This window comes from Setaria viridis, chromosome 1, assembly GCF_005286985.2.
Source record: "Setaria viridis chromosome 1, Setaria_viridis_v4.0, whole genome shotgun sequence".
Taxonomy (NCBI): Eukaryota; Viridiplantae; Streptophyta; class Magnoliopsida; order Poales; family Poaceae; genus Setaria; species Setaria viridis.
In genome coordinates, this window is record NC_048263.2 from 27,255,469 (window position 1) to 27,325,309 (window position 69,841).

Sequence of the window (69,841 nt, forward strand, 5' to 3'; positions counted from 1 at the left end):
TACTTTGTTGAACATGGTCACTGTGGATAGCAATAAACAAGAAAAGGCATTGGGAGAAAATGATAGAAACATAGATTTTAGTTTTCTGGGTATGAGATGCAGTCATGAACATGGTTAGTGAATCATGACACAAGGTGGCTACAACGCTTATGAATAACAAGTTTTAAATCGAACTGTTCTTATGCATATTTTTTCCACATTTTCAATATCACGATGCAGAAATGGGTGGTGCTTTTGCGCACCAAAAAGTAGGGAAAGTCCTTGAATGGCCAGTTGAGCCTTAATGATCTCAGCTACACTGGTCCAGCTCATCGTGGTGATGTGAAATGTCAACCAAAGAAAAGGAAATTACTTAAAAGAGGTACACCGTAATGCAATTCAACACCTTCCCAAGGACTACTCAGTGGTTGTTGTGCATGGAAAGGTGCATGGTTTGTTTGAAGTTCATCAAGTAGAGCATATTGTTTCTACGACCTGTTCAGGAGTTAGGCTCATGTACGCCCTACAAGGCAGCAGAGGGTGAGCTTAAAGCAGCGCTGAGGTAAGAAGCACTTAGTTCAAGTGTCACTGGTTGTTCTTGTTACTGTCTTGCTAATGACATGGACAACTAGATAGACTTAGGTGGATGGGGGTAGGTAGTCATATACTTGTGGATTCGATCTTTGTTTGCACAAACTGGTGGTTCCACTGGATGATCAGGATCCTCTTGCTCCCTTGTATGTAAACTGGGATGCGCGTTGTTGCTTGGTTTAAGCCTTTTACATGATACTCAGATTAACTTTGTTAACAACTATCTTATTGAGGTGTCTTTCCTCATAATATTTTGATGGATAAACTTTATGTTTGCATTTCTTGTGCTACCTTCTCTAGCTGTCCTGTCTGTCTAAACTTTTTACGACAATGGCAGCTGTTGTTTGGAACTCTGGAGTGATAAGGTGGATGTGATACGAAAATACATATACAAGATGAATCTGTACAGTTTTTGTCATCATGTGATGAAAAAAGGTGGACCGGCATGTGCATCACAACATGTTATCCTTTGTGGATGGCAATAAACAAGAAAAGGTACAGGGAGAAAATGATAGAAATAGAGTTGAAGTTTTCTAGGTATGAGATACAGTCATGAATTTGATTAATGAGTCATGACACAAGGCGGCGGCGGCAACAACACTTATGAATAACAAATTTTAGTGCGAACTGTTCTTATGCATATTTTTTCCCACATTTTCCACATCACGATGCAAAAATGGGTGGTTCTGTGGTGGATCCACCTCGGATTAGCTTGATTAAACATGATTAAGTCGCCTAATATGCGACACTCATGCCTTAGCCAAGTTAACACAAAGTGCCATCGGATTTCATTCGATTTAACCACTTGAACAGGACCGAGTTAGCAAACTCACACGAAGGTGAGTGGTTCCAGAGAATACAACAAGTCCACTGAGTTAAACAGTTTGACCATTTAGTTCAACACTTTAAACAACATCAGAGTTTTACAAGGTTCAAAAGAAAACAACAAAAGGTAAAACAGCAAGCGGAAACTACTTCGTCGGGGTCGGACATCCCTAGTGAGGCCAGCCAGGACGTCAGTGATCCCTCTCCTCGCCGTCCGAGGAGGGATCCCACTCAACCGTCCAACCCGGAGGGAGTTGGGGCGGCCAAGTGCCAACAGAAGAAGACTCGGGAGCAGCAACTTCACCTGAAAAAGAAAAGCCACAACCAGGCTGAGCTACTAAGCTCAACAAGACTTAACCGAAAGGAGGACGCTACTCCACCACTTCTAGACATGCGAGGCCCTCTGGCTGAGGGGTTTGCTTGCCAAAAGCACTACGCAGATCCCTATTTTCAAAGTTTTAGCTCAGGTTCTAAGTTCATTATCCAGTCTAGGTTAGCAACTTACTCTAAGCAAATATAGAACCAACCAAAAGGTATGTATATCATCATCAAGACCATGTCATCATCAGATTCCTTTATTACTCAGTGTAGCATAGCGATCAAGTAGTCTCAAACTGTGAGAGGCAGACGAATCGATTCGAGTTCTTTAACCATGCATGGTGAACCTAACCTCACGACATCCGCGCCCCACCGAGGGTCGCTTCCTGTGTCAGCCTTCCCCATCAATCCCCTAACCCATGTCGGGCCCATTTCCTTTGGTGCAATGTTCCACAGACCCGACCTCTGCCGTTCTGTGACCACACTTGCCACCACGTGCGGCCGCAGGGGAACTCCGTTCCAAGAACAATGGGGCGACCGCTCACGTCTAGGTTCAATCCGGTACTCGGCTTCCTCATCCCATAATAAGTATGAGGTTAGTACTTTCAAACACTTGATCACGAACACCACCACTGTCGGGCCTTAATAAGTTCCATAGACAGACGGGGCGATCAGCCGACCACCAAAGAGTTAACCAAAACCCTGTCCTGTCCATCGTCCTTATAGTTGTTACAGAAAGGAAACAACCAACTCCTACAACTCGCGAGTGACAGGAAATCATTCGACTTTTACCGCTTCCTATTTAAGCATAGCAACTACTCGGACCCAACATACTAGTGCGCAGAACAAGGGATCTAAGTCATGCATCTAGGGTTGCAAACAACTCCTATACGTAAATGCACAAACAAGATGCAGAAGGCATGCGCAAGTTTGGTAAACTGGGGTTCATGCTCCGGGGCTTGCCTTCGAACGAGGAGGAGGGAAAGGGGTCTTCGGCGGGGGCGGCTTCGGCTTCTGGAAGCGGGAGCTCTGCTACAGCTTCGTCTTCTGGCGCCGGGTGCAGCTCGTAGAAGCCGTCGGCGAGACGCAGCTCTACACGAATGCAATGCAAGAGTTAGCATTTAGACGGTTATTTCAACAACAACACTTGCAAGTTCTAGCTCAGAAACTTTGTAGCATAGCTACGGAAAAAAGGTGGGGAAGTTCGCTTGGGTTGGAGAAGAACAAGGTAAAAGGGTCGGATGGAAGGAAGCCGATGATCTGACCCTTAGACTAGAGGAATAGATGTGTTGGGGGTCCTCAGACTTAACGCCGAGAAGTCCCCATTTTTACACATATACCCTCGGGTTAAGGAAAAAGATACAGCCGAGCTCTCGGGCGAGGCGGAGAAAGGGTCGGCGAAACAGGCAGGGTTGGGCGAGACGGAACAGGGGTCGGGCGGATAGAAGGGGTCGGACGAGGCGGAAAAAGGGTCGGCAGCTTACCTTTGTCCTACAGGTGAAGCTTGGGGTCGGGAAGAAGCAGACTTGGGTGGAAGGACTAAAGCTTTGGACAGCGGCGAGGTCCGGCAGGGTTCTGGCGGTGGCGGTGCTTCTTATGGACCACAAGCAAGCTCTTGCGCAGCATGGAGGAGCAAGTGGCTGGGTGGATTGCGGGAACAGCAGCGTGGGGTAGAGAGGAGAGTTCCTCAGGGACTTAGGCGGTAGCGCTTTGAGCACGAAACAGAGAGCAAGGCGGAAGGGCAGCGATGGCGAAGGGGACTCCGGCGGAGCTCTGGCATTCCCTTTTATAGCTGCGCGGAAGAGTGAGAAGGTTGGAGCGGCGCGAAGACCGGGAAGAAGCGATCGAGTGCTCTGCCAGGGCGGAGATTGAGCAGCGGTGCGGCAGAGCAGGGCTTCGAGGATGACACCAGCGGTCATTGGGCACCAGGGACGGGGCGGCGCAGGCGCGGTTTTGCCGGTGGTTGAGATTTGGCGGAGGCGGGCATCGTTGTGTGGTGGATCTGATGGAAGTGACCGGGGAAACGGCGCTAGAAGCGAGGGCGCACAGGTGAGAAGACAGGCAGCTGCGGTCGTGCGGGCGAGCGCGGAGCAACAGATTGTCGGGGGCGTAGCTCTGACAGGGCGGAAAAGGAGCTGTCGCGGCCGGGGTCTGGGTTGGCGGAGGAGGAATCGTCGCATAGCGTATCTGGGGTGGCGTGATGGTGGAGAAGCGGCAAAAAAGACGGGAGGCGTCGGGCTCTGCAGCCGGGGTCCGGCGAGCTGATGATGGGCGCGAGCCGCGAGGTACTGCAGAAAGGGTAGCAGAGGAGCTTCCGCTGCGATTGGGGAAAGGGGCGCGAGAATCCATCCGTTCGTGGCCGGCGACGAGGCGGAGCGGCGGGTGTCGGAGAAGTTGAGCCACGTGGCGGAGAAGCTCTGAGGCGGGCAGGCTACTCGAGTGCGTCTGCCGCGGGAGATCTGGGAGAAGGATTTTGTGGGTCCACCGGTCAGTCTCGGTTGGTCCACTGCTCCGATTGAGAGAGAGGCGTTGCGGGAAGACTTAGAAGGATTCGGCGGGTGAGTTGGGGTCGGCGGGGTCGGAACGGGGAACCAGCTGAGAAGGGTTGGGTCTCAGGGGTCGGGACCAGACTGGAGGTTGAGTACTTAAACTCGGTAAGGCTGAGACAGGGGATTAGGGACTCGGATTAAGATTAACTCATGAGATTTGGGGTCGGTCGTCACAGGTTCTTTCACGCAGCAGAAAGTATAGCAAGCTCTTTCTCAGTAATTCTGAAGCCAAAGAGTGTATAGCACTTTCTGAAAGTTCAAATCCTAGGGTAAAGCAAAGTTTTGTCCCAGTGTATGTCTCAATAATACTAGGTAGAACACCAAGAGGGCCTAAGATCAGTGATGTGCAGACACTTGTTTGTAATAATACTAGGTAGAGCATTTTGTTTCTATGACCTATCCAGGAGTTAGGCTCATGTACGCCCTGCAAGCAGAGGGTGAGCTTAAAGCAGCCCTGAAGTAAGAAGCACTTAGTTCAATTGTTGGAGAGTCCAAGTCGACTTACTGTACATGGATACTTGGATAGAGTTAAGTGGATGGGATAGATAGGCTTATACTTGTTGATTCTTTGTTTTGTTGCCACAAACTGATGGTGCCGCTGGATGATAAGTAGTTTGGCTGTTCTTGTTATTGTCTTGCTAAGGACATGGACAACTAGATAGACTTAGGTGGATGGGGGTAGGTAGTCATATACTTGTGGATTCGATCTTTGTTTGCACAAAATTGGTGGTCCACTGGATGATCACGAGCCTCTTGCTCCATTGTATGTAATCTGGGATGCGTGTTGTTGCTTGGTTTAAGCCTTTTACATGATACTCAGATTACCTTTGTTAACAACTATCTTATTGAGGTGTCTTTCCTCATAATATTTTGGTGTATAAAATTTATGTTTGCATTTCTTGTTCTACCTTCTCTAGCTATCCTGTCTGTCTAAACTTTCTACGACAATGGCAGTTGTTGTTTGGAACTCTTGAGTGATAAGGTGGATGTGATACTGAAATACAAATAGAAGATGAATCTATACAGTTTTCATCATCATGTGATGAAAAAAAAGGTGGACCGGCATGTGCATCACAACATGGTATCCATTGTGGAACGTGGTCACTTTGGATGGCAATAAACATGAAAAGGCATAGGGAGAAAATGATAGAAACGGAGATTGCAGTTTTCTGGGTATGAGATACGATCATGAACTTGATTAATGAGTCATGACACAAGGCGGCGACGGCAACAACACTTATGAATAACAAGTTTTAGTGCGAACTGTTCTTATGCTTATTTTTTCCCCATTTTTCATATCACGATGCGAAAATGGGTGCTTCTTTCGCGCAGCAGAAAGTATAGAAAGCTCTTTCTTAGTAATTCTGAAGCTAAAGAGTGCATAACACTTTCTGAAAGTCTAAATCCTAGGGTGAAGCAAAGTCTGGTCTCAGGGTATGTGCCAATGATACAAGGTAGAACACTAAGAGGGCCTAAGATCAGTGATGTGCAGACAGTTGTTTGTAATAAGGCTGTCAAGCAATGCAAGGAAGTGATATCTTGGGGCCTCAGCATGCACTGGTAGGGAAAGTCCCTGAATGGCCAGTTCAGCCTTAATGATCTCAGCTACACTAGTCCAGCTCGTCATGGTGATGTGAAATGTCAACCGAAGAAAAGGAAATTACTGAAAAGAGCTACACCAGAAAGAAAGGAAAATGACTTTGTGGCTATTAAGAATGCTGCAATGGAGATACTAGGAGTCAAATGTGCAATGCAGCTCCCTAATGATGTTCCATCTTCTATCAAATTATAAAGATGGAGATGAGATCCATATTGAAAATCATCCAGGGCTGTTGACAGAGAAAGAGAAAATAAGCCTCTTCAATGACATGTATGCGCATGCGAAAATTTTAGGAAAGAAAGATCAAGCAAAATACATCAGAATCATAAACAACATACCTTATGGCAATGGGGCTTGGAAAATAAGAATCCAGAGGAATGCATATCTAGATGCAATCTACCGTCAGAAGAATAGAATGAGTTCCTACCAAGACAACCAAGATGGCATCCTATTGCTGCACAATAATGCAATTCAACACCTCTCCAAGGACTATTCAGTGGTTGTGGTGCACGGAAAGGCGCAAGTTTTGTTTGAAGTTTATCAAGTAGAGCATATTGTTTCTACGACCTGTCTAGGAAATAGGCTCATGTACACTCTGCAAGCAAGCTGAGGGTGAGCTTAATGCAGCCCTGAAGTAAGAAGCACTTAGTTCAATTGTTGGAGAGTTCAAGTCGACTTCATGTACGTGGATACTTGGATAGTGTCAAGTAGATAGGCTTATACTTGTTAATTCTTTCTTCTATTAGCACAAATTGATGGTGCCACTGGATAATAAGTAGTTTGGCTGTTCTTGTTACTACCTTGCTAAGGATATGGACAACTGGATAGACTTAGGTGGATGGGGGTAGGTAGTCATGTACTTGTGGATTCGATTTTTGTTTGTACAAACTGGTGGTTCCACTGGATGATCAGGAGCCTCTTGCTCCCTTGTATGTAAATTGGGATGCGTGTTGTTGCTTGGTTTAAGCCTTTTACTAAGTGCTATCCTTTCTGGAACGTGGTCATTGTGGACGGCAATAAATAAGAAAAGACATTGGGAGAAAATTATAGAAATAGAGATTGTAATTTTCTGGGTATGACATACAGTCGTGAACTTGATTAATGAGTCATGGCATAAGGTGGCGGCGGCAACAACAACAATACCCTTTCAGTCTCAAGCAAGTTGGATAGGGTAGAGTTGAAACCCAACAGGAGTCACAAATCAAGGTTCAGGCACTTAAATATTTTCCAAGCACTCCTATCGTGGGCTAAATTTTTAGGTATATTCCATCCCTCCAAATCTGCTTTATTGTCTCTTCCCATGTCAATTTTGATCTTGTTTTGCTTCTCTTCACATTATTGTCACGCATTAGGATTCCACTACACACCGGAGCCTCCGGAAGTCTCTGTTGGACATGTCCAAACCATTTCAGCCGATGTTGTGAAATGGTTTGGACATGTCCAAACCATTTCAGCCGATGTTGGATAGACTTTTCTTCAATTGATGCTACCCCTAACCTATCTTGTATATCCTCATTCCAGACTTGATCCCTTCTCGTATGACCACAAATCCAACGCAACATACGCATTTCCGCAACACTGATTTGTTGGATGTGTCATCTTTTTGTATGCCAATATTCTACACCATACAACATTGCAGTATCATGACACAAGGCAGGAACCTCAATTTGCTTGTAATCCGCAACGGATCATTTAACTTTGCGGAAATCCTCCCCCCATCAGGTTGGTAAAAATGTACATATCACAGATGCAGCTTTTCATATCCGAAATAGGACGGGAGCCGCAGGTGCAGTAATACGAGATGGGCAGGGAGGCTTTCATGGTACTTGAGCGTAATATCCCCATGCTATGAGCCTATGAGCGGAGCCTTCCATAGCTGACCTCTTGCTGAGCTGCTTGGGAGGGTTTATTGTTCGGAATTTGATTAGTGAATTTTGATACCTGTGGGCTGTGGAGATCATGTTTCAGTTTTGTTTAAAGCTGATGGCTTGCAATTTACCAAGAGCATGCTGAATTCACAGTATGGACCGTGAAGTAATTTGGTGTTTCTAAACAAAGACTAGTTCAAAGGTTTGAAACTTTGCATACACAACATTGATAATAGCATAGGGTTTAAGCATGCTTCATGTTGGGGTTCTACACTTCTACTTCATGTTTCAAAGCATCGAAGCTGCTTGCTTTTACTAGGGATATTTCACATCACCAAAGCTGCTTTCTTTCGGAGTAGGCTTATCTAATTCTGGTGATATTCAATGTTCTAAGAGCATGAGAGTACTGTATCCTAGGGCATGAAGTCCACTGCATTTAAAGTTTGCGTTAACCATATCATAGTGATGAAGCTCCCCTGAGACGTCGCTGCACAAAGTATTATCATGTCATGAGTAATGGCAGGAAGTTATGCTTAGGAGCAGTCAGCACCATTATTGCTGGTGCCTACAGGTGTATCAGGTTTATATCTGTTGTCCTGAAACTCTAGTAGTTTTGCTTTCACTATAGGGATATAGATTTCATATTATCAAAGGCGCTTTCCTGCACGACGGCCTGGTCGTGGTGTCTGATGATGACTCCTGTGCAGTTGCGCCAATGAGATGCCTGACTCCCTCAATTGCTTTACCGTTCCAATCCTCCGATCTTCCCATCTGCATCTCATTCATCTTGGACATCTGCACCTATGTGTTCACCATTCTTGTGGCATCGATGCAGTGTTTATTATCGAGCAATGAATCGTGCGGCTGGCTGTGCACTGTGGGAGTCCTTCATCCCAGCACACCAGGTACTTGTGTTTTTGTCTGAACCAATTTCTCTAGATTTTGACCAAATAAGGCAATCTTGCCTGCAAGTACATGACATGATTGGTGTCGGTACTCCACAAAACAACTTGAGAACTAATCTTATTGCTGAAACTTTGAAATGTAAAAAAGCAACGTTAGTCTCACTCATTATGTCCAACAATCAAGATTGGTCACGTGCAAATTACCAGATAGCTGCTCGTATCATTTGAGTTAGTAGCATGGATTTAAATTGGGATGTTGTCAACCTGATTGAATGTAGGTATGAACTCGAAGGCAACGCTAGAACTGCTACCAAATGATTTCATTTTCTGCTTCTTTGAATCTTGGTGACTGAATGGCAATTAGTGTCTTCTATATTATTTTTATTTTTATTTTATTTTGCCATGTGATGTGTTCTACTCCCTTCGTTCTAAATTGTAGGTCGTTTTAGCTTTTCTATGTGCATCTAGACATATGTCTAGATGCAAAACGACCTACAATTTGGAACGGAGAGAGTACACTTCTACATAAATTCCTTATCTCCCTCTCATATGTTTTTAGTTACCCAATCATCTGTAGAAAAATCAACAACTTAATTTCTGCATTACAGGAACGGGCGTCTGATTCTGGATGGTAAGGATATGTTCTAACTTAGCATGCTGTGGGGTGGATTACTGATGTGAGCTGGCTGGAGCAAGTTAAAAAAAACTCTCCTGGCTGTTAGGGAACTACTTCTACTTTATTTGTGCAGAGTTTTAAAGGCAAGAATAAAGCACTTGGCCAGGGGAGTGGGGGGTTTGCAGCAACAACGGATCTTAATAGGTGAGCGCGTTTTTCTTTTTCATCTTTCTTTCTTCTCTCAGCGATGTGTTTGGTTGATGAGCATATGGAAAAAAGATATTGTCCAGCGAATATTGCTGATTATATAATACTGCATGCAGGTCTGCACCCAGTCCCATAATCGAATAATTTCTCTTTTTTAAATCGAGTTGTCGTTATGTGACGATGATGTGAGCATTAGTGTGAAACATTTTAGAATGTGTTGAAAAAAGTTCCTAATTTGTTTTCTCATTTTCAACCAATCATGTGACACACTGAACAGTGGCGGAGCTTGACCAAGCCAACAGGGGGCGGCTTATGTTAATTTACCTGCAAACCTTGTTGGAAGTGTTAAAACTACTGTTTGATCAGTGCAAAGTTTGCTACTGTTTGATCATGTTAAATGTGAATATATTGTTTAAGTAGAGGATAAGCCTGTTTGTTTGAGTTGTAGTTTTTGAAATTTTTTTCTAAAAAGTTATTACTGCCTTTTGGTTCTGAAAAGCTTTTAGAAGATGTGTTTAGCTTTCTGAACTCAGGAAGCTACGAGAAACCCATAAAACTGAGTTTTTCAGTTTTCCGCTTTTCTAAACTTATAGCTTTCCAAAAGATGTACGAAAAATTCATTATTGAACTTCTAACTTTTTAGATTAAAAAGCTGCCATAAAACTCTATTTTTTTATAGATTAATGTCATCAATTTATTTGGCAAACCAACCGTGACGTTGGCAAACCGCTTTCCTTGTTTGCCCCGGCAACACGTCCTTGCAGGAATACAAATGCAGCAGATCCGACGGATGGGTTCCACTCCACGGACGGTACGCCACGAACTCCAATTTCCAAACGCGATGCAATGTAAACACGTCAGGAGAACGTCGGCACGGGCGTTACAAGAAAGTCACAGCGGGTCCGGGGCCCCGGGGGAGATAAACATAAACCGACCGCACCTCACCTCACCTCACCTCACCTCGCCCGAGTACCTGAACACGACTCGCGCAGCTACTCCCTGCTCGCCTCCTCTCGCCCGCCGCGCCGCCGGTTCTTCGCAAGCAAGTAATTAGTCCTCCCCTCGATCAGTTAGTTGATTAGATCGGCTTTTGATCGTTATTGTCCGCGAGAGTTCCTCTTCGTTACTGTCAAGTCTACTCCTTCTGGTTAATTCCGCGCGCAATCTAATCTTGATAGATTGGATTGTCGGCGCTATGGTAGATTGGATTTTTTGGGCAACATAGTGTATAGGCGTCTTGATTGTTGATTCCGGAAATTCGTTTATGCACCTGGTGATTAGGATTTAGAGTCACGGTCCACTCTGTGGTTATCGGTGAGCAGCTGGAGTTTTTTTTAGTATGTAATTGATAGCTCTGCAACCTGTGGGATAATCTGTGCTGCATCGTCAGTTTACTCTACCTATGGAGCCTTTGGTGATTGATTATTTTCTTTCGATAGGTTCTTACATTGAAATTGCTCATTCGACCTAATCTGGTAAAAGCTGTAATTTTTGGTGTAGCATGCATGGGATTGTTTTGGTTTCTAATTTATTTGTTTGATAAATTGATCATGGAGCTTTTTGTCGATACAAATTTGCATTTTCCCTAGACAATTTGGTGTAAGGCCTTGTAGGGTAATGGTAACTTGTACTTATCCCCATTGCATATATTATTCTTTTGACTGTATATGATCAAATATGTAGGATTGATCAGTTGTTGCGTTTTGCTAGGTGATATATCATCTCTTATTCTTGCTAGGTGCATTTTTTTCCTGAAACATCAGAAAACATTATAAACAGAAATAAAAAGGTTAATCTACTGAATTTGGACTCTTTATCTTTTATTTTCTTGCTGCACAGGACTTTTGAGCTGAGTGTTTTTTTCCTACCATAACATAAATAAGAAAAAAAGTTCAAGTCAACCTGTGCTGGCTGATTATTTAGAAATTTGACCGTAGATCATTTATGCAACTTAAACTGCATGGACTATACTCGATTCCTAGATTTTTTATGTGGAGGGGCTTTTCTTTGATCAGTTCAATTTTTGCTTTTTTGTTACAAAACTTGAATGTGGTCCCTCATTTAAGATAACTGGTACCAGTCCTGATGTCCTGATTTCCCTTAATAGTTTTGTAAGGCGTAAGGCATTACCATCAACTCTTGCAATGGGTGGAAACCAGTATGACGATGACTGGGTGTTGCCCAGTGCTGATATCACTCTTGTTCTTGTTGGGAAACTTGGCTGTGGAAAGAGTGCAACTGGAAATAGCATCCTTGGACAGGAAGTATTTGAATCAGAATACTCCCATGTTAGTGTTACTAATACTTGTCAGATGGGAAGCACCACCCTGCACGACGGCCGCACGATCAATGTTATTGATACACCAGGTAAGAATTCCCTGTTTGATGTTATCTCTGTCTGTTCAATCTGTTGGCTTTTTGGCATTGTGAATTTGAGATACCTTTATTTGATCTTGTGTTGCATGTCACTCTTACCTTCTTTTTTCTGGTTATGTTGTTATGATTAATTGATTATCGTTTATCATAGAAGTATCATTATCATTCATCCTTGAATATGGGAAATTAGTATGTTTATTCTTTGGGTTTTGAACTTTGTAATTCGCATTCAGTGGAGAAGCCATCTGCTATTAATGCAGCATGGTATTGTATAGCGTGCTGTTTACATGTAGTTCCGTTCACTATCATTTATCTTGATAAAAGTAGAAATTAGCTATTTCATATGAAGAAGTCCCACAGTTACAATGCATTGTCTGTCTACGTGCCATCAGTTTTATGGGGGGAAAAAAACTAGACCAACCTAGGAGGATTTTATATATTAAGAAGAAACCCAAATTCTCCTCGACCAGGACTTGAACTTGGTCTAGGTGTACATCCACACCCTCAACCAACCGAGCTAGGCTCAGCTATGAAAGTCGCAGACTTAAAATGCTTTATGAACCAGAAGGATTCACAGGTGTTTATCTTACATGGCATAGCATAGCATACATCATATTAGTTATCCTTCCTTTGCTTTCATAATCTATCAATTCATTGCATTCTTTCATGTTCAGAAGTAAAAATAACCTTACTATGTTATGCTTTATATCTTATATATTATATATTGTCTGTTCTTAGATATGAAAAATGTGTGTAATACTACCTTTCAAAACCAGAGAATCATAGATAGTATTGCTGTTGACGATCCTATTATATGTATAATACTTAAACACGCACAATGATCAGTCTCTCTCTCGCATCTGATATCCATGATTTCTTTTGGCTAATTACTAAAATGTACTATAGGGTTATTTGAAGTCAAGGTTACAACCGAGGATGCTGGTAAAGAAATTGTGAAGTGTTTGAACATGGCTAAAGATGGGATACATGCAGTTCTGATGGTTTTTCCTGCCACACATCGGTTTTCTCAAGAATCTGAAAGTACAATTGAGAGCATTAAGGCATTCTTTGGGGAAAAGATTGTTAACCACATGATTTTAGTTTTTACATATGGAGATGTAATTGGTGAATCTAAATTGAAGAAAATGCAAAATAATGCCCCTGAGTGTTTGAAGGTTACCTTTTACTCCCTTTTTCTTTCTTTTTCTAATGCCATGCCGATATAAATCGATTTCTCACCTCTTTTTCATCACCTAAGTCATGAGCTTTTGTGCAAAATAGTAATGTATGTTTTGTTTAACAGAAAGTTGTTGAGCTATGCCAAAACAGGGTGGTGCTCTTTGATAACATGACCAATGACCGAAGGCTCCAAGAGCAGCAACTTGACAAACTGCTTGATTTGGTGGACTCAATTAGTGCAAATAATGGAGGAAAACCATTTTCAGATCAAATGTTCACTCGCATTAAGGTGATTGGATAAATTTGCTGATATTCAGTAGATTTTTGTTTCTCATTTGTCTCTTGTCTTGTGTAGGAGGTGCATGATAGAGAAAAGGAGATGCGTACCATTGGATATTCTGAAGAGCAGATATCTGAGTTGAAGAAGGAGATACATAGAACTCGGGATGAACAACTTGCGCACATAACCAGCATGGTAAGAGCTATATTCAAAACCTTATTTCAAAATTTAAGACTTATTTAGAATGGCTTGCTATTTCGGTTAATAGCATTGGACACTCGAATGTGCATGAGAGTCAAATATGGGCAACATGTGTAGATTCTAGAACCTCAAGATCTGTTTGAACTAGCGTTGGCTGTTGGATTTTCTTGGGAATGTCAACTTTATTTTGTTAAACTGTCATCAATCTTAAATGGCTGAAAGCCTGGAAGTCATTGCTTGAGCGGCATGAGTGCCGTTTGCTTCTATTCTGTAAACTCTTTCCTTATTAATCGAAAGGCAGAGCTCTAGCCATTTTATGTTAAAAAAAAAAGAAAGGGCGATTGATTCTCTACTCATATGACAATTGGATGCTCTGAATATTGTTCTTACGAGTTACTTGCATTGATTTGGTGTTCACAGGTGGAGGAAAAGCTAAACTACAGTGTGGAGAAGCTGCAACAGCAACTCATGGAAGAACAGAACGCAAGGCTGGAAGCAGAGAAGGTGGCGCTCGAAGCAAGAATGAAATCAGAAGACGAGATCCAGAAGTTGAAGGAGAGCCTCAGGAAGGCTCAGATGGAGAACGAGGAGTTCCGGAGGTTGGCAGCGGAGCGCAAGTGTGCTATCCTCTAAGGAGTAGCCGCGGCATCTGGGATTTCCAATTTTCAATGGATGGAGGGCAGATTAAACTTTTGCTACCGTGCCGACGTCTCGTATCTGTACATTATTAGTAGTATATCATCACAGACACGCGACTAGTCAGCTGGTGTTCTTGCGAATATTAATACATCTAATCTATATTATCGTTATGCTTGTTTGCCGTGTTCTGGGCGGCTACCTACAGTGCATGGTGATTGATGAATGCCAGCCATATGCTTTTTTTGTTTTTTTGCGAGTAGCCATATGCTTTTTCAAGGCAGTGCCGCTTGCAGCAATATGTTTTGACAGCCAACAGCTTTGTCTGCTTTGCACCACGGTGGACCAGGCTGCACAGCAGGGTGGGCTCACTTGTGGAATTGTTTTCATTCAGGGCCCTTTTTTCACCTGTACTGAGGCACATGTAGCCCAAACTGCCTTCCACTTTATTAGAGGGAACAAATGTCTTCGTATTTGCTAATACTCTATCCGTCCCAAATTATTACACTCCGGGTTTGTTAATAAATCATACTTATGTATCTTTAATCAAATTTATTAAAAGATATGATATTATTTATGATACTAAATTGGTTTCCTTCAATCTGCCGTAAAATATATTTTGATACTGAGTATACTTTGTATGATATATATTGTTATAATTTTCTATAAAGTTAGTTGAAGTTAGACAAGTTTGATTCAAAACAAACTTAGAAGCGAATATGATTTTAAACGGAGGGAATACACGAATATGTATTTGGGGCAAAGCAAGTGTGAAATTATGCACGTGAAACACAAAACATATTATCAATGTACAAGGCTACCGTGTGGGCTCAGGTCAGTGTTGGCTAGCCAACAGCTGAAATTGGGCTACCTTGTGGGCTGAGATTGCCCTTTTGTTTCGGTTTGGCCTTTTAGAAGAGTAACGGGCTTTGGTTTGGCCTTTTAGAAGAGTAACGGGCTTCGGCCCAAAGGGGGGAGATGCAACAGAGACTCGGCTTCGCTCCTGGCCGACCATGGCCGAGCTCCTGCCTCCTGGAGTCCACGCCGCCGACGGCACGAGCAACGGAGCAAGGACGGTGGACGGTGATGGACGGGAAGCAGTGGAATCCTCACGATATGGGTAACCCATCTTGCACCAGCGGTCCGCCATTGTTAACCATCGAACGCCCCAAAAATCCGTAACGGAAGAACACGAATAGACTCCAAGTTGCAGTCGGAGACGCAGTGCTGGTTCCATGTCGGAGTCGGAGGGTTCGGAGGCACTGCGCGGGGTCTATGAGCCAGAGGGCAAGGCCAGGAGGCCAAACAACATCGATTGCTTAGGACTTCTTAACAAGGTTTCTTAGCGCGCGGCGATGCGTACTCATGGCGCGCGGTTCCATCGAACGCTCCAAATTTTGTATAACTTTTTTCCTAGCAACAATTTGGATGATAAATTCGGTAATACAAACTTATACGCGTAAACATTTATCATAACTTTAACTTATACGTACATACAATATTTACTTGTATAGAAAAATAATTGAAAAAGAAAAAAGAAAAAAACAGGTCAGCACATAGGCGGGCTCACGTGGGACCCACTAGCTGCTGCGTCGCGTGCTGCGAAGCGCTGCAGCGCGCACTGACCCAATATTGTGATAAATAAACACTCCGTACCTGGTAAGGACCTTAACCTACTTCCTCCAACATCCCAACAATGACATCCGGCTCATCGAACATTTCACGCCACAGCCCACAGGTTCACTCCGGGTTTACACATCAGGCAGACACTGATCACGATGCACCAGAACATTGTCCTCCCGGGCACCACCGCCGACCACGCCACCTTCGCTACTTGGAGGCATTGCGCGGCAAGCATGATCGCGAGAGCGTAGAAAATGAGGCGCTGCTGGAGTCTGTCCCGCCTCGCCACGCGGAGGTAGTCGGCGACGCGCTCCCTGTACGGCGCCGGCGCCGCGCCCCAGTACGCGTCTGCCAGCTTTCCCCTCAAGAAGGCAACCTTCTCGTCGTACTCCAGCCACAAGCACATGCCGAGCCTCCACAGCGAGGCGTGCCGCTTCTCGACCGTGTCGGTCTTGGTTCTAAGCACGTAGAAGTGGAAGAAGCGTGTCTTCTTCATGTAACGGTTGCGACGGAGGGACTACACGCTGAAGCAGTTGCTGATGAGAAGGGTCGTGCCAGGGCGGGAGCCAAACAACCCTCACTTGCCGATCTGGAAGGCGAGCCGCTTCTGCCCAATGGGAGCCGTGATCTCCCGTACGCTTGCGCACCTGCTGCGTCTCTCCAACCAGAATGCTCTGTTTTCTACCAGTGTCACCAAAGTAACAACATAGTTCTAAGCCTCATCACCAAAGTAACCACAACATCACAAGCTGAGCTACATCGAGCAGAATTATGTAGTAATGAAAATCCATTAGCTTCGGTTTGGTGTTAATTTAAGAAAAAGCAGTTCGTGATGACTGACCCAAACGCAAGGAAGGATATTATTGATAAGTGATAACCACAGTTTAAATAAGGCTGGTGAAGCTCATGCATTTCACTCATCATCTACCGGCTCCAGTACCAACTACCTAAATTCAGTACGTTGACCCAATGAAAGAATGAAGATAATTTGTTACCCTGATTTGGCTTTATGATATATGTTATTAAAATAAAGTTTTGGCAGACTTATGTAGCACCGAATTTCCGCTTTTCGCTTGAAAATTCTTCTCCGAAATGGATTTGTGGGGATCGTTTTTGTTGCACTAATGAATCATATCCCAGTCCACAGAATATTGGGTGTGGAATTTCTATCATCTTGTTTTTGCAATACTAGCCTATCAACTCGTCATTCCGCCTGGGAGGGAAGTTTGAGATAAATAAGTATTAAAGGCTCATGAAAAACTTAGGACCCAAGCTAATAATACAAATTTTCTTACCTTATTATTTTCTCTCATTTGTTAAATATTCTAACATAATAGTAATATACATAATAGTAATATATATGTACTTGTCTATAGATTTGGAGGTTATTTTAGAACATTTTTATAATGGAAGAGCTATTTTTCTAAGATGTCTGGTGAGAATTAACGTGGAGACTCCAAAAGGAGTATTCGATTACTAATATAAGATAATGATTATGTTTATTATTTAAATGAAGTATCTATGTCCGTGCATGTTAAACCAATATACATTTTCCGGCGCTGCTAGTTCTAGCGTCCGGACCAGGCCGTCCTATTGTCCCATGATGCACCCTTTCTAGCGCTCAAACGACGTCCTATTCTCCCATGATGCACCCTTTCTAGCGCCCGAACGTCCGATGGGAAATTTTCCATCGAACGCTCCGTTGCAACATCAAAATACAACATCTGCAACATCGAAAATATATAGTTGCAACATTGAAAAAAAATAAATATGACGTTTGTTCCTCGGATAGAAAATTTCCGTCGCAACATGAACACTATGTTTCATGCATCATTCATTGTGAAACATGGAAAAACAATAGTTGCAATATCGATGCTTAACTATCGCAACATATGTCGGAGCGTCCGATTTTTCTTCCTCGTGTGGACGGCTGTGTCTTTGCATTACCGTTTTCTATTTAGCCATGTACTAATCGCTTCGGTTACGGTGTACCAGGACCAGGTGAGACCATGAGATGCTTATGAAACGATCAATCAAAATCATTCAATAGCACATAGAAAGGGATTAAATTTGAATATACAGTGCAATTTACATCAACATTGCAAGGGCCGTCAACTCTGCTCTCAAGATTCAAGAAGAGACTAATTTTACATTGCATCAACATTTACATAGCATATACAAAATTACAGATTTACATGCTCTGCTTTGAAGAACTGCATACAAATTACAAAGACAAAAAGGAGTTTACGTTGCGCACACAGCATGCATCCTCCGTCTCTTGGTCTGCAAGGACATCGGCGATGCAAACTCTTCTTTCTTTGGCAGCTCCAGCACGTCGATCTTGTCGAACCATGGGTGTTTGAGCGCCACGGCTGCCGTGAGCCTCTTCTCCGGGTTGCACGTGAGGAGGCCGCTGAGGACATCGAATCCTTCCTTGGACAGCTTCGACTCGGGAATCAGCTCGCGTAGGTTGTTTTCCCACTGCATGTCCAGCTCCGGCATCACCATGGTGGCGAAAGCCGTGGATGAGAACCACGGCCATGTACTGTCATCAGGCGTGCCCGGCACGTCGAAGAAGGCGCAGAGCTGTCCTTCACCGTAGAAGCCTTGGAACAGAGGACTCCCGTTGTTGATGAGCTCTACCATGACGCAGCCGAGGGACCAGATGTCGACGCGCTCGTCGTAGTCGGGCTTCTCCAGCAGCATCTCCGGCGCCATGTACCACAGCGTGCCGGCCGGCTTGTACGGCGGCCGCTCGTCCGTGGACATGGCGAGGCCAAAGTCGCAGAGCTTGACGATGCGGTGATCGTCGCCGACGAGGATGTTGGCGGGCTTGATGTCGCGGTGCACGATGTGGCCGCCGTGCATCTTCTTGGTGCCCGTGAGCAGCAGCCACATGGCGGCGCGCACCGTGGACTCGGGCAGCGGCGGGCTCCCGCGGGGGCGCTGGCGGAGGAGGTCGTGGAGGCTTGGGCCCACGCACTCCATGACGAGGCTGAGGTCAAAGGCATCCGGGCGGCGGACGACGCCGTGGAAGCCGACGACGAATGGGTTGGCGCCGCCGCCGCTCGCCTCCTTGAGGAAGCGCGCCTCGCGCAGCAGCGCAGCGTGCCCGCCGTGGGCCTTGCCGACGCGCTTGATGGCGACGATCCGGCCCGTGGCGCGGTGGCGAGCCTTGACGACCGCGCCGAAGGCCCCCTCGCCGAGGCGGCTGATGTCCTCGTATTGCTCCACGCTGCCGACAGCGATGCGCCTCCTCTTGAGGCCGGCCGGCCCCGCGGCGGTGTGGTTGCGGACGGTGACGGTGGGCTCTACGCAGGCGGCCATTGCGAGCGGAAGAAGGCGAGGCGGCGGATGGATTGCTCGTCCTAGGCTGTGGAGGGAGAGGCGACGTGAGCAGGTCGAGCGGACGAGGCAAGTCGAGTATTTATGATAGGACTGAATCCGACTGGAGTTGACAAACATCGTTGCAACCGCCGGATGCGATCCGCTGATGTTCGAGCCTAACTAGGAAAGCTTCGCATCGGATGATGGCGTGCCCGTGACGCATATCTCTCGGCGCGCTTGATGCCTTGATCTGCGAAACCAGGAGCGGGCACATGGCCGAATCGAATTAGAAGGTTCAGTTTGCAGATTCGGGAAGCTTTAACATTCAGTTTGCAGATCGCTCTTCCTCTCGGCCTCAGTGATCATTGTTTGAAATTTCTTTGCAATGTCTGAAATTCTGAACTGTAATATAGTCTCTGAATATTATGGGGACCGATTAGACAATGTGCTTCTGCAGCAGATACATTACTACAAAATTTGAAGTTGACCTGATCCTACAGCAGATACTTGCAGGATTTTGCTCTGAAACTTCTTACTCCACTAGAAACTGAAGACTGAAACTCTAGGAGTGAAGCCACAAGGGGAGAAAGTTCAGTTTAACGCAGAGATGAGTGCCCACATTCCCAGTTTCTCTGCGTCACTTCTCTCTTTGCTAGTTTACAGGACGCCTTGTTCCAGATTTCTTACGCCAACGTCACCGGCTCAGGCAAAAACATAATTTGCATCTGAATTCTGTTTAAAATTGATCTGCCTTATGAACATACAAAAGATTTAAAATTGGTACAGTGACCAAACTGATCTCTGTTAACAACAGTACTGATCACTTTGAAAATGGTGGTTTCAAATTTGCAATATTTTCAGGAGTTCTCTGAACCTCATAGAGGCACTCCTATGATTACTAACTGGCAAAAGGTACAGACTCGCTAGCATTTTACAGACTCAATTTTACAGGAAAGACATTTTCAGTGCTTGATCCCTCATGCGAAACCATTTGCTGCACTTGGACTGCAACTTTGTCTGAAAGAGCTTTCGCTTCCAATGTGGCATGCACATCATATACGTACTGACTGACAAGAACACAAACAAAATTCAGGGCAATGTCATGCACTTCAGTTGTTTAACAAAATTGCAGAGCTACTTGCAGTTCCCTTTCCCTCCACATTTTCTCATCCGGTTTGGGATCGGCAAAGGCAGTATTAAACTGCAAATCGACTTCAAAACCCAAGGGCACTTGCGTCAGGTGCATTGGAACATTATATTCCATTGGCTGGGAGCCTAATTCTAGTCATCATCTCACTAGGAAAGAAACTAGTTCTGCAGTTGATTGCATTATCAGCAATTAGCTGAGTTGGTGGTCACATTTCTGGGACTCATCCACGCAGGTGAAAGATAACAGTGTTCTGGTGATCTAACTCCCATGTGCACCACAGCCAGGAAACATCAATTAAAAAGTCTAATTCTGGACTAGACGCCCATTTCAAGCAATGAGAAACGAAATATTGCAACTCGTGCATCATGCTTAGAACTGCATCCAGTTAACACGAGGAAAAAACAACAACGTTAATTCCTGCATCGTTTCCACAATTGCACCTGATGAAACTAGTAATCCGGTTGGAACCGAACAACTCACATAGATCAACAGTAAAGGCATGATTACATCAACGAAGAATCAATCATTGAATCAGCAGAAAAACCTAGTACTACGCAAGATCCCCATGAACAGTCAAGAATACAGGCAAACGACCGATCAACTAACAGCCAAAGCAAACAGAGCCCTACAGGCTGCTGACTCCGCGCCGCTAAAAAACCAGGTCTAGCTCCGGGAACATGAAGCAGAGGGCGGTGTAGGCGTACGCAGCGGCCACCCCGGCGAGATTCTCCGCGATCACGAGGTAACTAACCGTGGGCCGCGTCGACGAGGCCGTCCACGCCCGGGTGATCCAGCAGGATGTAGGCCGCCAGCAGGGCGCAGAACACCACCAATATGAATGCCAGGATGACGACGTTGAACCACAGGTCGCCGCTCCTCCACCTCCACCTCCACCTCCACCTCGGGGCTTCCGCGACCACCACACCGCCGGGAGCGGCAGCCAGCGCCGGAACCACGACCGGCCGACGACGCGGAGAGACCGGCGCCGCAACCACCACCTCCTCCTCGACCAAACCACTGATGGGATCGAACTGATTGGACACGCCCGTCCTCGCGGGGATCGGGTCGCCCAAGAGCTGCCCGTCGACGCGGTACGCCGGGAGCGTCCCTACGGCGGGGACAACGAACTTCGCCGGCGCCATGAGAGCGGGCGACGGGAACCGGAGAAGAGGGGCAGAGGTCCAAGGTGGTGGGCTGTTTGCTCTTGTGGCGGTGGTGGTGTTTGTGCAGAAGAGGGACGGCGACGGGGACGGGGGTTATATAGGGAACGGTGGGCGGTGGATTTTACAGCGTCTCGTCCGACGAGCAGCAAGAGTTTACCGTCTAATCTCCACTGACTAACAAAGTGACCCCATCATTTCATTTCAACCACGAGTCATTTCAGTTTCACCCTCCGGTGCGAGGTGAATAGTTCGTTACGTACGGCTGCCGCCAGGCTGGCTATTTCAGAGCACGCCGCTGCGACACGACGCCTAACAGAAACAACCACCAGCCCGTCGGTCGAACACCCACCGAGACTAGAGAAGTAGAGAGATGGCTGCGCCGCGCGCCATGGACGGTGCGAGTCCGGGAGCGGGCGCTCGAGGCGGGGGGCCGTTGCGACCACGCCCGTGGGCTGCTCCGCGGGGCGGTGGCGCTCCTCGCATTGCCGATGCACATCGCCGACGCTCCGGCCGGGCGCGCGCGGGACGAGCTTGTGATCGCCGCGCTCCTCGACGCGGGCAGCGGCCTCGCCTTCGCCGCGGCCATGACGGCGGTGGCCGAGCTCCTCGCGCTCCGCGGCGCCGCGGCCGACCCGAAGTACGACTACGGCGTGCATGACGTGCACGCACCTCTATCCTCTGCAACTGCCTCACCGGCGCGCCGGACAGCGTCGCTCTGGCACAACGCGTCATCCCCAAGCAGCAGGCCGTGGCGCGGCGCGCGGAGGGCGAGTGGCCGGCGGCGGCGTGGGCGCAGCTAGCGATCTCGCGGCGAGAGGCCTCCATCGATGACCTTGAGATGCGGCTCGCTCTCACACCAAGCTCCCGGCCGCCAGAGCGTTCGAGCCGTGTACGCGATCAACGCCATGAGGTGGCGCACTGGCGCGGGCACATCGGCCGCGGCAAAGCGCCGCTGGTTCATCCGGGGCATCCCAGCGCTGGAAACTGCGCAAGAATGGACCCTTGTTGGATGCTGCCGTGCCAGAGCCCAGATGTACGCGCAAGAACGCCATGAGGGCTCCGACGCAGAGGCCTCCGAGAGCGGCGGCGGTGGGGATGCATCGGCTGAGCCTGACTCTGAAAAGGCGCGCCGCGCTGCGCCGCGGCGGGTGCGGGGTGCGGACTAGCCGTGCGCTAGGGAGACTGGGAGACCAGTTCATTCAGACGTGCGGTTGTTCTTGGTTTGCCGTTTGAACGCCGTCAAATTAGCGCCAAAACCTGATGAGCATCAGCATCGGAGCGCTGGAGTCATTGCATATTTGCATCAAGGCTCGGGGCGAGCATAGGCAGAGATGGAGAACTGGGATGGAACAATTCCATCTCAATATATCCCTTCAACCAAATACTACTTACAAATTTTGTACGCGAGTTGTTACGGTCATGATCTTATGATTCGCCGTCTAAGCGTTTAGAGTCATCAGATTTGATGACGAGGGGGCTAATGAGATATTTAAAACCATTTATTTGAGTAAGCACAAGTTCTACGTGCACAAATTAAGGTGGGCTAGTAAAGATCGTTATGTGGGAAACACAAATTCGTGTGGCCGTAGAAAAGAAAATTGACCGTACGGTTCAGCCAGTTGACCAACTTGGTCAACATGTGTAGCATTATTGCTCCAAATAAGATCAAAGAGTATTGACTTATATTGAGTTTTAAGAACAATGATGATGAGAAAGAGAAAAGGTTCACACATCAATCTAGCATAAACCAAATTTGTCAAACCTACCAAATATTTTTAAAGACAAAACCTACACTCATAAGCATAAAATCAACCCATGAATAGACGTGGTGTGCGTGTAAAAAATCTATCTAAACTGAACTACACCTCGAATGTTTTTTTTATTTGAGACAAAGAACTCGAAATTCTAGTCAAAATTCTAGGCAATGTTTCACACTAGTACAATGCTCGTTAGCACGCTACGGTGCACCAAATACAACATAACTTTTAAAAATTCAGCACATGAGGAGATAGTTTAAGGTTAACATCAAAAGGGATAAATGAAGAGTCATTTAAATATATGTGAACTAAAAACCATTTCTGAACTGAAGTTCTAAATACACCAAAATCTCAAAGCCCAATCATGATGTTCGCTTGAAGCAGATGGAAGTATATGTGTTCACTAAAATTCTTAAATTAAGGAAGTAGCAGTTCCAAGAAAAAAATCAAAGTTAAATAATCATCAATACCCCTAACAAAGAAAACGTTACGACTCTCTTCAAATACATAGTGAAAATACTGAATTAACTACACTCTTGATATCATTAGTGGACAACTATCGTGGAACATATCCTCCCTATACCAGAAACTTGATAGCCAATAAGGAGTTATGTTTCACAATCAGACAAAAATATTAAGTAATAGAAATATCACTATTAGGTTTAAAACTAACGTCTGTGAGCATTTTCTAGTTAATGTCACAATCTGTGCACAGTGGAACTTAAAATGAAAAATCAAGGGACTAACTAGAGTATGACAGGTTTTCTATCAGGAGTCCTGAAAAACCTGAACTTAAATTGAGACTTGGAAGTGGTTGCAGCCTTGCAGCAATGCCAATTCTAATGGGATTCATTTGTTAAGAGAAGCTATGCAAATGAACATTCTTAAAGGGAAAGAAAAAAGCTACCTTGATTCCTCTGTGGCAAGGTGGCTCCAGTACCTCCGATCATCAATACCGGTAATAGTCATCGCCTTTGATGATATACTGATGCAAAGACCTCCCTTGTTCTTCAGAATCCAGAATTCCTACAATCGACAACATGAATGCCTTTTAAGCAAAACAAACAATTTAAGCAAACAGAAGGCCAAGAACAGAACCGATAGTCCACTTCATATGAATATGGCACGATAGCAGATCGGTCCTAACAAAATACTGACTACATGAATAGTTACAAAGTGACAGTTGATGGTTCTCTTGAAAGAATTGAGTTGAATAGTCAAAACTATTAGCATAACTTGTTCTCTATTCCTGTCAGTTGTGAGGACATCTCCTGCAATTAACTGATACTATGCAACAAGGTTGTATATCAGGGGCCACATGAGGTTTCTTGCATTTTAGAACACCAAATGAGGAAAGGGTACCTGCACATTTTTCTTTCCACTATGTGATATATCCGGCCTGGTGCATAAAGCCTCCTTGGATCCTTTAGCATTGCGTCCTCAGGTATACATGTATCCCTCAAACATCTCAAACATAGGAGGCACGGCAAGCTGTTCAAGAAGAGAAGCTTAATTTCAGACTTGCTTGAGCCCAGTAAGCAGTAAACATACTGATACATAGCTACAATATAGCTAGCACAAACATTAACTGAAAAAAAAAAGAAAATTAGATAAACCACCCCCAGGTACAATAGAATTCTTTGATAGGACTGACTGTCAATGCAATCATGATGTTCATTAGAATACCGCACCTATACAGGGTTATAAAGTTTTAAAGTATTTTATAATCATGTCTAAAACATCTTCCTCATGAACTAAACTGGAGTGGCTGAGTCTTCATAGTTGAACTACTAACGGTAGTAGACCAAAACAACATTACGATACTTTTGTTTAGAATGACAATAAGATACTATGTTAGTATGTTAAGGCCTATTAACATTTTTTTTCCTAGCAAAGCATGTCAACATAGGTTGTAGCCTTCTTATTAGGACGGAGAAAATATAGCTTCTAATTTAGCCATTGGACATTTATGTTACTCCTGTCAATGTTCCTGTAATGCTTAGTATCAGCACGCGGTAATTTAGCGAGATGATTATACAGCGAATTTTAGAAACGTTAGGAATTCTCTTCTGCTCATTGTAGCAAACATGCAAAGGAGGAGCGAATTGAAATTTTCATACGGAGACAACGGCGTCGCGCTCGACGGTGTGGTGTGAGTAGTATTGCGGGGAGCTGAGGAGTCGCATCGCGTCGATAGGGGATTGGGGGCTCCTCAAAAACGCGGGCAAGGGGGAGGGCGTGGGTGCGGAGGTAGGCGAAGGGGTAACCAAACAACGTGAGTCGTTGGATCTGAGTGATGAGAGAGAAGACGATGCCAGGAAAGATCTCGATGGTCCATTTTAACTGAGTTGAATCCTTGGGTGCACAAAATCGTGTGAACGAAGGAAAGACTATCTCAGTGGGTGAAATTAGCCGTGTGGACATAGCAAAGAGTTAACTGGTGGATTTAGTAGGTAGATAGATGAGCCTACAGACACCAACACTACATGGGTGATGTTGCTGGCGTAAATATGATGTAGTGCAAACCATCTGTGGAATCCTGAAAACTCCCACCATAGACTGTCAGATCAGAGATCTACGATGCAAGCAGCATAGTTCCTCGTAACATTTTTCATATAACCCCTCCCTTATACTGTATGCCACCTACTTCCCCACATTAATATCTAAGTGTAATAAATTCAATCGTGCAGTTGCAACTAGCCAATGATTCAAGTTGCAATTGGTCTATACTCTAAGTTGCAAATATTGTAGACCACATGCTCCCCTGGTCGCATTAAATTGGAATATTCCTAACTCAGTTGGGAGTAGCTAGTCAACATTATTTGCAACTCCAAGTGTAGATCGATTGCAACTTGGAACATTGATCAGTTGCAACTGCAGGGTCACATTTATTGCACTGAGACAGTAATGTCGGGAGGTAGGTGGTGTACAGTATAAGGTGGAGGGTTATATGAAAAATATTAGGAGGAACTGTACTTAGCTTGCACTGTAGATCTCCAATCTGATGGTCCATGGTAGGAAGTTCCCAGGATTCCACCTACGATATGATTTGCACTGCATATTCTCCCGATGCCACTTCCCTTCATTTATCTCCCTTCATTCCCTATTATTTCGATATCTCCTCACCACTAAATCTACCGTATTCCTAGATCATTCTACCACCATCACAAACCATAGGCAGGGCCACTATCCGCGTACAACTCGCTCTCTGCCCGCTACAACTACCTCGCTGACAAACCACCGAAGACTTCCTCCAGCCTAAATCCAAAACCCTAGCTCTAACCTTAAACCTAAAACCGTTGGCAGAGAGTGGAGTTGAAGAAAAAAAAAGGAGGAGAAAAAGAAAAGGTAAAGAGCTGGGTGGGGTGGCATAGCACATTGATGATTAGGCCATGTTGGAGCTCTCTTGCGCCTCGTTTCTTGCAAAGCCCATCTAAGCAAAGCCCGGCCCATAATAACACACTCCAAATCAACCCAACTATTGCTATGACCAATGTGCATCGAGTGGGGTAGTTGCTCCTACTGCGAGAAGAGATTTATCTTTGTTCGGAAATCCTCCGACTTCTCGACTGGGCGCGGCGTCGATCCTCCGCCTGCTCCTTGCCGGCGACGTGCGAGGTCCTCCCTTCACTCGCAGCAGGGGGAGGGAACACGAAGAGGGGAGCTGAGCGGAGAAGAGCCGGAGACCATGGACACGATGCGCGGCGCGCTGGAGCGGGCCAAGATGCTGGTGGGCATGGAGGTCGACGAGGAGTCCGCGCTGCCGCCCCCCGAGGAGCAGTCCTTCTTCGACGACATCAACCGCCAGTGCACCCTCAACACCACCCAGGCAAGCACGCACGCACGAACCCCCTCAGCTTACCCCTCCTCTCTTGGATCCGGCGGCCGGCGGGCCATGTCTACCCGCAGATCCAGCCGCGGATCTCGCTAGGTGGCCGCTTGTCTCCGCGGGGGTCGGCGAGGAATCGCGGGAAAATCGCTCGAGCAATGTGGTCCCGCTGTCTAACCATGTCTTGCTGACTTCTTGTGCGCAGAGGCTCTATGGTTTCGCGATTTGCTTGGCTGCCGGCCTGACATGCACCTTCTTGGTGAGTTCACCTGGCCTCGCTGCCTTTTGCTCTCAGTTCAGGGCGACGATATTGTTTCTAATTAGTTATATAGCTGAAATTGGCATTGTTCTAAAGCACTCTTACGATTGTTAATAAGTCAGGCAACTAATTGAAAGCTCTAGCATTGTCCCTAAGCTCTTCTTTTTATTTTCAAAAAAAGAAGAAGAAGTTCCAAGTCTCCTCATATGATCATGTTTTTCCTTAAAATAATCTGTGGATATTAACTCAATTATCAGTATGGTGTTAGTAATATTCAAGGAAACATACAACAGCTAGCATAGCAGTCCTCAGGATATATCCATCATGATAATCTAGCATGACTGAAGGGAAATCACAATGCAATTTTTGTTTCGTTCTCATGATTGCACTTGTATTCATATATTTATACCTACCTAGTCTGTTATAATTATCTTATATTTTCCCACATTCAAACCCTTATGGATTATTTTATATTTTTCATGTCCATTGTTCCAGTCAATGCTTGTTTTCTTCAATCCGGTGAAATTTGGGGTAACATTCACCCTTGGCAACTTGATGGCCCTTGGAAGGTCTGTTTCACAAGCTGTCAAAATTCTGCTTAACATATATTTGTTTCTGCTTTGGATCTTGGTTTTCCGCCCAAAACCTTAGGAATTTCTTGATAGTTGCCAAAAAGAGAGGTGAAAGATACCATCCAGTAAAATTGAGTCGATGCACAAACTGTTGGAACTCAAACGAATATGAGTAGCATGGCGTATCTCAAGAATTCTGTGCTTAATTATGCGGAAATTAGGGATCGGAACCTATATTAGGCGATGTCATTCCCTTCTAGTCAGTGTAGGTGTTGATCAGCTGGGAGAACCTCCTGGCATCTGCATTGGCCTTCAAGTCAGCAGAGCACTCTTCATATTGGTTTGGAGGTGGTTTTGGGGGGTAGCTGGCTAATGACATCATCGGATCCCTAGAGCAGCTCCCTCCCTCTTAATATAGCGCTAACTGCCCTGGGACCTAAACGTTTTGTGTTTCGTCCCTCAATCAAAACTAACCCTTAATGAAATTCTTTATATTTTTGTAATTAGACTGCCATCAGGGGTTAATTAGCAATTGTGCCTTTAGGGGGCTAACACATAACAGTTAGGTCTCAGGCCAGTTTATAACATTTAAATTTAAACTAAACTATTCTTAAGAAGTGTGCGCTATCCATGACCCAATTTTAGATCAAAGAATCCGCTAGCATATCATTAGCTATTCCTCTACCAAATTATATCTATTCTGTCTTGGACACCAGAAATATCAACATAATGTTTAGTTTGAGAACTAACATTGAACTGTTCATATTACACCTGGGTGGAAAATTAGTACAGCCCTTCACTCTTCATATCTGTATCATGACGCTGCATCTGTTTTTCTGGCAGACTCGAAACTTCTTGAACTATCTTGTAACAAAAGTTGCCCTGCTAGATACTATTGAACTTTGCCACAGTAGAATAGCGTATGTTATCTGATAAGTCTATGCACACGCTGTGTAATGTGCTTGCTAACTTTCTCTATTATTTATTTATCTATGAAAGGTTCTTTGTCATGTCAACTAATGGAGGGATCATTTGTTTGGCAGTACAGCATTTCTTATAGGCCCCAAAAGGCAGTTTGATATGATGCTTGATTCAGTGCGAATATATGCCACTGCTCTATACATTGCAAGCATCATAATTGCTCTATTCTGTGCTCTCTTGGTAAGTAAAATGAACTAAGCCCTAGCATAATTGGTGAAGTTTTATAATTTATATGTCAATGCAAATAGTATAATAAAGTAAATCACACCTTTCTGCCCTAAACAGGTTCACAGCAAGCTGTTGACTCTGCTGGCCATCATTTTGGAATTTGGTGCCCTTGTTTGGTAAGTTCAGTTATCCTTCAATGGGTGAATTTAAACATATCTTTACCTTGCATGATGTCTGCCAACCACATTTCTTCTACTTAATTCTAAATTTGTTGCCACCTTAAGCACTAGTACTAAGTATCATTCCCAGTCAGACACCACCAGATGAGGTATCAGAGCGTGTATATCCACGATATGAGCAACCGGAACTTGTATCATGCTGAAGAATTGCCTTTTCACTTTTTCAAGAGTGCGCAGACATGTTTAAACATATAAAGGAGAGCATCTTACAAAATTAGTGTTGCATGAGCATTTGGGACTTATGGACAAAACTGAAGTTTCAACTGGTGGTGCGTGCAGGTACAGCCTTAGCTACATACCTTTCGCAAGGTCGATCGTGTCCAAAGTGATGACATCCTGCTTCGACACCGATTTCTAGAGCAAACATTGTTGTCTGCCGGATTTAGAAAGATACTATCTGTAATCTAGCGTGTACTTCTGACAGATGAGGAGGGAGTCACCTCACCACCTCCAACAGGGCAACAGGCTATCTTGTAATCATTAATCAATGTGAATCTAGTTGTGTGCATTTCTTCATGCTAGACTAGAAGATTGTGCTATTGTCTGTTCTCCCCCTTCCATGCATTTACACGTGCAATCCGCGCCTCAGTTTGTTTGGGCCTCTCTTCCATCTGTGCAGCGCTCGGTGCGTTCACCGTGGGTTTGTAGAACAACATTGTTGTATCATTTGCTGAGTAAAGAAGGTTCACCGTGCAATCCTGTAGCATGATATGCTTTGACCTGCAGAATGCCGTTGATTTTGGAGCCTTTGTTACATCACGACGATTGACGACTCACGCAATCTTTGGTGCTGCCTTTTTTTTTCTCTCTCCCAATTACATTCACACTCGCTCAATCAGCATTCATAACTAGTACGCACCTAGCATATACGAATTTCAGCTGAAATCGTGTTAGTTACGGACCCGCTCAAATCTAAATCAAGCACCGACTGAATACAAAACACCAAATGCCACCACTACTGGGTGGGCTGGATGTGCCACGCCACCCACGGGCCCCAGATAGGCCCGCCAACAACTCTCTCGGCCTATAATATAAGCCCATAAACAATATGGCCCAAGCACCGTCCTTGACAAATCGTATCTGCAAAAGGGTTAGTAAATTTGCACTCGGCGGGCGGCGGCGGTGATCTGATCGTGAATTTTCTGGGCTGCTAGCTTGTATCCAACCTATACTGAGCAGTGATCTTGCAACGTTTATGTTTGCTGCGTTTACTTGTTCTTTGCAGCAAATGAAGAAATATGAATGTGAAGTCATTACTCATTAGCTGTTTAACAAACTTCAAACGCAAACTTTGCCTCCATAAAGCTGTTTAGAAAGCATGCAGATGCTATTACTCTTATGTATGCCCCAAACCTAGTTAAAAGGTCACCATGGGTGCAAAGAGATATCTAAGGAATCGATTGGTACAGATTTATACATGGCATGCGCGAATTTCTAACTAGTAACTGCTAGCTAGGGATGATTGAGGCCTGACATGGTAATGGTACTACTACCAAAAAACGCCACTATGGTCTGTTTTAAATCTACATTGCATTAGCTTAGCACATGAATATTCTGACTTACTCTATACAATGTTGAGTACATGATCAAGGCTATATCTTTAGCAATTGAGGCATTACCTACTGAACTACCCACTCTAGTATTGATTTGAGGGACATGGTATGACATTTCACTAACTGCATTTCCCCCCTTAACATGCTTGTCCTTGTTCGTTTCGTTATCAGATTGTTTGGCTGAAAGAATTTCAAACTTTTGAGGATAAATCCAGCGCCATTAACCTTGATACTGGTCTTAACGAACTGCTTGCTACGATGATCAAGAAGTATATCAAGCCTGATCAGAAATTAGCTGTTGGAAGTCTTGAATATAAGAAAATAATTGAAGAACATGGTTAGTGTTGGCTTCCCTTGTTTGTTTATGACTGTGAAGTGTGAACAATTCTAGGCACCAATTTTGCTGCGGATTTTTCAGGGAGTATCCGGCATGTATGATGGTACCGTGATGGAGCTGATGTGGGGCCTCAAGAATTGCATGCATTGTTTAGTGCCTGGAGAGCTGACCAACAAAAACCGCCCCGTGATGAGTGAAGGAATGAAAATTGTCCTGGATGAATATGGCTTTGACTAAAGAACAGAGATGGTGAGCCCATCGCCTCATGTCGCATGTCTTGAATCATGGATGAAGTGCTTTATGCTCTATTGCTCCCTGTCATATACTCTTACACTTTATGTGCACTTTTAATCCTTGATTTTCACTGGACAAAGTATTTCGATGCAATATTTTTACAGAACATTTTGCCATTCGTGTTTTTTTTTCTGTTAGTAATGTAGAAATGCTCTTTTTCCAGGTTAATGATGATATTATTGAGGTGGTATGGCTCGTGTATAATTGTGATTATTGTGTGGATAAACATTCTGAAACGTTGCATAAGGCTGGTAAAGTCCTTAAAAGGATATCTGACATTAACTCTGAGGATTGGGATTTACTGAAACTTGCCACCGCTCTCAAGATGGTATGTTACCCTGAAGAACTTTTAATTGGCGATCCTCGACAGGTAAATCATAGTATTTTGCAAATGTATTCTCAGCCTCTTGCTGTTTTTGAAGAAGCTTGTCATTTAGCTATGGAGCAATGTGTGTTTCTTTCAGATTTTTTCAGGCGATGAGCATATTAATCTGCGGCAGGATGCACCTCTATACAAGGATAAATTGTGGGGGAGGGCCATTTCGATAGTCTATAATCAAATATTGCGGGCCCGTATAATTAGGCATAAGTGGCGAAGACGGTTGCCCCATTACTTGAAGGAGGTTAAAGAAGCGTATGAAGCTGAACAAGCGGTCAGCACCACTAGCCCTGAAAGTGATCCCAGAGGAGTACACTTGGGTTTCGACGCTGCCAGTGAGCCATTCGATGCAGAAGGTTGGAGGACAAAACATTGTGGCAATTCATCATTAGCGACTCGATAGCTGTCTACACAGTACTCATTAGTAGGTGAATCAGACTAGCAGTACTGCTCAGTGCATGTGGGTTACTGCTTACTACCCGTCTTGTAATTGTTGCATTGATGTTACCATTCAGTAGGGGGGTTATTCACAGGCGTCAGACATTTCTGCAGTCGAATATTCACACCATCTTCCTCAAGATGGAAGGGATTATCTAGACAACACCATACCAGCAGCGTCAGACCCTTACTAGATGGCTAGATGCTACCGTTTCATTTTGTCTGTCAGCTGAGCAAGCGCACACTAAACATCGCATAGAATTTGGCCCTATCCCTACGTATAACACAATCCTAAATTTTAAGAACAATCGATTTAGGGTCCCTGGGCGTTCCGCGTTGAAAAGCCAGAAGAAACCTACCAATTTCAAGATCTAGAGAAGTTCATAGGAAATGTACTTTTGCGATACTTTCCATGCCGAATTGTGACGCGCCATTTTTGTAGCTAGGAAATTTGCTTGCCACAAGTTAGACAAATCATGGCCAGAAAATACGTGTATGATATAGTATAGGTGGCATAAACTTTTGTGGCAACAAAACGCCTGGTCAAAAAACCTTAGTCGGACACCTGGGCGGCGATCGTAGGTCTCCGATCGGAGCAGCGCGTCCCGGCCGTCAACTCGGACTCAACCTCGTCCACCTCGCAGTCGCGCGGTGCAAGCGCAACTAATCCTGTCCAGGTTGTACTCGATCGATCGCGCACGTCGTATGCAAGCAATTGAGTCCGACTCGATCAGTCCATCAGAGCAGCGTAGCGTACATCCTGCGCAAACAAACCTCGGTGATCATCTCGAATTAAACGCCGGCGATATATAGGGAGCTCACCATCATCAATTGCCCGTCGTCGTCGGAGCTCCTGGCTTAATTCCACGCTCGATCCACCAGTCCACAACTTCTCTTCCTCCCTGCGCCGGCGACCGACTTGATCGCTCCTCCGACAGGGGCTCCTTGCTTCTTGGGCGGCCGGCGAGCCATGTGCTCCGTCGCTCCCTTCCTTCTTCCCGGACTAGCCCGCGCCGCTCCTCGCGCCGACGTGCGGCCGACGATGGCCACGACGTACGCGGAGGACCCTCCTGCCGCGTGGGGCGGGTACGGCTACTACGACGATGGCTCCGACATCGACGCGTTGCTCCGGGGCATCGACGCCGTCGTGCGCCCTCCCAAGTCCGCCGACCTTCCGATGCCATCCAAGGATTTTCTCGCGCTGTCTCGCCGGCACGGCAACCACGACGCCGGCTTCAACGCCATGCTCCGCGGTATCCAGAGCGTCCGCGTTCCGGCCGCCGGCCTGATGGCTTCCCTCCCCATGGACGCTCATCACGACGACGCCCCGACGACGCCCGTAGCGGTGCTGCAAGCGCCGCGCAGCTACGGCGACGACACGGTCACCAACATGAAGACGCCACCGCCCAACAAGAAGCAGCCGCGGCAGAAGTGCGGCGGCGAGTACGACGCCGACATCGACGCCACGTTCCGGGTGATGGAGACCGACCCGGCGGAGCGGCCCTCGGAGGACTACCTCAGCGAGAGGCAGGCGGGGGCCATGATGATGACCGACCGCGCCGAGCTCATCGAGAAGATGCACCGCTTCTCCAGGTACTACGACCTTGCCCCTGGCACCCTGCACCGCGCCGTCTCCTACGTCGACCGCTTCCTGTCAATCAAGAAGATCACCGGCGGCGACCAGAAGCATCAGCTCCTACTCCTTGGAGCCGTGGCCGTCTTCGCCGCGGCAAAGTACGAGGACAGGAACACCGTGCGGAGGATCGACGCCGACGCCGTCGCCGCGTACGCCGGGTGCTCACGGCGCGAGGTCCTCGCCGCGGAGCGCGAGCTGGTGGCGGCGCTCGGGTACCGCCTGAGCGGGCCCACGGCCTACACGTTCGTCGACCACTTGATGAGGCACAGCGGCCAGGACTCCCAGGAGGAGGAGGTGGTGATCACCAGGGCCCTGGCGCACCACCTGGCCGACATGGCGCTGCTGGACTACCGGTGCGTGGCGTTCCTGCCGTCGGCCGTGGCGGCGTCGGCGATCGTGCTGGCCAGGCTGGTCCTGGGCTACTACTCGCTGGAGGCGCCGTGCTTGGTGGCGGGGTACGCGCTGGAGGACCTGAGAGAATGCATGGAGGTGATCTACGGCATGCACGAGAACCTGCAGGTGTGGCCAGGTTGCGCCCAGATGATGGAGGACTGGGAGCTCACTACCCAGCTCAGATACTACTTGCCTCCATCGACCATGCTGACCGCCATGCATTGACCTGTGGAACATATGTGCTGCTGCTGCAAAATGGTAGGAGTACTGTTGCATTTTGGCCTGACATAGTCTGTAATTAGTAAACCAAGTAGTTTTTAGCCGCATGATGCAATTGATGAGATGCGAAGTTGGGGGCATACCTAAGTTCTACAAGGGCTCCCCCCTGCAGCACAGTAACCTTTTAGCTTTCCTATTCTAAATTGTTGATAAGATATTTCGGTTCAAATGCCATATGCTAAAATAAAACGTGTTCCCTGATTTCCCCAATGGAGCCCTGCGGCGTATGCTTCTCATCAGTATCGCTTGGCACTAGCCCCAGTGTTGTGACCTGTGAGGGTGTCTGTTGTAAAGTGACAATTCTTCTACTGTTTTCTTTTTGGTTTGATGATCGGTATCTTACATGCATGCTTACAAAGTAATCTACATAATCCATCCTCTGTTTCATTATTCTAATTCCTATAAATATATGCTTCTCTCAAAATTTTGCAGCGTTTTCAGAGGAGTTTGAGACGGTGAAGATGTCACCGAATGACGTTTTTAGGATTAGTTTGAAACTGTGATCTGTTGTGTGCTGTCCTATATAGTATAAATGTTGGGATCCCATAAATGTTCAGAACTGTTTCAGACACATTTCGTATCAGTACTACTTATATACTACTTATAGATTCCATGTCAAATTGAAATAAGAGCATCGCTTGGTTTCTTTTGACCTTGAGACGTCGAGCTGACCCGCAATTCTGCAACGTGCAACATCAAAATTGACCCAGTCCACTGTGATTCTCTGAACCGCCGACATCTGGGTCCCAACATGAATTCAAACACGTTGTAAGTTCGTAACTACTCCCTCCATTTCAAATTATAGGTTGTTTTAACTTTTTACATATCTATAAACCTACGACCTACAATTTGGAATGGCGCCACAATATGCACGGGCGCAAAAGAGCGCGCCATTGGTGATGAATCAAAGTGTACTTTCACTCTGCCATGTGCCAAGTGCTGCATTTAACCTCAAAGCCCACTGGGCCACGTCCAGTTCTCCCCGACCGGGACAGCGTGCAAATCTAAGAGCAACTCCAATAAATCACCTTTCCACTTTTCAGCTATAAAAATGATTGAGAGGCTATTCTCTCAATCCCCTCTATTCCCCTTCCTCCCCTTCATCATCTCCCTTTCCTTCACCTTCATCCGGGGCGGCGGCTGCTAGAGGAAGAAGGCAGTAGATGAGTAGCCTAGGGAGAAACATGTCGCACTCAGTTGCAGGAGGCAAGAAGGTGCAGGTCCTAGGCTCAGGTGACGCAGCCACTGTGCTTAGGCGAAGCAGCAGCAGCCGCCGCTGCCGCCGATGACGAATGTTTCGTCGGTGACTCGTGAATGGCGAGGGATAGGTTTCTACACCCGGCAGCTATTTGAGTTATTGTTGGACTGGAAACTTGACAGAAGATGTATGGGCTTCAATCTCGGCCCATAAACGTCAAGCCGCACCCCAAAAACGCTATAGCGCCCCTAAGGGTGTGATTGGTTCTCTTCCCTGAGGAGCCTGGCTCGCACCAGGGAACCTGGCCGGCCGGAACCAGGATGTGGGGATGCAATGGGGTCGTGTTTGGTTGTCGTTTGAGTTGAACCAGGTTGCGAAGATACGGTGATTGGTTGCACGTACGAATCTAGAATTCAAAAAACAGATGCTGTTTGGTTGGTCGCATACAGGCAGTTCGAATCACCACTTGCATTGAGAAGGTGAGGTTACCTAGCTGAACATAGTTTGAGGAAAGTAGAGTTTGTAACTAAACTAAAATTACTTAGACTTTGAAACTAAAACCACTATTATTACAGCTTGAACTAAGATAATTAAAGCCTCTAACAACATGAACATATATTTACAGTCCCATTGACCATTGTTGATAATAGGTCGAGGTTGCGCCGGTAGGTGAGTAGGTTGAAATTTGGCACCATGAAAAGCTTCCATCGCTTCGTCTTTGGTCTTGTACTTCTTGTAGCATGCTCCCATGAATCCATTCACCTGATCATGGCAAGCCTCCCAACTGCAGTAGACTCCAGTGTGACGACCAACAGTAACAACGTACCACGCCATGTGTTCTACAAAATGGACAAAACAAAGTATCATTGGCCTTAAAAAAAAACAGACAACAAGTGCTAAATTTCAGAGAACAAAAATGACAGATCATTGGCAAAGGGCTAATGCTCAGATTCAGGAACAGGGTCAATGAAGTAGCTAGATGACAGCAATTAGCACAGCACAAAGTCCAATTGTACCACCAAATAACCTGACAAGTGCTCAATTTCAGGAAAAAAATGACAGGTCATTGCTCAGAGGGCTACTGCTCAGATTCAGGAATAGGTTAGAGGAAGTAAGTAAATGACAGCATTTAGCACAGAACAGACTCCAATTGTACCACCAAATAACCTGACAAGTGCTAAATTTCAGAAAAAAGATTGACAGATCATTGGCATATGGGTCATGCTCAGATTCAGGAATAGGTTAGAGGAATTAGCTGAATGACAGCAATTAGCACAGAATCTAGAATTGTACCACCAAATAACCTGACAAGTGCTCAATTTATGAAAAAAACAGACAGATCATTGGCAAAGGGATACTGCTCAGTTTCAGGAATAACAGATGAATTAGCTAAATGACAGCAATTAGCACAGAACAACAAGGCAATTCTAGCACCAAATAACCTGATAAGTGGTCAATTGGAGTAGCAGAATGACAGGATAATTGGCAAAGGGCTAATGCTCAGAATCAGGAACAGGATAATTGGAGTAGCAGAATGACAGCAACTAGCACTCTACAAAGTCCACTTGTACTTACAAATAACCTAACAACAAGTGGTAAATTTCAGAAAACATAAATGACAGAATGCATATGCAAAGGGCTAATGCTCAGATTCAGGAACAGGTTCAAGGAAGTAGGTAAATGACAGCAATTAGCACAGAACAAAGTCCAATTGTACCACCAAATAGTAGTGACAACAAGTGCTAAATTTCAGAAAAAATAATGACATATCATTGGCAAAGGGCTCATGCTCAGATCATTAGATGAAATAATGTTGCAAAATGACATGATTTAGGACATAATTGAGATAAATGACTGAATCAGGAATGTACTGCTGATGATAAAAGGCCAATGACCTCAAATTCTGAATTATATGCAAGTAGAAGTGCTAAAATGACAGTAATGGGGACAACAGAAGCTATGCAACATCAAAATAGCAGGAACATTGACAAGGCAGCACAAGTACCTAGACAAACTTGGGCATATGACATGACATGAAAGGAACAAAGCAAGGGCAGGCACTACAGCACCTCATAGGCAACTAGCTAAATGACAAAAATAACCAGAATGTAGCACAGGTTCTGCATTAGATGAAATAATGTTGCAAAATGACATGATTTAGGACATAATTGAGATAAATGACAGAATCAGGAATGCACTGATCATGATAACAGGCCAATGACCTCAAATTGTGAATTATATGCAAGTAGGTACCAGAATGACAGTAATGAGGAAAACAGAAGCTATGCAACATCAAAACAGCAGCAACATTGACAAGGCAGCACAAGTACCTGCACAAACTTAGGCATATGGCATGACATGAAAGCAACAGAGCAAGGGCAGGCACTAGATCAGCATCATAGGCATTGGGCATATGCTCAGAATGAAAATAACAACAACTCAACAGCAACCTCATAGGCATTGGGCATATGCTCAGAATGAAAACAACATCAACTCAACAGCAACCTCATAGGCAATGGGCATATGCTCAGAACCAACACAGGACCATCAAAGGCAACAAGCATATGCTCAGAATCAAAATAACAATAAAGCAACAGCAACATCACAGGCAATGGCATATGTTCAGAAGCAACACAGCACCATCATAGGCAATGGGCACATGCTCAGTCATCACCAGTCACACAGTCATCACATCTGATGAATCATTGTTCAGTCACAAATCATCTACCAGGAGGCACCTAACAGAACAGGGTCAGCCTGACTGCACAAAAGAATGAAGGAGTGGACCAGGAGGCTCATGCACAAAAAGGAGCCACCATCTGATCAGCAGTCACTGCACAAAAGAATAGTCACTGCACAACAGTAGGCCTGTGCACTAGAGCCTCAGTCCATGTAGAAGTGCTTTGCCAAGTAGGTCTTCAACCACAGCACCCTGTGGGAATCATTCATCTTGACAAATGCAGTACCATGAGCCTTGTTGCCAAGAAGGTGTTCATAGGCAGACATCAGTTCTTCATCAGTGAAACCAGGCATGAACATGATAGCATCATAGAGATCAGGGTGCACATCCTCTACCTTGGTCTGAATAATGGCATTGGCAACATTGTTAACAGCTTCAGTCATACCTTGCATCACCAAAATGTCCCCCTCACTAAGCATGGACCTCTTCCTCTTGTTCCCTCCTTCTGAACCCAGAGGACCAGCAGGTTGTCCCTTACCTGCCATATCATCCAGCTTAATGTGGTCATTCTCTGAATCTGCAAAGTCAGAAGGGGACCCCAAAGGTTCACTGGAGCCCATAGCATATTTCCTTGTTGCCAACCCATTCCCAAAGATCACCTCCATCTGCTGGTAGTTCTCAATGGGCTTGTTCAACAGTTCAGCATCCTTTGGGTGTGCCTGAAATGCAAAGAACAATTGGTATTAGTTCATATTGACAGATAGCAGAAACAATGTATAGTTAGTAGTGCAAAAAAATGACACTAAGTTACCTGCACATGGCCCTTGTAGTGCTCATCCTCCAAAGTGATCATGAAGTTGTCATCATCCCACAGTGCACCACTCAGCTCTCTCAGCTTGATCACCCTGACCCACCTCTGTCTCCACTTCCTCAAGTGGTTGTAGACCTGAGTCCCTGTGACCTCAAGCCCTGAGAACTCAACCACACTCTTGGCAACTTGGTTCAAGTGCACTTCCTTGAACCCCTTGTCAGTTCTGACACCAGTAGAGATCAGTTGACAGAATCGGCGTAGCACAAATGCAGACATCACATTAGTCCACCTCATGGCAGCCCTGGGTTGCTGCCCAGCACCACCATGTCCTGCAGCCAGGCCTCCAGCAGCTGCGGCAGCCTGGGCACCAGCTTCAGGTGCAGCCTGGGCAGCAGGTTGAGCTGCAGCCTAGCCGCCAGCAGCTGCGGCAGCCTGGCCACCAGCATGGATGGCAGCTTGGGCAGCAACCTCAGCAGCCTCAAGTTCCTCCAGCAGGTCAAACTGACCATTCACTTGTGCCATGTCCTAGTAAACATCATTGCATGTTGCCCATTGCCTTAGGAACCAGTAAAACATCATTGCATACAGCCCACAGCCTTATGTATGCGTAATATGTATAGAACAATGCATATACAAACAATAATAACATAGCATCATTGCATATAGCCCAATGCCTCATGGATAACTAACAGGAATAATAGATCATCATTGCATATAGCCCAATGCCTCATGGATAACTAACAGGAATAACAGATCATCATTGCATATAGCCCAATGCCTCATGGATAACTAACAGGAATAACAGATCATCATTGCATATAGCCCAATGCCTCATGGATAACTAACAGGAATAACAGATCATCATTGCATATAGCCCAAAGCCTCATGGACAACTACCAGCAAGCATATATCATCATAGCACACTTGTCCAAGAGTCAAAGTAAGGCAGAAACAGGAATAACAGGTCATCATAGCATTGTTGTCCAAGCCTCAAAGTGAGAAAGAAAGAGGAATAACACAAACATCATAGCATTGTTGTCCAAGCCTCAAACTGAGGTAGAAAGAGGAATAACAGATCATCATAGCATTGTTGTCCAAGCCTCAAAGTGAGAAAGAAAGAGGAATAACACAAACATCATAGCATTGTTGTCCAAGCCTCAAACTGAGATAGAAAGAGGAAGAACAGATCATCATAGAATTGCTGCCCAAGCCTCAAAGTGAGAAAGAAACAGGAATAACATAACATCATAGACCAGTTGTCCAAAGTTTCAAGGTACAAAGGGAACAGAACATTACAACACAGTAGCAATGTTATCCAATGCCTACAAATGAGCATTACCCCTACTAGCCCACATTTCATTAGCCCATTCATCTCTAACAGAAGCCCAAGCTGCATTGTCATCAACAGGGACCCCATGTCCATTAACAGAATTAGGCTCCCATGTGGACTCAAGAGGAATAACCTCATCAGGTCCATGCCCCAGAATCCAATTATGTAAGATGCAACAAGCAAGGACCAACTTCACTTGTGTCTTGAATGGATGAAAAGGTTTGTTGTCAATAATGCGAAATCTATTTTTTAAAGCCCCAAAAGCCCTTTCAACCGTAACACGCAGACTAGAATGCCTCAAATTGAACAGCTCCCTTGGATTGGTTGGGTAATTTCTACCACCGAACTCATTAAGATGATATCTAGTACCCCTGTAAGGAGGTAGGAATCCAGGACGGCATGCATATCCAGCATCTACCAGATAGAACTTCCCTAGAAAGATTATAAACAGGTATTAGTCCTACAGTCAACTAGTTTATAACTAGGTTTAAGGAACTAATTTAGTTAATTACCTTCTGGAACCCTTAAACCATCCTCTCTCTCTAGTGCATCTGCTAGAATGGTGGCATCATGTGCAGAACCCTCCCAGCCAGCCAACACATAAGTGAACTTCAAATCAAAGTCCACTGCAGCTAGGACATTTTGAGCTGTATAGTGTTTCCTCCCCCTAAATGCTGATTGCATCTTAGCTGGGACTCTAGCATAGATGTGAGTGCCATCTATAGCCCCAACACAATCCTACATAAACCCAACAACACAATCATCTACAAAAATTTTACTGAATTATGCATTATGTGTGTCATAAGGATACTAAGTTACCTTGAAATATGGGTACCATCTTGAGCTGTTTCTAATCTTAAGAGGTGTCTCAGTTGATGGAGGCTTAATGATCTCATGCCTAAGTTCACCAATTGCATACAACACCTCTTTGAAATGTCTACTTACTGTCTCTACAGATCTCCTCCAACTTTGATGGATAACTCTAAACCTTTGGTTATGCCCAACAACATGGAGAAACATAGCAACTTGCTCTTCTACACTGCTATGTATGGTATCTCTAAGCAAGTCCCTGCCCCTAAGCAAATTACATAGCCTAAAGAAAGGGGCTCTTCTCATGCGAAGCATGTTTACACACTCTACATCATTACAGTTATATATTCTGTCCAAATTTTTTTGCCTTTCCTCGTCCATAGCACTCATGGGGGCATAACTAATCTGCGGACGTGAGGGTTTAGCCAGCCTAAGCCTATTCAGGAAGAATGCATACATGCCAGCCACTAGAGCAGCTGCATGAATAATAAGCATGCGTCTCTTGTCTTCAAGACCCATCTATATGAATAACATGCAAAAATAAGGGTCACTGACTTGGGCAACAGATCCTCAGAAGTACATATAAACACATCACTGGCATGGGCAACAGAAGCTCACATAAAAGTATAAACATCATTGGCATGGACAACAGAAGCTCAGATCTAAATGTATAAACATCACAGGCATGGACAACAAGGCTGAGATCAGTATGTAAAGACATCATTGACAAGGACAACAATGCTCAGGTCATTATATGAAAACATCACTGATAGCACAGTGATGCCTCAAATGACTATTGTAAAACATCAGTGACATGGACAACAATAATAAGATCAACATAGTAGTCATCATTGACATGAACAACAATGCTCAGACCAATCTAAAAACATATCATTGACATGGAAAACATGCTCCTATCCATATACACGCATCAACCTCAAGAACAAGTGTGCTCAGAGTATGCTGACATATCAAACAACACTGGTACCAATGATTTGAACCACCTACTAACCATCGACAGCATGGTTTTAGGGTACCATGCGCATGCACAGAGGGGCAAGGGCTAAGATATTTTACCGCAACAACAGCAACAGGGACAACAGCGTGTCAGAGGACGGGGAACTCAGCTCCGCAACCGAACCACGAACAGATCAGCGGCTTCCGGAGGAGGAGGGGTGAGATCGGGAAACCTAGCAACCAAACAAAATAAAGATCCACTCAGAACACAACTTCTTATTTTAGATCGGGTGCGGAAACTTCAAAAAATAACAAACGAACCATAAAGAAATCAGATCGGGTCCTTCAACTCAAGAATCGTACCTAGGAACAACCGAAGAACTCAGATCCAGTGGGGGACTGCGTGTGTCACATAAGAAAAGGACCGGTCAGTGGGATCATCGTACCCTAGGGTTACGGTTTTGACGAAATCCGAACAAAGGATGCAAAAAACTTGCCTGGGCCAACAGATCCGTCAACAACTCCAACCTAAGAACCAAAATAAAGACATGGGGGTGGTAGATCAGGCCTCCGCAGATCCGAAAGAACAACGACAGTGGACAAGGCTGGAACCCTAACCTGCGAGCCGCCGGTGGAGGAACAAATCTGCGCGAGAGGGAAGGGGAAGGGGAAGGGTCGGGGTCGAGCTTTATGCCCGCGGGATGGCGCGAAATCGCCCGGTAACCCTAGCGAAGGCGCCAAAGCTTCCCGCGTGCACGCGCCCAAAGCTTTTTCGCCCGCCGCGCGCTCGCCTTGCACGCGCCGCCGCACCCGCGGAGCCTGGCTCTGGGGAGAAGCTCGAATCGGCCGCACCACGGGAGCTAGGCTCCCAGGGTGTTTTTGCATCCGCCGAACCAGGCCCAGCGGACGGCCCAGCAAACCAATCAAGCCTGTCTCGCACGCGGGGAGCCCGGTTCCGGGTATATGCGACGAACCAATCACACCCTAAAGTGCCGCTGCAGCCCGCTATTTTGTACCTTGGCTGGAGCACTTGTCCTCGAAATTCTGAAATTGTGAAAGGGCAAAATCAATATGATGGAGTTGCTCTCGATCCCCCGTTCCCTTCTTCGACCGCGCCGCCACCTCCGCCTCCGCCTCTATCGCCGTCCGAACTCCGCCAGATTCAAAGGCAAGGCTAATCCCTTCGCACTTCATCGGTCGAGATCTATTCTTCCAAAACTGCAGCATGTAGTTTCAAGGAAAGTGAATGGGGCAATGATGTTATGCTAAATGATACATCAAGAAGTGTGTTTCTGAATATATTTTTGCATATGCTCACGTACTTTGATGCGATAGTGGCTGTGGACATGGAGGGAAAGACATATGGATGACAATTCCCGTGCCATCTGGTGGTGATTCTGGCTGCATCCATCAAGCTCAAGGCGCTTGTATTTGGTTAATGTTGATGGTGCTGATGCCTCCAAACTGTCGATCTGGATCCTTGATGACCATGGTACTCATGAATGGACATTGAAGCATTCGGTCAGAACTCTGCTTCTGTTTCAACAGAAGAATCTTCGATTCGATCTGGATTACACGGTGATTACAGTTCACCCAGAATGCAATTTGATTTACTTTGTTTATGACAATACACTGATGTCATATGAAATGGACCGCAAGGAAGTCCATGTCATCCGCAATCTTGGACATGAGTGCTGGGAGCCATACCTTCCTTATGTCCCCTTGTTCTCTGAGGCATTAGCAGATGAGCAGTGAAAATGTTGCATTCCCTGCAGCTATGTGTCGTTACTGCAATGTCTCTAATAGTAGCTAGATCAGTAATTCAGTAGACTCCTGAAATATGAAGTTCCACTTTATTTGTTGTATGCATGTCTCTGTTCTGTTGGTTCGGACCAATGTTGTTTAATTGGTGAGGTCATGTTAATTGCCTCCAGGAAGGCTAGTGTTTTTCTTTCAGTTAAACTAGTTGTGTTACCCTGCTTTTGTTTGCCAATGCTTTGTTAAGCTCAGTGTGTTCCTTTGTGGGGGATAAGTGGATAACACTGTCTGCTCTTATGATTCAATGGTAACAGAATAATCCAGGTAATTTGTATGTACTCTATATGACGTTATATTCATTTCCCAGTTAATTTCATGTTGGGAAACTATAGTCATCTGGTTTATTGCTACCAGTAAATGATTAGCCAACTTGCATTTGTTGGTGTTACCTGAGTGCCCTTGCATGGTACGTAGTTTGGAACCATCAAAGCGTGCTAGTGGTACTTTGTATATTTTTCAACTATCTATTGATATTTTTAATTTTGAAATTGAAACTATCAAGGGCCATCATAAATTGTCAAATTTCTCGATCATGTATGTTGTAACCAAACGTGTTTGCCATTTGAAAGCAGTGTGATGGGTAAGCTTAGATCAGCATCAGCTTGGTCACAGAAAGGAGAGACATCAGTACACCTGTTCAGTAGCTGTGATTCTGTGGATGATTTTGACATGATATGCAACTTTCCCTTCTTTTGCTACAGCTGATACCCGATAATTTGCCTAAATATTGTTAGGTGGTGATTCTCCAATGTGATCTGATTATTTTTCTTGTCTATGTATCTTTTCAAGGATTTAATTTTCACTTGTCTTCGCTGCTTTTGATTATTTAACTGAGACATGTTAGACTTATATCTGAAAAAAACCCTTCTAGTGTGATACAGCCGTACAGGAAAAGCCGATGAGTGTTGCTGGTTTCGTTTCCTCGAGAACGTGCAGTTGCAATATACGTATTCCTTAATAGTTAATTTCATTCGAAGCTAATCCAAACAAAAAAAATTACTTTTCGAAGTTAATACTCGTAACCAAAATCCACCCCTACAAGGGACGCCCCAAAAACATTGTGCAGCTTAGAGTTAAAAAAAGGGAAGTTGGACAACGCCATTTTGCACCTTCATGCCCCCTTATCACCTCTTGCATTTCATTCCATTGTCTCAGGTTTTAACACCCAGCAGCCATTACAAGTTATGAGCATCACCCCTTTTATACATGACACCGTGACAGTCTCTGTACGACATAGATACTGAACCCGACCATACTCTTCCAAATCCTGCTGCAAATCATGCAAGGCATGACAACAGCTGGGCAGCGTGCCAAGCCTTGACAGAACAATGGGCGCCGCACATTCTGTTCATTTACAAAGGCTAATACTTACATTGATACGATTGGGATTAGATTTTACAGGTTACACTAGAGCTGTCAGAACCAAGAATCACATGCCTATGGCTCTTGACGGCGAAAGCTCAGCTTCTCCATCCACTTCGCTTCCTGCTCCATCTCCCGATGCCTGTCACAATTTCCAGATGACTATTATACTGGCAGCAGATGGTGTAGATACGAAGATAATGATCAGGCAACATCAAACAGTGAAGTCAAATTCAAAGAGTTCGCGATCCTTACTTTGATCTTGGAGAGATATTGATCTAAGGCACCATCACCATAAAGGATCTTGGCTCCGCAGCCAGGTTGGTCCACTGACCCTACAGCATCCTCATCCACAACCACTGCATCAATTCGCTTCTCCCCAGATTTTGCATCTGGAATCTGTAATAAAGCAGCAAATCTTTTGAAAAAGCGATAGAGATGCAAGTTCCATAAAGTATATGGGTAGAGTCAATGAAAGGAGAGGCCAAAATCGTCACGCTACAAACCTCATACATGGAATCCATGAGGATATTCTCAAGGATAGTTCTTAACCCCCGTGCACCCGTATTTTTGGACATTGCCTTTTTGGCAATTATTCTAAGCGCCCCATCTGTGAAATGAAGCTTAACCTGAAATACAATGTTGAGCCAAGCTGAGACGCCAGGAAGATATTACTTTCTGCATGTTTCATTGCAAGTATACTCACATTGTTCATGCTAAACAATTTCTTGAATTGTTTACCCAAAGCATTCTTTGGCTCCATGAGAACCTGGAAGGATAGAGTTGCATTAGTCCTTCGTGAGAGAGTGCTCAGACAACCATATCGACATATGAACATACACATATACATACTTCTCCATATAAGGGAACACAACTACTTCAGAACATGATTCTAAGAAAATAACTACAGCGGATACAAGGGATACCTGAACAAGCTGGTCCTCATTTAAAGCAGCCAAGCTGACAAGGATAGGAAAACGTCCAATAAATTCCGGGATAAGTCCATATGCTATTAGATCGCCACTCTCAACCTGAAAAAAGGGTGCGCATTGGAACACCTCTAGGGCAGAAAGTCATCTAAATCAAATAGGAGACCTCCACTCTACTCACTGATTCCAACAAAGATGATGTCACTTGAGCACTTGAGATGCCACTGCCCCTCATGTTTGCACGGACTGGTGCCCCAAAGCCAATAGAAGAATCCTGCCGTCTTTTTTTGGGGGGTAAAAGAGAAGCGGAAAAACACCTTAGATGAAGACAGAGTAAACACCACATGGCATATTACAAAGAGGCAATGCTACTACCTCTCTGATATAGTTTTCTCCAAATCCACAAAAGCACCACCACATATAAAAAGAATGTCCTTTGTATCTATCTGCATGAGCATGAAGACCATATATCACTGTAATTAACCAGTGTTTGCATTTTTAAGCAACAAGATGACTAAAAAGCAAGATCAAGATTTACTTGGAAGCGTCATTTTTTTTATTTACTTAGTCCACACTTGAGGCAGAAATAAACAGTCTGGCATGTTTCCAGATTAAGCAGTTTGTTGATTAAACATATCTGATCTATTATGCTTTTACAACAAAAAATGATCTTCACTACTACTACTTTTGTTTCATATAGAAGTCTAAGTTGACCATATCCATATGCATAGATAGGCATACAATATAAGTATATATTCAATGAAATTGGGCCATGCAAACCCAGATACCCCTGTCAAGTAGCGTACAACAATCAGTAGTCAGCTTCCAAAAATCTAGTGATTTACAGCATTAAAGCAGGGTCCCGGACCTATTGGAGCAACTAAATTCTATATCATCTCAATAGAGTTACAGTGTGAAATAACACATACTAAGACAGTGGACTTTAGCTATGAAACAGATAAGTAATGTGACCACATCTAAACACATTCTCACTTTGAGCTACCATTCAGGAGAAGGTAGGTGAAAAACATGGTACAGACATATTTTCTTGTGAGGGAAAAGCCAAAAAGTGTATGTCAATAAATGAGCTTGATAACTTTACCTGTATATTATCACCACGAGGATGCTTCCTTGCTCCTTTCTCAGGAACGTTGACAATCTAAGCATGTCAAAATTTTCAAAAGGAAATAGTTAATACATCTATACAGGGATAACAAAGAAATTACAAACTTTTGTTTGACAAAAAATGAAAACCGTCCCCAACGAAGACTAGGTGGTAAGTAGCTCAAATGGTATAATACCCCTATCTTGTGGCTAACAGTCACAACTTGATTCACACAAACTGCGTGGGCTTATTCATCAATTTTCAAGGGTTTGATCCTGTAACCTCAAAGTTGTGAGGCCTTAAGGATAGTTATGATTACCAAATGCAACCCTTCATGGCAAAAACGGAAAAGGACTCACAAAGATCGATCCATTGAATTGCAACCGAGTGAACTGAGTTCCTTTCAAATGGATAAGCTAGATGAATGTATAATTACAGAATATCGGGTTTAAATCGTACACATGTCGCAAACCCCAAAGATGATATCACAAGAGAAGCTCCAGAAGAATTTTTGCTATGTAGAACACACAGTAAAGGATAGCAAAAGTCCATACCAGTACTAGGTAAAACAAGTCAACCACCATTACAAATTGCAATACAGATGCAGATACCATTTGACCAAGGAAATAATCTATACGTATGCAATAATCTGTACTCAATACCTAGAGATAAGAACTTTAATTTACTCAAATTGCATAGAGACATGTAAAACTTTGATAAGAATTGCAACTCAGTATGCCAAGTATAAAGAGAAAAATGAGCTAAAAGGATTACTAGGAGGTTAGTACATATGCCTTACCGTGCCTTCCAGCATTTTCAGCAATGCCTGCTGAACACCTTCACCTGACACGTCTCTACTAATATTAAGGCTCTCAGCCTGCATGTTGGATCACAAACTAATTTATATCCCCACCGAGAGGGGCAATCCATGCCAAGGATAGATACGCCATACCTTCTTTGTAATCTTATCAACTTCGTCAATGTACACCATCCCTTGCTGTGCTGCTTGCACATTAAAATCTGCCACCTAGTTTATATCAAAATAGAAGAATCAAAGCTCACTCTAGAAGGCATGATATCAACACAATTCACAGTTCAATATGCTTTGCTGCATGCATAGTCAAAAAACATACCGTGAGTAACTTGTATAGTATAGATTCTACATCCTCTCCTACATACCCTGCCTGCAATAAGTAGGACAATTTAATCCTTAGTGCTGAAACCAAGCGGATAGGATGGGAAAAAGGAACTGACCAAAACTATGAATGCAGTAGCAAAAAAGTAAGAAATGATTGTTTTTTTTTTACTTTTTAGCTACATGGCTCAGTAATTAGCTATTGTATATTTGAGTCTACATACACTTAACCATGTTAGCTCACACCGTACATTTACTAATTAAGGAATCAAGATTAACTTCAGAAACTCCAAGCCAAAGTAGAATTGTATAATCAGTACCTAGATTTATGCAGAATTCATAAATAGTCGCTTCTTGTTCATGCTAACATAGTTTACATGATATAATTGATGGATGCCTGCATACTGTCTACATGATGGTTTGTTGTGTTCTTAAAAATTGTGCATTTCTCTCTGGAACATAAAAAGTAGTCAATACTTGCCTGGGTCAATGTTGTTGCATCGGCAATTACAAATGGTACATTCACAAAGCGAGCTAATGTCTTCGCAAGTAAAGTTTTACCTGTTAAAGAAATGAATCAAACCAAAATTGCTGCTTAGTGTCCTTTCTTTTTACAGTATTTTAGTTGACCCAACATTGTAGAAGACAGAACTGACCTAGATCTATGGCAACTCTAAATGGCTGCAAATGCCTTACCTGAGCCAGTAGGCCCCATTAACAGTACATTGCTTTTCTCTAGTTCCACATTGTCGTCATCATCAGCTTCCCCATCAAAACCACCCGAATCTGCCCCAGACCTAATTTTTTTAGCTTGTATACCACATAATTAGTCACTGAAAGACATGTGCAAATTCTAGTTTCTACATTTGCAGGAATAAATATCCTTCATTGTTTTATAGAAAAGAAGAATTGGTGTGGTAAAGTAAAACTAACCCCTTTTGTAACGATTGATGGTATATCCGTTTATAGTGGTTGTAAACTGCGACGGATAACACCTGCAGGTTTAAAAAAGCTACATCAGACCAAGACATTCTGAAAATTGTTCTTGTTGAGTACCCAAAACCGAGGCAAAGCAATCAAGATTATCATGGCAATTGGAATGAGTAAATATAAACATCTATGCGAAACTTTCATTATTCATGATTATATCACAATTCACGAATGAGAAGGAACTAGAATCTAGAAAATATCCTGCACAGAAGATTAGATCAAGTGACAGTCTTAACGGGGTATCTGATTCTTTATCATTGTTTCATAGTGTTAAAACGGAGCTCAGCAAGCATATCAAAGCTGTTGGACAAGCTTAAGCGGAAACACAGAAAAACAGCAGTGGGCAAAGTGCATTTCCAAGATTGCATTGCAATTTATACCAAAGTCCATTCATAAGCAACCATTTCAACCAAAACCAACATTTCATATATTTCCCTTTTCCAAATGGGGAAACCACTTTTCTTCCATTTCCACTAACTACAGGTTAAACAATATAAAATCCCAATTCTAAATCAGAATTCAGATGGAGAGCAAGTGAGCAACATACATAGGAGAACACACTCATTTCATTGAACAGGTTTCTGAAATAAAAGTATACATGGCAATGTATTTTCTCTATAACATTGAAGTTTATCAGGCTGCAGTTAAATACTAAAACGCATGGCCCTAGCTCCATGTTATCGGTGCACAAGACAAACATAACAACAAGCAACCATGCTTTAGTATTGATACAACTATAACAGTCGGCCTATCAGAAGCATCACTTTTGGGTCTTAGATTCTTAGGCCATCTCGTTCAAGCTAGCAAAGACTTCATTCTGTTTCCTATGGGAGAAAAAACCCAAAGCTCTCACAAAACAGTGATCACGGTAAAAATTTAAAGTATACTGCTAACAAGGCTCTACAAGAAAATCAACAATCAAATTCCACTGTAGTCTGTAAAAGTCCATCAAGTGAAGAAGTGCATGTTGATGCTGCTTTTTGGTCGGCTTATGCAAAATGTGTGGTCCCTGATGACTCGAATTGCCAACTCTAACCATGAAGAGTAACCAAATTGCACTGGCAAAAATAAACCCAAAACTAATGAAACCAGTATTTCACCTTCTTGGCTCTGTCCTGCCCAATCACATACTTGTCGAGCCCCTTACAAATCTCCTTGGGCGTGGGAAGATCCTTCCCCAAACTGGAACCTCCCCAACCCTCATTCCCTGCTCCCTCCTCACCACCAGCGCCCCCACCACCTCCCCCTCCACCGCCTCCGCCGGCGACGCGGACGACGTTAAGATTGGGGTGGAACGGCGGACCGGGCGGCACGTGCACGGCCACGCCCCCACCGTCCCCGTCATCACGCGACGAGGAGCTGGCCCTGATAGCTTCCCAGAAGGAGGAGTCCCTGGCCCTCGCGGCGGGGTGGTCGAGGAGGTCGGCCCGGACGCGGCCGATCTCGACGAAGGTGCCCTGGAGCGGCGCGAGGTCGTGCGGGCGGAAGAAGTAGGCGCTCCGGCAGTTGGGGCAGAGGTTGAGCGCCTGGTACCCACCCGGGGCCGCGGGCGGCAGGCCCCGGTGGGCGAAGAGAATGTCCATGTGCTTGGAGCAGCGCGGGCAGTGGGCCTCCGCGCGGATGCGGCGCGGCTCGGGCTCGTCGGTCGAGGACGACGACGAGCTGCCGCCCGAGGAGGACGACTCCCACTTGCGCCGCTCCTGGACGCGCCTGTGCGGCGGTGGCGGCGGCAGGGGGGCGGCGGCGCCAGCGGCGGCCGGGGAGCACTCACGGCCAGCGGCGGCGCCAGCCGCGGTGAGGGTGGAGGCCGCGCGCGTGGCGGCACCGGCGAGGCGCCTCCACCGGAGGAGGCCGGACATGGTAGTGGGTGCGGATTGATGGGGAGAAGTCTAGAGAGAGAAAGGCGGGGAGGAGAGAGAAAGAGAGTGATCCGCTGCTAACAATTTGTTGGGGGATTTTTTGGGGGTGTGGGAAGTGAATTTCGGGGGTGTTTTTTGTTTATTTCCACTCTGGTGTGTGCTCGTGGAATTTTTTACGTGGTGGGAGGGGAAACGTGGATTCCGCGACGGCGGTCACTGGAATCTCGGGATCGGACGAGGGGAGACTGCGGCGCTGAGGGCACGGTCGTCAAGCACTCTAAGTGTGTTTGAGTTAATTCCGAATATTCGGAAACTAATTACGAGGACTAATTATGAGTTAATTTTATAATTTACACAGATAGGGACTAAACGACAAGTCTATTGAGTCTAATTAATCCATCATTAGTAAATGGAGACGGTAGCAGCACATTGTCAAATCATGGACTAATTAGGTTTAATAGATTTGTCTCGCCGTTTAGCCTCCTTCTGTGCAATGAGTTTTGTAAATAGTTTATGTTTAATACTCTAATTAGTATCTAAATATTCGATGTGACTGGGACTAAACCTAAGAAGGAGAGAGAGAGGAGGAGAGATAGTACGCTGATGCTACGGTTGGCGAGAGCCAATAGTACACATCCCTGTGCGAGCCTCTTCTTTTCTCTTTGCTCTCTTGTGATCCGGCCGAGTCCGGCCGCCGTCGTGGTGGACGGGGAGCGGGGTCCGACCAACGTCCCGGTGGAGGGAGAGCGGGGCTCGGCTGCCGGCGTGGAGGAGGTGGAGCAGACTGGGCCGCCGTCGCGGTGCAGGCGGAGCGTGGTCTCACCGTCGGCGTGGAGGAGGCGGAGCAAGGCTCGGCGGTGGAGGTGGAGCAGGGTCAGGAGTGGCCGTCGGCGTAACGCGGGGCTCGGACGCCGGCTTGGTAGAGGCGGGATGCGGCGCCGGCGCAAGGTAGGGGTGCGGGAGCAGCTGCCGATGCAGCGCGAGGAGATACAAATTGTGGCCGCTATCTCAAGCGGTGGCGGGATGTGGCTTTCGCGCCGCTGCAGAGGATGAGGAGGGGGCATGGCTGTCGGGCCGCCGCGGACGAGTAGGCGGAGCGCCGCCACCGTCTTCACCTCCCCCGCTTCGCCCGCTGCCACCGGCCTCGCCCTCGACGGGGAGCCCGAACCACAACCACAGCTAGAGCCATGCCGTTGCTGCAGCTCGTGGCCGACGCGGACACGCCGTTGTCTCGGTGGCTGCAACGCCTCAAGGCGTTCCTCACCGCGGATGAGCAGGCGGAGAGGACAGAGAGAGGACTATTTCAGGAAGGAGACGAAGGTGGTAATTAAAAAATCAATGACACATGGGTCCCACCATATTTTGGAATGCGTGTTACAGCTAGTCCATTGGATGGATGATCTATATGGGGTGTTTGGGAGACAGGGGCTAAACTTTAGCACCCTATCACATCGGATATTCGGATGCTAATTAGGACGACTAAATATGAGCTAATTACAAAACTAATAGCAGAACCCCTAAGCTAAATCGCGAGATGAATCTATTAAGCCTAATTAATCCATCATTAGCGAATGGTTACTGTAGCACCACATTGTCAAATCATGGACTAATTAGGCATAATAGATTCGTCTCGCGATTTAGCTTAGGGGTTGTACAATTAGTTTTGTAATAAACCAATATTTAATACTTCTAATTAGTGTCAAACATCTGATGTGATAGGGGTTAAATTTTAACCCCTGCGTGCCAAACACCCCATAATCCTCCCTTAAGTTGACGTGGACACATCTATAACTATTACGGGTGCCCTGAGCACTGTTCGATTCTGGCGGCCCGGTGCCTTGAGATCCATGCAACTTTTTCTTCTGTTTGGAGTTATGAAATTTTTCTAGAATCATTTTGTAGTTTGCCTTTTAGCGAATCTTTTCCTCCTTCAATTTTAGATGGTCCAAAATCTGAGAGCTTCTCAAAGAGAATAGAAGGGCCCTATATTTTCACTATCAAAACTCAAGGATAAATTCAGATTTCACATTCACGCGCAGTAATATCTACATGATTTCACACTTACAAGTTGCCATTCAATAGAGGTTTATAAAGAGTTTCAATTTTCTTAAATAAGCTGTCACGTAGAAAGAAACGATGTGACATGTCAAAAAAATTATTAAAAAGAATGGATAGATTTTATCTAGATGAAACTAGGTGTACTATCTTAAGACTGAAACATGTTCAAACTTGCATTGGGCTAGATAGAGAGTTTTGATTTTATCTAATATCGACAAACCATGTGACATGTCAAAAAAATTATTAAAAAGAATGGATAGATTTTATCTAGATGAAACTAGGTGTACTATCTTAAGACTGAAACATGTTCAAACTTGCATTGGGCTAGATAGAGAGTTTTGATTTTATCTAATATCGACAAACCATGTGCATTGCAAATAAGTGTAGTAGCCGACCTATAAAACCGAATGAACTAACTATAAACAAGCATCAACAGCGACAGGTGTTGGCTAGCACGAGTAATAATGTATTATCCTACCGATTAATAAAATTGCTCTCGGTCGTTTCACACATGAAAAGAGTCCAAATCCCTACAGTCAGAAGTCATGGATAACTCTATAAACTTTTTTATTTAACTTACCCCTAAAATATGTCAATTTGGTTCGATTGACCTCTAGACACATTTTACATTTTTTTCTCCGTACACAAGTTAAATTTTAATTTAAAATTTTGCATAATAGTAGTGTACATCACAATGTATATTAAAAAAAATATATTAACGAGAGAGGGGATGTCTCTTGCCATGGTCGTATTTTAAATGAATGGTACCCAAAAGTTCAAGTGGTATCGAGAGAGAAGAAGAATAAGTAGATCAAGAGGGAAGTGTGAGCTCATCATGGCCTTACGCTACTTCTGTACAGCATGCAGGATCATCGAGGAAAAATGGTACCGCTTCTAGTTAAAAGTAGTCTTTTTGGAGGTATGCATTACATATTTTATATGCTGTATATATTTTCTACGAAGGTCCATGGAAGCTATTTTCTTAATAAGACAAGTTATGGAGCGGTACAGGAAGAAGAAGAACCTACACATGATTTTCATTGACTTGAAGAAGGCGTATGACAAAATACCAAGGAATGTTATATGATGGATTTTGGACAAACATAAAGTTCCAACAAAGTACATTGGACTTATTAAGGACATGTACAACAATGTTGTAACTAGAGTTCGAACAAGTGATGGCGACATAGATAACTTTCCGATTAGAATAGGAACTTTGAGCCCTTATCTATTTGCCTTGGTGATGGATGAGGTAACAAGGGACATTCAAGGGGATATCCCTTGGTGTATGCTTTTCGTGGATGATGTAGCGCTAGTTGATGAAAGTTGAGCAGGAGTAAATAGGAAACTGGAGTTGTGGCGGGAGACCCCAGAGTCAAAAGGTTTTAGACTCAGCAGAACTAAACTGAATATATGAGATGTGACTTTGGCACTACTACACACGAGGAGGGAGATGTCAGTTTGGAAAGCCAAGTAGTGCCCAAGAAGCATACATTTCGATATTTGAGATCAATGCTACAACGAGATGGGGATATTGATCAGGATGTTAGTCATAGAATCAGAGTGGGGTGGATGAAGTGGCGCCAAGCATTAGGAATTTTATATGACAAGAGGGTACCATTGAAGCTAAAAGGCAAGTTCTATAGGACGGCGTTTAGACCTGCAATGCTGTATGGTACAAAATGTTAGCCTATAAAAAGACGACATGTCTAGTAGATAAGTGTTGCGGAAATATGTATGTTGCATTGGATTTGTAGTCATACGAGAAGGGATCGAATCCGGAATGAGTATATACGTGATAAGTTAGGGGTAGCACCAATTGAAGAAAAACTTATCCAACACCGGCTGAGATGGTTTGGACATGTACAACGAAGGCCTCCAGAGGCACCGATGTGTAGTGAAAACCTAAGGCGTGATAATAATGTGAAGAAAGGCAGAGGAAGATCAAAGTTGACATGGGAAAAGGCAATAAAAGGAGATTTGAAGGGATGGGATATACCCAAAGATTTAGCTCTGGATAGGAGTGCTTGGAAAACAGCTATTCATATGCTCGAACCCTAATTTGTGGTTCTTGTTGGGTTTCAACTCTAACCTACTCCAACTTTCTTGGGACCGAAAGGCATGGTAATCGTTGTATTATTGGGATCGGATATATGTGAAAGTGATGTGCAAAGTCAACTAAACAATGTTTCTCGTAGCACAAATATGTCCTGAGTTTTATAAGTCTACTTGTCTCAGGCATCACATATTCACATTCACATGCGTGCCTAAAGGCTAGAGCTAGAGTATATTTTGACTTTCGATTGATATATAAAAGCATATATAGGCTGGATCTTACCTTGCTGCCTTCCCCCTTCATTGAGTTAAGGAACTAATCATCAAATCCCCCGCATCACTGCAATTAACAGGCAGGCTTTGTCCAGGTTAGGAACTCATCTCGTCGCATAAAGTTTTGACAGTTTTCCTCTAAGAATGCATATGTTTCAGCGCCTTTGTTTGCTAGAAGTTTTTGAGCTCTGGGGATGGTGATCGCATTTTCTTGCTTAGATGTGGCTTGGCTCTCGCACAGGAGACCTAGCTACGGGTTCATTTGTGCCACACTTTTGTCTCCATCATCTTCAGTTTCTTTCATATATATATATATATATATATGGGACAAGGCTAATGTAACATCCGCAAAATCACCAACCTAAAATCACCCGTTAAAAATCGCTTTTAAAATCTTTTTACCGCTGAGCTCCCGGAATTCTAAAATCTTCCCGACGATTTCGCTGTCCCGGCACCCAAGCCGACATCTATCATTTTATCCGTGCCCGTAATTTTCGCCACGTGCCATCGTCAGACACCGCGCGCGTGCTCCGACCGCGTGCCGCGAACGCCGCCTGTCTCCCTCCTTTCTTTCTCTTTTTCCCTCCCTTTTCCTTTTTCTTTTTTTCCTTCTTCCTTTCTTCTTCTTCTTCTTTCTTCTTCCTCCTTCCTTCTTCTCTCTCCTCCTCTTTCTTCTCCCTGGCACCCGACGCCACTTCTCCTAGCGCCACTCCTCTGGCCAGGCCCCCCTCCCCCGGCGCATTCACTCCCCGTCGCCAACTCCTCCTGGCGCCACGCCGCCGGCCGCCTGGGCCCGCGCGCCTCGGGTCCCGTGCCTGCGCCCGGCGCCGGCCCAGGCGCGCCGCCCGCCAGCCCCTCCCCGTGCATGCCTCCCACGCCACGCCTCCGGCCCCACTCCACGCCGCCCGCCGCCGGCTCCTACCTCCCCGCCCCGGCACGCCACCGGTGTCGTGCCGCCGCGCCACACCGCCGGTCATTGCCGAGCCCCTACCCCGCCGGCCATCTCGCCGGCTATAAAAAGAAGCCGCCCCGGCCGCCCTCTCCCAAACTGCGCCGCACCCCCCCCCCAACCTCCTCCACCCGCCTGCACCTTCGGCACCACCGCCGCCCGTGCCGAGCCGCCGCCACCGCCTGTACGCCGCCGCCCGCAGGCCACCACCAGCCGCCCCCTTCCCCTCTCCGAAGCTCCAAGGTAACTCGCAAAACGGAGCCCCCACTGCCTCCTCTAGCCTCTCCCACCGCCTCCCCTCGTCGCCGGCGAGCTTAGGCCGCCGCCCCCAGGCCGGTCGCCCCTCCCTCCCATCTCCTCTGTCTCGGTACAGGGAGGAAGGAAGAAGAAACCCCAGATTTCCGATCTAACCCCCAACTTTTGCCAAATTACAAATTAGTCCTTCCACCTCTCTCAAAGGCTGTTTCGCAGATGGACCCCTCCACCTCCAGAAATATTTACAAATAGGTCCCTAGTTTATCGCAAATCAGTCCTAAACCTCCTTTTTAAGCTCCTAATCCATGTTTAACTCGTCATTTCATGCGCCAAACTTCCTCTAATTAATCCCAAAATTTTATCATGTCATCCTCCAGAATACTTCCGCCGATCCATATCCAAATTTCCCAAAAATATTCCTTCTACCTATTTTCCGTTCGCGTTTCTGTTCGGAGCTCAACGGATAAAAATCGATTTTCTTTTAGTTATTTGTGTGCCCGTTTGTGTGTGCCGTAGATCGCGGATTACTTGAGGAGGAGCCTGAGGAGGAGTTTGACCGCGAGCCCGAGCCCGAGGACCAGCAGCACGAGCCGGAACTCCCGGAAGGCTTTGAAGACGGCAAGTCCAATCTCACCCTTTGATGCATACTTAATACCTAGTTTTTCAAACACAACCTATTGGCCTGTTTTATAAAATGCATGTTGTTTATTTGCAAGACATGGTTGGATAGCCACCTCTTGATTGTTATGAACATTCCTTGTTATCCCATGTTTATCTCTAAATATGACTTGCTCTGTTTAGATGATAACCACTGCTAGAGTGCTTAGGAAATTGCTACTCGACTTCAATCAATATTACAATGGTTTATTTGAAGAATAAATGTGTGTGTGTGTTCAATTGGGCAAATGGTTTTCCGGAAAGGGATGTGTAGACGAGATGGATGGGTGTTTCTTGTGTGAAATGCCAGGATGTGGTGCTCGTACCTTAGTGGTTGAGCGATGTCGGGAGATATCCATCTGGTCATGGTTAAGGACCGAGTTGATGTGTCATCTTGCCTAATTCAACCATCGTGCAACCACTCGACCGTTGTATGGGCAACGGCTTAGCATAAATCCCACTAGCTGAACTGTTAGTCTTTAGGGGTGCTGGTGAGCAACGGGAGTCCATGGAAAAGGAGTAAGATCTTGGTGACTTAGGTTCCAGTTACGGTCTCGTGGATGAGCCGTGAACCCCTTGGGTGCTTCCGTGAGGACTAGCCAGTCTTAGCTAAGGTGGGTAATGGCTTTGTTAGGATCCGCACCGGCACTAAGGTGATCGTACTGCGGTACCCTACTTGTGGGAAAAGTGTACAACCTCTGCAGAGTTTAAACCTATCCGGGTAGCCGTGTCCACGGCATTGGATGAGTTACGGCTTGGTCACATAACTAGCACTTGGGCATGGATGGTCACGTGTGTGTGTGTGTTGGATTTTGGAAGTGTCCAGCAGTTGTGCCGTGAGCTATGGCGGACGGGGAGTCTGATAGCGATAAAACTTGGATCCTTTGTGTAGGATCAACCCCACTCAATGTTTCAGTTACTAAAGAAAAGCTTTACGAAAACTCATTTGAAAATGAGCCCATGCATGTGTTAAAAATCTAGCTTTACCGCAAATGAACTCTAGCCTATCCTTGATATATCCTGTGGATATACTTGCTTGTATCCTCCTCTGTGGATGGGGTTGGACTTGTTGAGTACGTTCGTACTCACCCTTGCTTCGTTGCTACAGAGGAAGATCCGGACTTCATCGCCGAGGACTTTGAGTAGAGGTTGTGTCCGCACCTAACGCTGCCTGTGGTGTTGGCCTTTCCAAGATGCTGCTGCTGCCGTGTAGTCCCGAGTGCTGTCTTTTAGCAGTCGCTTGGTTAGCCGCTTGTTGACGCAAAATCCTAGCGGTGGTGGACCCTGCATCAGCACATGAGGACCTGGGAGATCTGCTTAACTCCAGTGCAGAATCCAAATCGGCGCACGTGGTGTGCGCGAGCGTGCTAGTCAGTTTGACCATTCAACTGACAAGGAGATGATAGTCGTTTGTGAAGTCTGAGGCAACCGGCCGATCAGGCCGATATAATCCTGGCACAGTAGTGATAATGGTGCAACAAAAGAAATCATGACAAATATATTAGCTGTGAAGCCGATTCTAGTACCTTGATGAATGTAAGTGATTCATCGGCCATCCAGCCGATTTAATATAATTTACAATAACCATCAGCCAGACGGCCGATAGGAAACGAGATGATGTAGAGTTGTCCCATCATAGCTAGAGCCACAAGCCGATGAGATCTAAACTAACGTCACCGCTAATATGTCTAGGTGAAACCACAACGATGCGCCCGGTAGTTGCAGTCTAGAAATATTTAGCAGGACGTTAATCTGAACCCCGCTAGTCGATGAATCCAATCACAACGGAACTTACTCCCAACAACACTCGAAGGATGGCCAAGATTAAGATGCAACAGGCTATTAAAAATAGATATATCGTCTATGATGAACCGATCTAAAGCTAATTAAAGCAAACTGAACGGCAAGATGAAAGAACAGATAAATATCAGCCGATGCAAGCTTAATCAAGGTGGGATAACTGGTGAATACCGTAGATCGAGACAGAAGCGATGCGCCGTAAGTCGAAGATCTAAGATATCCGATAACTGGTAGATGAAACTAGATGAAACTACAGCGATGCGCCCGGTGATTAAAGCCTAGAACACCTGGTGACGGAACTTTGCAGCTCGCCGGAGATCGAGGTCGATGCAGCCCAGCTTGCTAGAAGGAACTCGTCGAGAAGCTACATTACACCTACTCCTAATGCAATGGCATGAAGCCGAAAAGGTAAATAGAAGATAAATGTGTTGTATATTGATCGTGTCATAATTCTTTACAATGGCCACGTCCCTTTATATTTATAGGGCGGACGTTACATAATTGGCATCTAACCACGCACAAGGCAAGTCACGTACACAATCTTTTCTAATAAAAAACTCTATCTCTAACTAACCCAACTCTATCTCTAAAATATTTTATTCTATGAAACAACCTCCCGTACATGCACAGATCGGCCGCATGCATAATTATTCTGGAAGCCTCCCACGCATGGCATGAAAAGTGCACCAGAATTCATGTTGTATATTCTAATCATTTTTATCCATACGTGCTGGCCTTTCCTTTATATCATCCTTGCCTCTCCTTGCCGATCAATCCAATGAAGCCGATTTGGACTCCGTGCCCATATGCACGCATGCTTATTGTTGTACGTGACTCCAATTATCTTGTACTCCGAATTTATAGGATTCGTCAAAATCCGGTGTCAACACCACTATTGTTTATTTACTTCTTATCGCTGCGTGGCTCTCATGCCCACTCCCTCGGGAGTTGTACGGTAACTGAATTATCTGTCGAATAAATGTGTTATCAGCCTCCTGGGACTGATATTTGTATCATATTTAGTCTCTACTTATGTGGGGACGCTTCAGCTAAAATGCACCCAGGTGCATTATGTACATCAAATGCACAGACCCACCGCACCTGCCGTGCGCCATGCACCAAGGATGGTCCGTCGCTTGTGCATGCAAAATTAAATGTTAAATGGAGGCAACCAACCACGTGACACCACGTCACACCTCAAACCACCTACCAGGATGCATGCATGTATGCAGAGAATCTTTTCTTGATTCAAAATGAAAAAAAAATGCGATATCTCCTAGACCGCAGATCTGATTTTAGATCCGTTTGAAGGAGGTTGTTGGAAAAAATGTGCTTAACAAAACGAGATCCATGAAGGCTATATTTGATGAAGTTTTTTTTTCAAGTATGTAATTGCAATATGTTGTACTGTGAGTTGCAAGCACTTCTACAATACATTGCAATATGGTTGTAGTGTATTTAGCACTGGTTGGAACTAATTATAACCTAGTGTAACCTTGTTACTTCTGGTTGTAATTATTCACTACTTAGTTGCAACCCAGTTACTACTCTGATTGCAACCAGATATGCTTCCAACTTCTACTGGATAGAATTGCAACCGGTTATCATGGACTGCAACCCGTTACAACCTAATTGTTTCCCAGTTGTTACTAGTTGCAACTGTTCGATTGCAAACCCAGTTAGTACTGGTTGCAACTTATTACTACACAATAACTACTTGTTGCAACCAGTTACTTTTACCCAATTGCAACCCACTTACTACTTATTGCAACTAGTTACTACTCAGTTGCAATACAATTGCTACTCTGGTTGCAACAGAATATGATTGCAACTTGATGTGATTATAGTGACCAGATGCAGATAATACATAGACTTATAACTAGTTGCAACTCGGTGGTAGACAGAGTTGCAATCGGTATGTACCTCGCTTAAAACGGTAAAAAATATATCCATATTGGATCTAGTTTTGTTAAGAATATTTTTTGAGTCGGATGCAATAAACGGTTTGTCAATCGGGGTTACGGTTTAGGAGAAAATTTGTTTCAAAGATTCGAACTAACAAAATATTCCATGCATGCATGCATGCAGTCTGGTGGGATTTATATGCTAGGTGACTTTACGTGGTAAGTGGGCGATACAAATTAACTTAGGAAGGACACACCACATGTTTGATTGGGTGCGTTGGTTGCTCCAACCTGATGCTCCCACCAGCCTGGGTGCACCTATGTACAGGATGCACCCAGATGTATTATAGCAAAACAGTATATATATATATATATACACACACACATATATACATATATATATATATATTAAACCAGCCTTTGCTAACAAAAGGCCATGCCTCGTGTATTTGGCTCATCACCATTAGCGCTGCAAAAAATATGGTTCCTCAAGGATGAGCTTGCTCGACATTTGGCGCAACGCCCTTTGCCCTAGCCTGTGCTGAGGTTGAGACAAGTGACTTTGCGTAAGTAGTTCCTCCATCCCAAATTACTATTCATTTTATTTTTTCTAAATATATTAAAAAACTATATAGATATATAGTTAAAAATATTAAAAAACTATATAGATATATAGTAATTTAGAACGGAGGAAGTATTCTTTATTATTCCTCTCATCCATTTGAGTTGATTGGGGGTGGAGGAGATCACCATTATATTTTTAAGTAGTCTTCCTCCACCTCGAGTACTCAACTATAAGGTGAACTAGCGAGACACACCATGCTCCTATGCTTTCTTGGATGAGTGGCCTTCAAAAGCTCAAGGAGTTATTTATGGGCTTGGCCCAATATATCTCTCCCATCATCCTGCTGGATTAAGCTCGTCAATAGTTTTGAATTGAGCTTTAGGGCCCAAGGGCCAGTGAATTGGGGATCTACTACTCTATATTAAGGGGGTGTTTGGCAGCACTCCACCTTTCTGAAATCAGCTCCACTCCACCAGCTCCACACTTTTGCAGCTCCACTCCACCAACTTCAGAAAACTGTGGAGTTGTTGAACGTGTTTGGCATATTGTTGTGCTCCAGCTCCAGGAAAATGAGTTTTTGGTGGGAATGTTCTATTTTGCCCTTGGTGGTTGGATCGGTTGACTTTGTATCATGGTTTACATTTTTTTCCCCGCTGCTACAGTAACCCGGCCGTCCGTACCCTCCGTGGGTGTTTTTGATTTTTTTTCCCGCTGCTACAGTAACCAGGCCGTTAGTACCCTTCGTGGGTGTTTTTGATTTTTTTTTTCCGGGGTAAAATAGCGTACAATACTTTCTTCAGTTTTTTTCCCATGGCAAAAAATATTGAACCAAATAACGTTGTACCGAATAAAAGGTCGCAACAAATACGGTACAAAATCATTCTTTCCAATACAAACTAGTTCCAAGCAAGAGAGAGTGCGGTGGCTAGCTCATCACGAAAGACATCCATAGTTGGCGCGTTGAGTGCGGAAGTTGTCCCATCTGACGCCGCTTGCGAAACTGCATATTTGCTATATCTTTCCGGTATTGTAGGAACAAAATTAGGATCACGATCAAACCGAGCAAAGTCTTCATCTTGACCTCCATGCTCACGAATAAAATTGTGAAGGACCATGGTAGCCACAACAATCATCTTTTGCTTGTACATGGGATATGGTGGCATCTTCCAAAGAATTTGCCACTTCATTTTTAATAGTCCAAAAGATCGCTCAATCACATTGCGGATAGATGAGTGAACCCGATTGAACCTTTCCATAGGCGTCTTAGGTTCAATACCTCTATGCCATTCCGGTAAATGATACCTTTCACCCTTGTAAGGAGCGAGGTAGCCAGGACGATTAGGATATCCCGCATCCACAACGTAGTATTTGCCTATATTCACATAAAAATAATATGAGTTATGGATTAATGCTGCATGTTAATCACATTCATATATCAAATTGAATACATGTTACCTTGTGGAGGATGTGGAAAAAATTCTTCATCCACTCAGTGCATTGTACAACACACTTGTATCATGCATAGCTCCAGGTTGTCCCGTGGAAACATAAGTGAAACGCATGTCAAAGTCGCATACCGCTAGTACATTTTGAGTGGCTACCCCGATCTTTCCAATATATCTCACTTGCTCATCAGGTGAAAGAGCAACACGGATATGAGTGCCATCAAGTGCACCAATGCAATCTTTGAAATGTGGATATGCACGTTTGTCATCTCTTATCCTTTTATGGATTGTGGGGAAGTTGGGATTCTTTGGTCGAATGAAATCTTTCGCCATAGCCATCAAAGCATTTAGAACCTCATCAAATTTCCTACTAATAGTTTCGCCAGAATGCTTAAATCTATTTTGAGCTCTCCTATTAGACTCGTTTCCAGCACATGTGTATAGGAACATAGCAAGCATCTCTTTTGTGTTAATGTGCATAGAAGGTCGCAGCCCATACCTTCCCACCAACACATCATGAAGATCTAAGAAGATTTCATTGTTCATACGTAGTTGTCTATGACATTCTCCAGGACTTTTCATTGTTTCTAGCAGCCATCCTGTTCCACTTACACCAGATGTCCTTGGTGGGTTTTTAACAAGGTAGAGGTCAACATATATTTGTGCAATTTCTGCAGCACCCAACATAAGATTCCAAAAGACCTCGCTTTCATCATTAGAGTCATCACTATCGCTCTCACTTTCCTACAGATAAGAGATCATATGACATATAAAATAAAATAAGTACTTGGCATTAAAATAACACTTAAGGTTGAATGACAATACTTCAGTCCAACAAGTAAGTAAAAATTGAAAAAACACAAAATTAGTTTCAATAACAAAAGTATTATTAAAATGTCACAATTCCTCAATTGCCATACTTGGCATTGTACTTTCTGCGAAGCCAATTAAATCTAATCTCGTTTGTTGGCAGGGTCATGAACATTTCCCTTTGGTCCTTCTTCACAAACAACTCTGTGGCGATATAATGCTCATCTGTATCATATCCTGCTCCACATTCCAACACAAGATCCATGACTTGTTGCACAGTTACTTCACCCAATTTTTTAGATGTAAAAGAGGAAGCGGACTCAGCAATCTTGGTTACTTGTTCCTGAATAACTTGTGCTGTTCCAGTTCTTTGTTTCTTTGCTGGTGGAATTCTTTTGTTTGCTAACAAAATAGTAGGAGAAGGAGTAACCTCTTGGACCTCATCTGTTTCATCCCAAGCAACTCCATCATCGTCACAATCATCAGGGACATCATGAACCTCATTCACATGTCCGTTGTCAACATCCTCTTGTATTGGTGGTATGATGGGATTAGAGCTCATAGGATTCCAATGATCGCTTTCATCATTAGTTATGTCAGCAAACATCACTGTAAGTCCTCCTCATTTTGCAAAGGCTTTTTTCGAAATTTGCCGCAACCTGGAATTTCCTGCAAGGACATCATCATTATTTAAAAAAGAAATGATATGAACCCATTGCTTAACAGAAATAAAAATAGTTTGTGAACTCACCGCCCTTGCCTTCTTCCACCACTCATCATCCATATCAATCACACCTCTTGCTCTGTCCCATCCTGTACCTGTTTGCTTCCTCATTAATTTCTTCCAAGTCGTTAAATCGATCTTTAATTTATCCCACTTGTTCTTCATTTGCCGCTTGGTCAAACGAATTGCTGTGAGGTTGAAAAATTCATTGTTGACCTCATCGTAGCCTACTGAGTTCAAATGAGTGTTCGGTCTATTCCCTTTCTTAACTTGTTTGGCAAATAACGAACATATGATCGTCGTGTTTGCATCAATCCATTCAATTGAATCACCCTGAATTAACATATTCACACAGCCATATCTCTTTAACAAATTGATAGTACAATCGTGCATACTACTGCTTATTATGCTCTGAAGTAAGATTATGAAACATGGTTGTTTTTCTTCTTTAACGATGATAGTAACAGTTTCCTTTCACCCTGGTGCCTGATGCAGTGATGTTACCAAAGGACTTTTTAGTATTAAGAATTAATTGATGTTACAACAAGCTCCTTTCTTTATTTTCAACAACTAACAGAAATTACATGGATGAGCATAATTAATAGCAACAGATAGCAAGGAATAAATACTACAGGTTGCCATGAACCTTTGCTGAACATGGGGTTGGGATACTACTGTAGGTTCATAACCAAGGAATGTGGTTGCTTCTAGAGATAAAAAAATGCAAACACAAGCATGCAGTAGTGCAAGTACCAGTAACACTAGCTACATAATTCGTAATGTGCCTTCAAATGTGCTAGTAACTAATAATGCCCTAAGAGCAGTACGTCTAATCCGTAGGCAACAAGAGCTTAATCGAAAGCCCACACCCATCGGAACAATAAGTTCTGTTGATCGGGTACCTGTAACTTAGAAAACTAGGTACTAGCCAGTTATATAACAACTAAAGTCCATTATATAACCAAATGAACAACTAGATGTGACTCCTACCAACTCAGAAACCTAGGAGACAACTGTATATGACAGCAAAGAATATATATTCTAGTAATATACAAATAACTCTTTATGAATTATGTAGCTAGTGTTTCACATCATCTGAATCACATCATCTGAATCACATCATCAGGTTCGGCTACAATACTTGGTAAGCACTGTCAAAGAACAGAAACTGAATTTCACAAGCATGCAGTAGTGCAAGTACCAGTAACAAGGATTACCTAACACAATTCAGAGTCAGTTGTACTTCGGTGGTTAAAAATTACAGTGGTTCAGTACACTACCAGGAACTGAATTTGCTACTTCTTGAATTCCCCATATAGAGTTTGTCATCCACAAGCAACACAAGAAAGGAACACAAGAAACCATTACCGTGTCAGAAGCTTTTCTCTTTGATGTCTTCTTCACGCCTGAGTGTTGTGCAGCGGCGGCGGCAACATCCTGGCCGATGGGCTCGCTGCCTAGCCCGGCCACATCGTCGCTGCCAAGCTCGGCCACACGGCCACGGTCACGGCCGCCGCCCTGGCTAACACGGTCACGACCCCTGGAATTGCCCAACATGGCTGCGGCGCCCCTGCGACCTATACCTCTTGCGCCACTGCCCAGTACACCTCTTGCGCCGCCGCCCAGGCCACCTCTTGCGCCGCCGCCCAGGCCACCTCGTCCGCCGCTGGCCATCTCCCCGTCGCCTTCTTCCTCGCCCCCAACCCACCCCTGGTGCGGGCGCCCAGGGACCCTTGACCGCCGGCGCCGAGGGGCCCTTCACCGCCGGCGCCCAGGGGCCCTTGACCGACGGCGCCCAGGGCTGGCGCGCATTCTTCCTGCGCGGCGATGCCGGCCCAGGCTGCGCCGCCCAAGTTCCCCTGGCCGGCGGCGCTGGCAAGCAACCTCTGGGCGGCATGGGCCCCTGCCAAAATTGAGCCCTGAGGATGAGCTGAGGATGAAATTGGAGCAATAGGTGGAGGAGGGTCGCCGCCGCCATCCATCTTGCCGGTAAGGACCACCGGCGGCGGCCGGGAAAGGAAGGGGCGGCGCGCTAGATTGGGGCGGCGCAGGAAGAAAATGGGGAGAAGGAGAAGGGGCGACGGGGAGAAGGAGCTCTGTTCTTTTTTTAGATCGAATCGTTATGTGTAACCGATGGCAATGGTGGGTAAATACCCACCAACTCCACGAGCAGGTCTGAAAAGGAGATTTTTGGAGCACCTCTTGAGGTACTCCACAAAAAACGTGGATCTACCCCCTGCTCCACCTTTTTTCTGGAGCCGGAGTTGCTGGAGCTAGACGCGTTTGGCTGGGCAATTTTTGAAGTTTGTGGAGTGAAGCAATTTTTCGTGGAGTGAAGTGCTCCCGCCCTAAAGTTGCTGGCCTAGCGTTTTCTCGGAGCACTTGCTACTGTTTATGGTCACTGACATGTGGGACCTACAAATTCAGCCGTTTACGTGAAAAGGAAAGAATTCTCCGAAAGATGCAACGCTGGCACTGACGCGCTCCGCTCGGCCTCCTCGACTCATAGGCCCGCGCTGGGCCCCGCTTGGTTCTCTTCGACTGCGGCCTGCGGCGGTGCCGTCTCGCGCTCCGCCTCCTCAGCTTCTTCGACTCCCAAGCCCTCGCCGTCGGTGCGGCCCCCGAGGATGCCGCCTCCGTCGCGCCCATCAGGCTAGTTGATATAAACGTCTGTAAGCGAAACTAACAATTACATTTCTACTGCCTGCAGTTTCTTTCAGCAAACAAAGGATTCCAACGACACTAGTAGCCGACAATGTGAATTTGATGGGTTTCACAGTACACTACGATATCCATGCGCCACGCAGTTGCGTTTGACATCACAATTTCTTATACACATCACGAGTGATTTCTCCTATGAGAATGCATTGGGAAGCGGCGGATTTGGAGACGTTTACAAGGTAATTTGTTTTCCTTTTCCCTCACATCCCTTTTCATTTTCATGGCGAAACGCTCTGAGATAGATCATCCCAAGCTATGTCTCTGAGAAATGAAAATCTATATGAGACTGACCATGAAAACGGGACGGCAATTGCTGTGATGACGACTTCCTGAAAGAAGTTACTAATGTTTTCGGGTTGCAGCACAGAAGTGCTGGCACAACGCAGGTCCTCTACTCCATGGGAGGCAAAAGTGTCTGGGCTGAAATGCGAGAATGGTTGCTCTGCTTTGAGTAGGTACCTAACAAAAGTCTTCGTCAGCACATTTCAGGTATGAGAATGCTGTAAAATGCCTCTATATTCATTACAAAAAGTTTTATTGTGCTTACTGCTATGAAGTAGAGCGGGTACCAGCCTACAACTTAATTGTTTTAATTAGTGCTAGCTTCACCGCTTAATGGTTCAAGCATGCAGCTTAGGGCCTGTTTGGATACACACTCATAAACTTTAGGACTTTACTTTTAGTCCACTTTTAGGACTGGTGCATCCAAACATATGTCATAAAAGTGCATTCATAATGTTTAGGAGTGCTGTTTTCATTAGGAGGACCAAACCATCATAATGGGTTATTTTTCTCCTAAAAGTGGTCCCCAACCCATCCTTTACCCCCGTTGCCCCTCCCCTTCTCTCTCCACGGTGCTAGAAACAGAGCAGGGGTGGAGTAATTAGGGGTACAAAAGTCATTTCCCCTCTAACATCCTAAAGATTATGATTCCATCCAAACAGCCCACTCATAAATTTTAGGACTACCAAACCTTATGAGTGTCCTAAAGTTTACGAGGGTGTATCCAAACAGGCCCTTAACTACTTTTCAATACTAGTTATTTTTCATTCGTGATAATAAGATCTGAACAAAAACTTCCTACATCTATTTTTCAATATACACTTCCTCCATTCAAAATTATAAATCATTCTAGTTTCGTCCTAAGTCTATCTTCGACCAAGTTTATAAAAGTAATGCACAAATATCCACAACATCAAACTTATCTCATTAGATACACCATGTAATTATATCGGTTGTATATTTATTTGATATTGTAGATGTTAATATATTTCTAATAAATTTGATCAAACTTGGATAAATTTAATTTAATACAAAGCTAGAGAATAATATTTAGGAAAAACTAATTAGCTAGTTGACGTCATATATTTAGAAATGTAGGGAGTAGTCATCCAGATCCGACTTCCAATTACGACCAAGGTACCTTCCAAACAGCAAAACTTCTATCTGTGTAACAATCCGTTCTTTCTACTTGGATCTACTACAGATGTATCTTGTGAACTTAAATGGCATGTGAGATATGGGATAATCAGGGGGATTTGCTCCGGTTTGCATTACCTTTACAGCAGGGAACATGGTATTGCTCACATGGACCTTAAATCTGAAAATATATTACTCGATGACAATATGGTACCGAAAATTGCAGATTTCGGTTTGTCGAGACTCTTTGGCAAAAATGAATATCGAATTATCACGGGAAGTCATGAAGGGACAATGTAAGCTAGCTAAAACAACGCCTTCTGCATGGTACCTGTGTTCTATTTTCGTATCCAATTAGTAACAAGCTAGTATATAAGTTCATTCTCTTGCTACATCATGCAGGGGATTCATGGCACCAGAGTATGCGAATCAAGGTTTGATATCAAAGAAGGCAGATATCTTCAGTTTGGGTGTAATAATCCTGGAGGTAGTGACACATCACCCTCGGTTTCCTGCCGTCCGAGGAGGCAATGCCGACGTGCGCGTGCTCGCGCCGGCTTCACGGTCATGGCCGACAACCACGTTCCTGAAGATGGCCAAAGGAGTGGTGATTATGATCAGGGTACATCTCATCCTGATCCTACTGAATCCCAGCAGTTCACGGTCACGGATGATCTTAACGACCATAGGAGCTGTACTGACTGCAGTTTTTGTC

General features: G+C 44.9%; 9 protein-coding genes and 1 pseudogene across 9 annotated transcripts; 5 read left to right on the top strand and 5 right to left on the bottom strand.

Moving 5' to 3' along the window:
• The first annotated feature begins 10,339 nt into the window (after positions 1-10,339).
• Positions 10,340-14,337, top strand: LOC117835060 (immune-associated nucleotide-binding protein 9). Its single transcript, XM_034714412.2, has 6 exons — positions 10,340-10,504; positions 11,566-11,825; positions 12,741-13,009; positions 13,138-13,302; positions 13,369-13,488; positions 13,915-14,337. Exons 2-6 carry the CDS (start codon positions 11,603-11,605, stop codon positions 14,125-14,127), a joined length of 990 nt encoding a protein of 329 aa, XP_034570303.1. The 5' UTR covers positions 10,340-10,504; positions 11,566-11,602; the 3' UTR covers positions 14,128-14,337.
• A 3,660-nt stretch (positions 14,338-17,997) lies between these two features.
• LOC117855301 (putative cyclin-dependent kinase F-2) lies at positions 17,998-19,080 on the bottom strand. The gene has a single exon (XM_034737614.1). It carries the CDS (start codon positions 19,078-19,080, stop codon positions 17,998-18,000), a length of 1,083 nt encoding a protein of 360 aa, XP_034593505.1.
• Positions 19,081-26,836: 7,756 nt separating this feature from the next.
• On the top strand, positions 26,837-29,719 carry LOC117836705 (uncharacterized). The gene is made up of 6 exons (XM_034716185.2): positions 26,837-26,979; positions 27,185-27,238; positions 27,734-27,807; positions 28,854-28,971; positions 29,077-29,135; positions 29,478-29,719. Exons 1-6 carry the CDS (start codon positions 26,839-26,841, stop codon positions 29,554-29,556), a joined length of 525 nt encoding a protein of 174 aa, XP_034572076.1. The 5' UTR covers positions 26,837-26,838; the 3' UTR covers positions 29,557-29,719.
• Positions 29,720-33,241: 3,522 nt separating this feature from the next.
• LOC117855308 (putative cyclin-F2-1) lies at positions 33,242-34,453 on the top strand. Its single transcript, XM_034737628.1, has one exon. It carries the CDS (start codon positions 33,242-33,244, stop codon positions 34,451-34,453), a length of 1,212 nt encoding a protein of 403 aa, XP_034593519.1.
• A 4,135-nt stretch (positions 34,454-38,588) lies between these two features.
• On the bottom strand, positions 38,589-39,490 carry LOC117855317 (uncharacterized). Its single transcript, XM_034737639.1, has 2 exons — positions 39,197-39,490; positions 38,589-39,104 (listed from the first exon to the last, which is right to left on the bottom strand). Exons 1-2 carry the CDS (start codon positions 39,488-39,490, stop codon positions 38,589-38,591), a joined length of 810 nt encoding a protein of 269 aa, XP_034593530.1.
• A 1,028-nt stretch (positions 39,491-40,518) lies between these two features.
• LOC117855327 (protein ALP1-like) lies at positions 40,519-41,749 on the bottom strand. Its single transcript, XM_072291391.1, has 3 exons — positions 41,346-41,749; positions 41,039-41,264; positions 40,519-40,958 (listed from the first exon to the last, which is right to left on the bottom strand). The coding sequence occupies exons 1-3, from the start codon at positions 41,724-41,726 to the stop codon at positions 40,519-40,521; spliced, it is 1,047 nt and encodes a 348-aa protein (XP_072147492.1). The 5' UTR covers positions 41,727-41,749.
• A 272-nt stretch (positions 41,750-42,021) lies between these two features.
• LOC117855338 (uncharacterized) lies at positions 42,022-44,048 on the top strand (annotated as a pseudogene).
• Positions 44,049-45,212: 1,164 nt separating this feature from the next.
• LOC117859665 (CLP protease regulatory subunit CLPX1, mitochondrial) lies at positions 45,213-51,583 on the bottom strand. The gene is made up of 15 exons (XM_072293500.1): positions 50,733-51,583; positions 49,576-49,637; positions 49,339-49,439; positions 49,120-49,203; positions 48,641-48,687; positions 48,460-48,534; positions 48,307-48,384; positions 47,505-47,561; positions 46,778-46,848; positions 46,584-46,683; positions 46,400-46,504; positions 46,180-46,242; positions 45,980-46,102; positions 45,729-45,872; positions 45,213-45,615 (listed from the first exon to the last, which is right to left on the bottom strand). The coding sequence occupies exons 1-15, from the start codon at positions 51,489-51,491 to the stop codon at positions 45,541-45,543; spliced, it is 1,944 nt and encodes a 647-aa protein (XP_072149601.1). The 5' UTR covers positions 51,492-51,583; the 3' UTR covers positions 45,213-45,540.
• A 3,379-nt stretch (positions 51,584-54,962) lies between these two features.
• On the top strand, positions 54,963-55,610 carry LOC140221441 (uncharacterized). Its single transcript, XM_072291060.1, is given in 1 exon segment — positions 54,963-55,610. A coding segment is annotated over 1 exon segment (648 nt).
• A 9,258-nt stretch (positions 55,611-64,868) lies between these two features.
• On the bottom strand, positions 64,869-66,543 carry LOC117855343 (L10-interacting MYB domain-containing protein-like). The gene is made up of 3 exons (XM_034737674.1): positions 66,355-66,543; positions 65,014-65,319; positions 64,869-64,931 (listed from the first exon to the last, which is right to left on the bottom strand). Exons 1-3 carry the CDS (start codon positions 66,541-66,543, stop codon positions 64,869-64,871), a joined length of 558 nt encoding a protein of 185 aa, XP_034593565.1.
• Positions 66,544-69,841: the final 3,298 nt, after the last annotated feature.

Excerpts from the sequence above, each read along its gene's own strand:
- LOC117835060 (XM_034714412.2), top strand. The coding sequence starts at position 11,603 with ATGGGTGGAAACCAGTATGACGATGACTGGGTGTTGCCCAGTGCTGAT. Across the intron at positions 13,010-13,137 it reads ATGCCCCTGAGTGTTTGAAG|AAAGTTGTTGAGCTATGCCA; the intron begins GTTACCTTTTAC and ends TTTGTTTAACAG. Across the intron at positions 13,489-13,914 it reads TTGCGCACATAACCAGCATG|GTGGAGGAAAAGCTAAACTA; the intron begins GTAAGAGCTATA and ends TGGTGTTCACAG.
- LOC117855301 (XM_034737614.1), bottom strand. The coding sequence starts at position 19,080 with ATGGCCGCCTGCGTAGAGCCCACCGTCACCGTCCGCAACCACACCGCC.
- LOC117836705 (XM_034716185.2), top strand. The coding sequence starts at position 26,839 with ATGGACACGATGCGCGGCGCGCTGGAGCGGGCCAAGATGCTGGTGGGC. Across the intron at positions 27,239-27,733 it reads GCCTGACATGCACCTTCTTG|TCAATGCTTGTTTTCTTCAA; the intron begins GTGAGTTCACCT and ends CCATTGTTCCAG. Across the intron at positions 28,972-29,076 it reads CTCTATTCTGTGCTCTCTTG|GTTCACAGCAAGCTGTTGAC; the intron begins GTAAGTAAAATG and ends TGCCCTAAACAG.
- LOC117855308 (XM_034737628.1), top strand. The coding sequence starts at position 33,242 with ATGGCCACGACGTACGCGGAGGACCCTCCTGCCGCGTGGGGCGGGTAC.
- LOC117855317 (XM_034737639.1), bottom strand. The coding sequence starts at position 39,490 with ATGAGGTGGACTAATGTGATGTCTGCATTTGTGCTACGCCGATTCTGT. Across the intron at positions 39,105-39,196 it reads ACTACAAGGGCCATGTGCAG|GCACACCCAAAGGATGCTGA; the intron begins GTAACTTAGTGT and ends TTTGCATTTCAG.
- LOC117855327 (XM_072291391.1), bottom strand. The coding sequence starts at position 41,726 with ATGAGTGCTATGGACGAGGAAAGGCAAAAAAATTTGGACAGAATATAT. Across the intron at positions 41,265-41,345 it reads GATGGTACCCATATTTCAAG|GATTGTGTTGGGGCTATAGA; the intron begins GTAACTTAGTAT and ends GGGTTTATGTAG. Across the intron at positions 40,959-41,038 it reads TGGTTTAAGGGTTCCAGAAG|GGAAGTTCTATCTGGTAGAT; the intron begins GTAATTAACTAA and ends TAATCTTTCTAG.
- LOC117859665 (XM_072293500.1), bottom strand. The coding sequence starts at position 51,491 with ATGTCCGGCCTCCTCCGGTGGAGGCGCCTCGCCGGTGCCGCCACGCGC. Across the intron at positions 48,535-48,640 it reads TACTATACAAGTTACTCACG|GTGGCAGATTTTAATGTGCA; the intron begins GTATGTTTTTTG and ends GATATAAACTAG. Across the intron at positions 46,103-46,179 it reads AATTGTTTAGCATGAACAAT|GTTAAGCTTCATTTCACAGA; the intron begins GTGAGTATACTT and ends ATTGTATTTCAG.
- LOC117855343 (XM_034737674.1), bottom strand. The coding sequence starts at position 66,543 with ATGTTGGGCAATTCCAGGGGTCGTGACCGTGTTAGCCAGGGCGGCGGC. Across the intron at positions 65,320-66,354 it reads AGAGAAAAGCTTCTGACACG|GGTGATTCAATTGAATGGAT; the intron begins GTAATGGTTTCT and ends ATGTTAATTCAG. Across the intron at positions 64,932-65,013 it reads GGTGGAAGAAGGCAAGGGCG|GAAATTCCAGGTTGCGGCAA; the intron begins GTGAGTTCACAA and ends ATGTCCTTGCAG.